Source organism: Corylus avellana, chromosome ca7 (assembly GCF_901000735.1).
Source record: "Corylus avellana chromosome ca7, CavTom2PMs-1.0".
NCBI lineage: Eukaryota > Viridiplantae > Streptophyta > Magnoliopsida > Fagales > Betulaceae > Corylus > Corylus avellana.
The window spans coordinates 9179120-9248447 of NC_081547.1; the positions used below are offsets into that span (position 1 = coordinate 9179120).

The 69328-nt window shown below is 36.4% G+C and overlaps 8 protein-coding genes across 14 annotated transcripts; 3 read left to right on the forward strand and 5 right to left on the reverse strand.

Annotated features, from left to right (window-relative positions):
• Positions 1-8520: 8520 nt before the first annotated feature.
• LOC132186208 (inactive protein kinase SELMODRAFT_444075) lies at positions 8521-15178 on the forward strand. Of its 2 annotated transcripts, none has more exons than XM_059600064.1 (10): positions 8521-8792; positions 9394-10351; positions 11088-11242; positions 11335-11429; positions 11595-12634; positions 12999-13159; positions 13490-13566; positions 13649-13796; positions 14032-14181; positions 14717-15178. In XM_059600064.1, exons 2-10 carry the CDS (start codon positions 10171-10173, stop codon positions 14951-14953), a joined length of 2244 nt encoding a protein of 747 aa, XP_059456047.1. In that variant the 5' UTR covers positions 8521-8792; positions 9394-10170; the 3' UTR covers positions 14954-15178. The 2 variants fall into 2 exon arrangements, with proteins under 2 accessions (XP_059456047.1, XP_059456048.1); XM_059600065.1 differs by lacking the exon at positions 8521-8792 and adding an exon at positions 8843-8947.
• Positions 15179-17212: 2034 nt separating this feature from the next.
• LOC132186072 (U2 small nuclear ribonucleoprotein B'') lies at positions 17213-21509 on the reverse strand. 2 transcript variants are annotated; one of them, XM_059599855.1, is made up of 10 exons: positions 21165-21509; positions 20748-20810; positions 20402-20483; positions 20201-20275; positions 19839-19917; positions 19628-19673; positions 19026-19123; positions 18777-18846; positions 17693-17775; positions 17213-17598 (listed from the first exon to the last, which is right to left on the reverse strand). In XM_059599855.1, the coding sequence occupies exons 1-10, from the start codon at positions 21378-21380 to the stop codon at positions 17568-17570; spliced, it is 843 nt and encodes a 280-aa protein (XP_059455838.1). In that variant the 5' UTR covers positions 21381-21509; the 3' UTR covers positions 17213-17567. The 2 variants fall into 2 exon arrangements, with proteins under 2 accessions (XP_059455838.1, XP_059455837.1); XM_059599854.1 differs by having other exon boundaries at positions 19026-19129; positions 21165-21508.
• A 1106-nt stretch (positions 21510-22615) lies between these two features.
• LOC132186077 (PRA1 family protein F2-like) lies at positions 22616-23458 on the reverse strand. Its single transcript, XM_059599864.1, has one exon. The coding sequence runs from the start codon at positions 23314-23316 to the stop codon at positions 22738-22740; it is 579 nt and encodes a 192-aa protein (XP_059455847.1). The 5' UTR covers positions 23317-23458; the 3' UTR covers positions 22616-22737.
• Positions 23459-28311: 4853 nt separating this feature from the next.
• Positions 28312-32499, forward strand: LOC132186073 (phospholipase D alpha 4). The gene is made up of 4 exons (XM_059599856.1): positions 28312-28423; positions 28496-29047; positions 29734-30916; positions 31990-32499. Exons 1-4 carry the CDS (start codon positions 28337-28339, stop codon positions 32424-32426), a joined length of 2259 nt encoding a protein of 752 aa, XP_059455839.1. The 5' UTR covers positions 28312-28336; the 3' UTR covers positions 32427-32499.
• Positions 32500-34145: 1646 nt separating this feature from the next.
• Positions 34146-37973, forward strand: LOC132186076 (calcineurin B-like protein 10). Of its 2 annotated transcripts, XM_059599862.1 has the most exons (9): positions 34146-34354; positions 34437-34608; positions 34722-34804; positions 35439-35498; positions 35637-35745; positions 35837-35889; positions 36369-36449; positions 36569-36681; positions 37501-37973. In XM_059599862.1, exons 1-9 carry the CDS (start codon positions 34289-34291, stop codon positions 37553-37555), a joined length of 792 nt encoding a protein of 263 aa, XP_059455845.1. In that variant the 5' UTR covers positions 34146-34288; the 3' UTR covers positions 37556-37973. The 2 variants fall into 2 exon arrangements, with proteins under 2 accessions (XP_059455845.1, XP_059455846.1); XM_059599863.1 differs by lacking the exon at positions 35439-35498.
• A 6513-nt stretch (positions 37974-44486) lies between these two features.
• On the reverse strand, positions 44487-52046 carry LOC132186075 (protein FLX-like 3). 4 transcript variants are annotated; one of them, XR_009440702.1, is made up of 6 exons: positions 51844-52046; positions 50665-51204; positions 50409-50554; positions 49590-49669; positions 49247-49467; positions 44487-45503 (listed from the first exon to the last, which is right to left on the reverse strand). XR_009440702.1 is itself a non-coding variant. In XM_059599861.1 (6 exons), exons 2-5 carry the CDS (start codon positions 51189-51191, stop codon positions 49384-49386), a joined length of 837 nt encoding a protein of 278 aa, XP_059455844.1. In that variant the 5' UTR covers positions 51192-51204; positions 51844-52046; the 3' UTR covers positions 44487-45503; positions 49377-49383. The 4 variants fall into 4 exon arrangements, 3 of the variants coding, with proteins under 3 accessions (XP_059455844.1, XP_059455843.1, XP_059455841.1); XM_059599861.1 differs by having other exon boundaries at positions 49377-49467; XM_059599860.1 differs by lacking the exon at positions 44487-45503 and having other exon boundaries at positions 49166-49467; positions 50665-51197.
• A 2010-nt stretch (positions 52047-54056) lies between these two features.
• On the reverse strand, positions 54057-59801 carry LOC132186074 (3-epi-6-deoxocathasterone 23-monooxygenase CYP90D1). The gene is made up of 8 exons (XM_059599857.1): positions 59396-59801; positions 58971-59295; positions 58283-58432; positions 57947-58192; positions 57100-57189; positions 56811-56996; positions 56597-56721; positions 54057-54525 (listed from the first exon to the last, which is right to left on the reverse strand). Exons 1-8 carry the CDS (start codon positions 59605-59607, stop codon positions 54432-54434), a joined length of 1428 nt encoding a protein of 475 aa, XP_059455840.1. The 5' UTR covers positions 59608-59801; the 3' UTR covers positions 54057-54431.
• Positions 59802-63005: 3204 nt separating this feature from the next.
• Positions 63006-69245, reverse strand: LOC132188659 (uncharacterized). The gene is made up of 3 exons (XM_059603178.1): positions 69125-69245; positions 68806-68991; positions 63006-63502 (listed from the first exon to the last, which is right to left on the reverse strand). The coding sequence occupies exons 1-3, from the start codon at positions 69165-69167 to the stop codon at positions 63198-63200; spliced, it is 534 nt and encodes a 177-aa protein (XP_059459161.1). The 5' UTR covers positions 69168-69245; the 3' UTR covers positions 63006-63197.
• Between the last annotated feature and the right edge of the window lie 83 nt (positions 69246-69328).

Below are 69328 nucleotides of genomic sequence, written 5' to 3' on the forward strand. Positions count from 1 at the left end.
AGGGTGGCCAACCACTTTTATTTATTTATAATTTATATTTTTATAATTCTTCAGATTAGGCAAACTACATAATGGTACGATAAATGGTGGCATGTATGTTTGGATGGACTAGAATTGGATCAAGTGGCTTCCATCCAAAGTATTATGATGAGGAAATGATAATCATGGGGAATTCTTGTCTTTGGACTGTCCATATTCGTTTTTTTTTTTTTTTTTTCATGGAAAAGATCTTTTGCTTTTTATATTATTAATACATGATAGTACTATAGTACTAGTGAATAGGGGTGTTAAACAAGCAAGCTATTGAGCTCGAGATCGGCTCATATAAGCTCGGTTTGTACTCGACTCAATTATTAAATTAGACATTTCGTGAACATAAATATTGGTTCGAATATTAAACGAAGCAAGCTCGGCTTGACTCGGTTAAGATCATGAGCAGCTCGTATAAGGCTCGAATTAGTAGTTGTTCACATAATTGTACATATTAATATTAAATATAGATGATTTTTTTTTCCTAATAGGATCATTGTATTATAAAATGATGCATATCATCTCTCTTCGAAAGTAAGTGTTTTGATGTCTTAACTCAGGCTCCATACTTAGCTAGTCAGGCTAAGCAAATGCTCATATGCAAGCTGACTTCTTGAGCCGTTTAAAAGTACTTGAAGTTTAAATTTATAATAAAAAAAAATAAATTAAATATAAGAGCCAGCTCTCAGCTCAACTTATTATAAGCTTGAGCTCGGGCTCAATTTTTTGGCTCGTCCTTAAGCTCGGCTCGAACTCGAGCCCGAGTAAAATTTAAACGAGCTGAGCCCAAATAAGGAAAACTCACTCAAACTCGGCTCATTTACACCCTTGTGAACTGTTTATGAAACAATTTATTTATTTTGTTTTTTAACCTACTCGGAGAAAAAATAAAAAACAAGAAACAGGGTAGTTACTTTGAGCCTACACATAAGGGAGAGTATTAAAGTATTAATTATATAATTAAATTAATCTTTTTTTATAAGTTTAAGCTTTTAGGATAAATGGTGATTTGATACTAAGAGCATGTTTGAGATTGCGTTTGAAAAATAGAGTTTTTAAGTCAAAAAGAGTTTTTGGGCAAAAACTTCATTTTTCAAGCTTTTGTCAAGTTGTTTTTTTGATAATTTTTAGGCTTTTTAGACCCTTAAAAACGCTTTTAATTAATTTTACCAAATGAGTACTTTTTTTTTTTTTTTTTTTTCAAACGAATTTTTTTAGTGTTAAAAGCATTTTTAAACCCCTCAAACGCAATCTTAAACATGCCCTAAATCATGAGTTCAAACTTTAACAACTACATTAAAGTTGGCTTTCAAAAAATCAGGCTGACAAACCTTCCTAAATTATCTTTAAAAGAATAATTCTCTTAGGCACGGTTCGAAGGTCTTTTAACCGCCGAAATGGCTAGATGATTTAGCTTTCTACTTTACTAGTTTTTGTATTTATATTTTATTTATCTAGATTCGGACTCTTGCAAGCAAATTTCGATTCCACCCTTGCTCCCAAAGCTATTTCATGGGACTTTAACTGTCAAATTAATCTTCTAAATCAAGGAAAACAAGTCTACTTGGACAGCATACTAGTGTTATATGTGTCGAGAATGAGCAGATTCCCATAAAAGAGGCAACATCAAGTTAAATCCTAGAACATGTGAAAAGATAAAATTGTGAATGAAATCATCTTCATCAGCAGCATTGCTTTCACAATCATTAGTAGAGGATACCCTAATAGGCATGTGTTACCTTGGTCACACTCAAATAAAATAGATTTCTCCGACCTATCAATTTTATTTAAAAAAAAAAAAACAAGAAGAAGAGTGGAGACGCCGCCAACGACCTTGAAACGACAACCACATTCCATGGTCCAATGCAAAAACATGTCATAATCAATTAAATTAAATTAAGGGGAAACTTCACTAAGGACCCCCAAACTTTCACCCGTTTTGAAATACCCTCTCTGAACTTCAAAATCTCTCAATTTAGTCCCCTGAACTTTCAATTGCTTTCCATTTGGACCCCTCCGTCAGATTTTAAACGTCACATGACGTTTATACCCCTGATTTTGTATAAAATTCCAACTTCTAAAACGTTTTTTTATTTTTAAAAAAACATAAATCAGGGATATTTTGGTCTTTTTTTGAATTTGTAACGGCTAAAATTAACGGAAGGGTCCAAATTGAGAGCAATTGAAAGTTCAGGGGATCAAATTGAGAGATTTTGAAGTTCAAGGGGGGTATTTCAAAACGGGTAAAAATTTGGAGGTCCTTAGTGAAGTTTCTCCTTAAATTAAAATAGGGTTACGCTTGTGAGTGGCTGTCACCTACAAACTTAATTTGCAAGCGGTATATATGTCATATATGCGCCTTGTTTGGTTGTAAGTTAGAACCTTAGGAGGATACTCACACAAAAAAAAAAAAAAAAAAAAAAACAACCTTAGGGGGAGAAAAAAGAAATAATGCGTTAATTAAAGGTAGGAGTTCCCAAGTTGTTCCAATGGGCATGTCAGAGGTTTCGTACTAATTGGCCACTCTTAGCTGTAGGCCTGTGGCTTTAGGGACAAGGAAGGCCCATCTGCATTTAATGAGGCAAACGAAACAAAAAAGACCCACCAGGACCAATTATGTATCCTACTATTACTATTACTATTATGTATGTTGTATCTATCAATCAATATCTTTTTTTTTGGTGGTGACCATGTGTGTCATCAAAATCAAGACTCTAGAGTATGGTTTTGGTAACCCTTATTTAATTTTAATATTATATATATCCCCTACTTGCCAAAAAAAATACTTGCTTCTTGGCCCCACCAACAATGCCCTAACGTATATAATTCAAATAATTTTATTGTGAAGGGAAAAACATTTTTTTTTTTAAATGTATATATTTGAGATGAAGAAAATTAATATTGTAGGGTTTATTTCATATATATATATATATATATATATTTGAAGAGTTTTTAATTTTTTTGAAAAACTAGCTTATGGCTTGTGGGATGGAGCTAGTTCTACCTAGGGTGACAATTGTGTTCACGTGTCAAATTTAGGTTATATTGAAGTTGGGATGTTAATTTAACCTATAATTTACGAACTCAACACGAACATGACACGTAATTTTAGGGTTAGAGTTTAGTTTAAAAGGGTTCAAGTCATAAACGGGTCACTTGTTTAATAAACGTGTCGTGTTCGAGTTTGATATAAATGGGTTCGCAGGTTGAGGAGTTTATATAATTTATTTATTTTTAAAAATTTTTAAAGTAAATTTTAAGTTTAACTTAATTGAGGGTTGACAATTTAACCCGTAACCTATGAACTCGACACGAATACGACATATAGTTTTATAGTTAGGGTTTTGATTAAACAGGTCACTCGTTTATGACCTGTTTAATAAACGTGTTGTGTTTGGGTTGGCATAAACAGATTGGCGAGTTAACCGGTTTAACACGAACCCGACACGTGAACCACTTTGCCAACCCTAGCTGAATCATGTGTATAAAATTAAATAGGTCAAACCTTTCAATCTTAACTTAATAATTTAGTGTTGGGTTCATATTAGATTTGCGAGTTATATCAAAAATTGTTATTCAAATCGTGCTGAGACATGATATAAGATTATATAGGTAAATCTTAACATAATCCCATTTAATAAACAGATTACAGACCTCTCAACTTTAACTCATTAATTTCGTATTAAATTTATAGGTGATATCAAAAATTGAGACAAGTTGGGCAGTTTCACCAAATTTACGTTATTTTTGTCATTGAAAAGGCTCGTTAATTTAGGCATGTATGATGTTTACGCAAAATCAAATGATTAGAATAAAATAAACAAACACAGATATTAAAGGCCGTTGAGCTTGGGAACCATTATTTATTATGTGTCACTGTTTATAAATTCGACATGAGATAATGCTGTTAATTAAGCAGGAAAGAGACGTGGATTGTCGGGTTAACCCTTGCTTACGCTACCACAATTTACCACATTAATTCGCTGCTCAGTCACGAACAGCTCTCTCTTTGTTCTTTTCCCCCTCCCCCCCAAGTCAACAAACAACGTCGTTTGTGTATGTTTGTCTATTAGCTAGATTTCCTTCTAGCTAGAGCTAGGGTTTTTTTAATTAAAAAAAAAAAAAAACTAATTAATCACACCCTCGTGTTTAGAATCTGTAATTTAGCTCTGAATTTAATAAAGTTTTTCGTGCCTAGCTAGCTTATGAAATTGAGGGCCCTTGTCCCTCTTTTCCCTCTTTTCGGACGTGCATGGCACATCTTTTATTGGTATCCTCAATTTAATCACCTAAAATTTATTTGTTTATCACCCAATTATGCATTACATACTTGAAATGCGTGCTAATAACTGTAGTAAGATACGCTTTTAAGAAAGGAAGAGCCTTTTTATTGCTGTGATTTCGTAAATAAAAAGTCCCAGTATTTCTTAAAAGATAAATATTATGGCTCAATTTTTTTTTATTTTTTATTTTTTATTTTTTTTTTACAAATTTCATCTTACGAATAAACTATTAAATTTGTAAACTTATATAGATCATACATAAGTCAATGGTGAACCCCACACTGATCTAGTTTGCCTCAAGCTTGATCTTGATTCTCTCGGGCTTGGCCGCCACTCCCACTCCGGTTCTACTCTTGATTATTAGTTTTGTTTTTTGTTTCCTTGTTTTGTTTCTGTTTTGGTTTTCCCTGTAGTTTTTGTTCTTGTTTTATTTGCTTGTAATAAGGTCTTGTTCTCTTGTTGATCTATGGGGTATTTGTTGTTAGTCCAGACCCTTAGTTGTGGACTAAGGAATAAGCTCTACCTATGCATTGAATTGTGTCTGCCTAGAGCAGATCTGTTATTTCATTTGAAGATTAGTCATAAGTTAGCGAAAGTTGTCATAGATAGATTTTAAATGATAGAATGTTATGTATGTGTCTATGATGTTATAACTTTATAACTTTGGCTATGATTTGCATTCTTTGAGCTTTGGGCTTTGTGCTCTTGTGATGTAAGAGCTATATGTTTGCGATCTTTTTTATTAATGAGATTGAAATGATTTTCCCTTTCAAAAAAAATGGTGAACTCTACAAATCTAATAATTGATTTATTCAATTTATAAGAAAATATGTGTCAAATATAAAAAACTTATTGACGCTTAGCATTATTTTGAAAACACCGGCAATTTTAAAAGGCTAAATTATAATTTGGGGAAACTTCAGAAAGCCCTCCTAAACTTCCAGGCGTTTTGACATACCTCCTGAATTTTCAAAACTCTCACTTAGACTCCCCGAACTTTGGTTTTCTCTCACTTTGGACCCTTTTAACGTTAAAGTCAAACAATTTGATTTTTTATACCCATTTTACACTCCCCCAAAACTACGTCGTTTTGTGTCCTAAAACTACAACACCTATCCCGCTTAAAACGACGTCATTTTAGACATTAATTTTTTTTTTTTTTTTTAAAGAAAAGCAAAATAAATAAAATTTAAAAAAAAAAAAAAAAAAACGAAATTGGGGGTGGCTCTTGGCCAAAATGGGGTGGCCAGACCACCCCATTTTTGGCCAAGGGGGTCGCTGGAGCCACCCCCTGGCTGATCTGAGGGTGGTTCATGGCCAAGTGTGTGGTCCGGCCACCCCTTTGGCCAGAAAAAAAAGAAAGGGGATTGGGTACTCTTGGGGGTGGCCGGACCACCCCCAAATGCACCCGATCCCCCCCCTCCCTTTTTTTTTTTTTTTTTTTTTTTTTTTATTATTTTTTTGGCATTTTGGGGGTGGCCAGACCACCCCCATGGCCAAGGGGGTGGTCCGGCCACCTCCAGACTGGCCAGAGGTGGCTCAGCCACCCCCGATTTTCTTTTATTTATTTATTTTTTAATATTATGCTCAAAATGACGTCGTTTTGGGTTGGATGGTAATGTAGTTTTGAAGCCCAAAATGATGTATTTTTTTAGTTCAAAACGACGTAGTTTTGGTTGAGGGTAAAATGGGTATAAAAAGTTAAAAAGGTTCAAAATGAGAGAAAATCAAAGTTCAGAGAATCAGAGAGCCTAAGTGAGAGTTTTGAAAATTCAAAGGATAGGTCAAAACGACTGAAAGTTCATGAGGGCTTTCTAAAGGTTTTCCTTATAATTTTATTAAAAGCTTAATTGTGTTTTTTAAATTGCGCTTTTTTAAATTATAAATCTGAAAGGGACTCAAAACTTAGTTCCACCACGTCCCAATTAATTCTTGATTAGAAAAACTAACACACACCAACCGTGCATTTTATTATATTAAATGTCATTTCTGTTTGTTCTTCCTTTTTGTCATGTTGATATTTTGTAGCCGATTGAATAGTGTATATTAATAATTGAGAAGAATACTTCAACTAACATGTTCCAATGCATGCTTTTGTCTTGTACGATAACCAACTAATTAACCCTCTAATCACATAAGACAAAAAGACAATTTACGTAGTAAAAGATCCACGTATTAGATTAATTTAATAATGCATTCCCGCGGAACAGTAAGGATTAATCAAATGTTTCGCAGGTTCGAAGCTGTGAGAACTTCAGACAAGATCCCTGATACGTGGCTGTCAAAACAGAGGACGTCAGCCGCCGAAACGCCGTCGTCGGGTCACCGTCTCATGCAGGAGAGGTTCAATCAAGGGCTAGGGTGACAGTTGGCGGTGTGATATGATAAGAAGGTGCGCCGTGAAATACCAGATGCAACGTTTGCCTCGGGAAATGGTTCGAGCCTGACAGCTGAGAGGGGTGGTGTGTACTGTGTAGTGAGGCCTGAGGATAAGTAGGCTAACCCTGACGGCGATGTGTAACGGCGAGTGGGTCCCACGTTTGGGACGTGGTTTGGGGTACTGTTAAACTGTGGTTAGGGGCTGGTCATGATTCATGAATGCTAACGTGAGCGTGTGGTTAAGTTCACGCTTTGGCATTTATGGTGAAGTTCAAAAAAAACACATTGAATTGTGTGGATCAGAGGGGTTTGGGGAAACGGGCAAGTTTTAGGAGTTATTTACGATTGTGGGAGATTTCTCTTTTTGTGTGCTGTGAAGAAAATACACGTGGCAAATGGACAGTGAGTGCAGTTTTTCATCCTTGAGCAACGTGTGTGCCTTGTCTCTTCTGAAATGGAAAATAGACTAGTGTAGAATTCACTACAGATGGGGGTCCATTTTTCATTTGTTATCAGCCGTTTGATTTGGCTTTAATCAGCCATGATTCCAATTTTGCAATCGTGCAATTATTTCCTTTTTCCATTTCAATAGTACATGTAACTTATTACATTACCTTTTGTCGTAACATATAATGGATCTCTTGTGAGTAAGCCTATTCTAGTTATTATACCGGCCCAACATCGATACAACCTTATGTTAGGTTAATTGGCAACGAAGCCAACAAGTTGGTCGAATATGATCTATAGTAGGCCAACACAACTTAAGTTGGTCTTGCCTGACTAGACCTAACTCAATTAGGTCAACCAGACCTGATTTAACATAGAAAAGTGGGTACATGAACATGAGGGCATAAAAATAAGTTGCATCCATAGTATCCTAACCCTTATCATCTAGCTTATTAACATTTCATTACAATAAGATAATTAAGGAAGCGTCTTAAGCTAATAGAGTGAAGGACACAAAATCAAATTATGTTAGTCCTGAGCTTCTTCTCCAATGATGGTGCATTGGAAGCACTCCTTAAAAGGAAATGAATTGGATAACACTCATTCTTTAAACTAAATACTTTTACTCTTTCACTTAGTTTCTTTTTCAAAGTTACCTAGAATTTATTTGAGACCAATTTTACAGGCCTTTTAGGCATTGAAGTGACCTCCCGCTCAAATACCGGCACATTACTTTAACCTTTCTTTTCTCTTTACCTTTCAGGCACTATCGATCGAGGCTAGATGTGTGCTATAATATTTTTGTTTGAAGTTTGAATCTACACTTTTTTTATCAAGTTTCATTGGACATTAACTATACCTACCTTCCCCATATCAATTGGTTCAATAAATCTCTACTTTAAAAAAGGCATAGTTTAAAAGTTTGAAACCATGTAGGCAAGTTTTAGTTGAGACTTTCATTTATTTTAAATTTATTCTCCATAGGAGTTTTAAGTTGAGCCCTATACCAGAAAGAAGCATCCGATCATGTGAAGGCACATCAGTGGCAATAGAGTGGCAGCCTCAGATTCTCATCGCTTTGCCCTTTTAAAAATCACCCTTTAATTTGAACCAAAAAAATCCAGCAGGGGCCCGCACCACCAACAGATCTGATCTGTTCATCAATTTTGCGCGCCGCCTATGTTAAGCAAGGACAAAGCGTAGCAGCCAAACTTAACCTTTTCCGCAATAATTTTCAAATCTCAAAAACCCGCCACATAAACGACGCCGTCTCAAGCAGCCAAAAAACCCAAAAAGACCGAGTGTGTTTAGCTCGGAAGGGTCAGATCCGAAATAAAACGAAAAACCAGAGGCATTTATAAATCAGAGCAGTCGACGGTCACCCACAGCCAAATCCACGAAGCAAGATTGGGTGTGACTCTCTGAGCAGACACAGACGAGAGGTGCACATGTCCGTATGTGCATGGAGTCGCAATAATTACTTCATCGCACACTGTATTTTTTCCTTAAGCTCGTAATTTCGCATTTCTGTCTTTCTCGCTTTGGCGCTCTCTCTCTCTCTCTCTCTAGTTTTTTTAAATTCATTTCCGTTTTGTACGTGATTGGTGTTGTGATCTGCGCGGATGTGAAAGAAGAAGAAAGGAGAAGAAAACAGTACTCTCTCTCTCTCTCTCTCTCTCTCTCTCACTCACTCTCACTCGTTGCGTTTGTTCTTTTAGATATATGGAGAAGCTTGTTGTTCTATTTTTGAATCTCTCGTTTTGTTTTTGTGCTCTTCACGGGAGTCAAGTGGTCTGCTGCTGTAAATGGTCCTGTTGTGTTGTTGAATCTACCTCGTTCGTCTTTATTGGTTTCTGTTTTTGTTTTTTTAATTTTTTTTTTATTTGAGTGGAAATTTTGAAGGCTTAGCTAGTAAATGTATATGTGTGTGTGTGTGTGTGTGTATCATTGTATGTGAGCGCTTGGCTGAATCCCTTTTTTTTTTCTTTTCTTTTGTTGGCGTGTGTTTGGTTGTCCGGAAAATATATGTGTTTGGATCCTAGGCTGTAGTTTTGTTAGGTTCCTGAAACATGTGACTCGAATGGTGACAAGATTAGTCGGGGGGTGGGGGTGTACAGAACAGGAATCACAATGAGTTGATATGTTGTATTTTCTTCTTAGATTTTCTTACAGTTTCTCTGCGACCAAACAGAGCGTTTGTCTTCAATCTGCTGGTTCCGATGCTGACAAAAACTTTTTAATCTGGACTGTGCAGGCTAGCACTTGGTGGGGCTTCAAACTCGGCTTAAATTGAGATAGTCGAGCGTTTCAACAGAGATTCACTGTCATATACGGCCTCTGCATCTCTCTGGTCATTTCCGCGATTTGATTGTTTTTGGTTTGGCATAGAGCAGTGGTGCTGAATTGAGTAGTAGAATCCTTTGGCCATTGTTCTCTCGATTTCGTTTCCGTGGAGAAAAAGCCCATCTCTGGGGTGGATCCAAGTTTTAACAACTCACTTTACCCTTGGGAGCTGTTTCTTTCCCAGTTTTGACTCATTGATTTGAGGGGTAACAGTAGAGCTCTACTTTCGCGGTTGTGTCGTTTTGCCTTTTGTATTGTTTTGCATAACAGTATTCGAAAATCCTCTTACTTTTGAGGTTTTCGTTGAGGAGAAACTGAGGCGTCTTGCTTTATGAGTCGAAGGGGTAATTAGATCCAATAACGTCGTTACCATTTTGGGAATATTAATTCCAAGATTTTCACTGCATAAGCGCAGGAAAAGTGAGGGGGGAAGAGAGTGTTTCAGGAATTGGTGTGAATCGGTGAAAAGGGTCTTGTCATTGTTGGCTCCGCAGGTTCTTAGTGGAACGGTGAGCATGTCGGTTGTACATGTCTTGGCGTCCAACATGGTGGGGGCAGAGTAATAATGCAGGTATTTTTGTTTGCGTCACTTTAGACATGTGCTCCAGCCACTATATTGAAATGGGTTTGATGGGTTTTAAGAATTGGATCTGTTGAAGAAGAAGGTTTGGTTGAATTTGTGGCGTCCATGAGTCAAGAACAGAAGCGAGGGAAGCAGGAGAAGGGCTCCGATGTCGAAGCGAAGGTCGTCGTTGCGGTTAAGGCATCGAAGGATATTCCCAAGACTGCTCTTGTCTGGGCCTTGACGCATGTTGTTCAACCTGGGGATTGCATCACTTTGCTTGTGGTTGTCCCTTCGCCAAGTTCCGGTATCTTATCCATGCGCCTCTTGTTGATTTATGCGCCTTTTCTTGACAAATATCAATTAACTGCTAGTGTTATATAGAAGTTAATGCCTTTTATTGGAATATACTTTTTTCAACTTCCAATTTTGACTTTTAATGTAATTGATCGCTTTCCTTTCATTCCTTCATTCCAACTTTCTGAAGGGGTTAATTTCCTTGTACTTTTTCTGGTCTGATGTTTGGTTGTTTGGATAACTATAGTTTACATTTCCAACCTGCTGGTCAGTGTTGCCACCATTGGATCAGTTTCATTGAGTTAGTGCTGGCTGAATATGTTACTTTAATGACGAGGAATATGCTTGATCTTTTTTCTTTTCTTCTGTTTCTTGGATTGTTGGGGCTGGATTTATATGCCTATCCCAGTATTTATTTGAGTTTATGACGAACATGTGATCCTTGGATCATCCTTTACACTAATTATAGTGTACTTTTGGGAAAGGAAAAATGTTTTTGACATTGACCAGCTTCCAGATCTTGCTTTCTGCCTTGGAATATTTTTGGGTTTTTATAAAACCACTAGGCATCTCTGTCATTCATTTTGTTACTGGAATTATAATTAAGGTTTTAGAAAAACCCATTCTCAAGATGATAAACTTTGGTTTCCAAGTTCTGAACATCCTGCTGACGCCTTCTCCATTTTCCAACTTTGCTGACCTGTAGATAAATGCTAACTGACATTTAATTTACCAAAATTCTTCAGGACGAAAACTATGGGTTTTCCCAAGATTTGCAGGGGACTGTGCCAGTGGTCACAAGAAATCTCATTCAGGAGCTAATTCAGAGCTGAAGGGTGACATTACAGATTCTTGCTCCCAAATGATCCTTCAACTTCATGATGTTTATAACCCAAATAAGGTAATTGCTTTATATATTTTCTATTTTCTCTGGTTCAAAGATTCTTCTCCATCCGTTTCTTCCATGTTTCTCATCCTGATTCTCTTTTGCAGATAAATGTCAGGATAAAAATTGTTTCTGGATCGCCTTGTGGTGCGGTGGCTGCAGAGGCCAAAAGAGCTCAAGCCAGTTGGGTTGTACTAGACAAGTATATTTTATTTCCCTATCTTTTTCACATTCAAATGCAATTCATATGCATAACATTGTGAGGGAAATGAGGTCTTGTCTTTTGATTTCCTAATTTAGAATTTACATTCTTGCCTTTTTAATTATGTATCTTTGGTCTATCTTAACTGACTAGTTATTTCAACAGACAGCTCAAACACGAGGAAAAACGATGCATGGAAGAGCTGCAGTGCAACATTGTGGTGATGAAGCGGTCCCAACCAAAAGTTCTCCGTTTAAATTTGGTTGGATCACCTCAGAAACAACCTGAAGTAGCCTGTCCATTACCTTCTGAGCAAGATGAAGCATCTGAAAAACATTCGAAAAAGAAGAAAGATTCTTTAAATTCTATTCGAGGGCCGGTTGTGACTCCAACTAGTAGTCCAGAGCTAGGGACACCATTTACAGCCACTGAAGCTGGAACATCTTCTGTGTCAAGCTCAGATCCAGGAACTTCACCATTCTTCATCTCAGAGATGAATGGAGATCTTAAGAAAGATGGTTCATTAGTCATTAAACAAAACCAGGATCTTAATGATACCAGTTCAGACACAGACAGTGATCATTTATCTTCGTCTTCATCAAGTTTAAGGTTCCAACCATGGATGGCTGAATTTCTAACTTCTAATTGTCAGTCCTCTCACATAGATGGAAGTTCCAAGAGACATACTGATAAACCTCAAGCATCAACATCCAAAGCTTTGCAAGAGAAGTTCTTGAAACTTGATGGAGAAACTGGAATTGGAGTGCTGAACTATCGAACTGATATGGAGTTCAGTGGAAATCTTAGAGAAGCAATCTCCCTATCGAGAAGTGCGCCTCCCGGCCCCCCTCCATTGTGTTCTATATGTCAACACAAGGCACCTGTGTTTGGAAAACCTCCAAGGTGGTTTAGCTATGCCGAACTGGAGATTGCTACAGGTGGATTTTCCCAAGCCAATTTCTTGGCAGAAGGAGGGTTTGGATCTGTTCACAGAGGTATACTACCAGATGGTCAGGCAGTTGCTGTCAAGCAACACAAATTAGCTAGCTCTCAGGGAGATCTTGAATTTTGCTCAGAAGTAGAAGTTCTGAGTTGTGCTCAGCACCGAAATGTTGTCATGCTGATTGGGTTTTGTATTGAGGACAGAAGAAGGTTGCTGGTTTATGAATACATATGCAATGGGTCACTGGATTCTCATCTATATGGTAATTTACTTGGATTTAGGACTGACAACATAAAGCTTGTTTCTAATATTTCATTTGGTAAATAGTTTCTTTATTTAAAAAGTGTAAAGCATATAAACTTTTGCAGACATATAATGACCAACTTTTTGTTCCGCTACTCCTAAACTTAATTGTGTGCGGTCAAGTCCGAACGTACTTAAAATAAATCTTCAGCTGTATTGTCTTCAAGACCTACTTATTCTCTATTAATAGAATTATTAGCAGTGTCATCACACCATCATAATTGTCAAATTTTTAATATATTGATAAAAATTAACTTTAGCATGCTAATGTTTTGGCAAGTAACGCTGGTTGTTAATTTAATGAGGACGTGGATTTGTTTCAGGACGAAATCGAGAGCCTTTAGAATGGTCTGCACGCCAAAAAATTGCTGTGGGAGCAGCTCGGGGCCTACGATATCTTCATGAAGAATGCAGGGTGGGTTGCATTGTCCACCGTGACATGCGGCCAAACAACATCCTCATCACCCATGATTTTGAACCACTGGTACGGCAATTCGATTTACTCCTATCTAATTTAGAAAAGTTCATATGTAAATTGTTAATTATCATAGCTTTGCTGTTGCATCCTTCAACTCCAATCGAGCCTCTTTTTGGTCCTCCCATTTTCAAGTAAAATGTTGTGAATGTTTATTTTCCTACACTACATCGTAGAATATATGGATAGTAATTTTTTTTCTCAAATATTGTAGTTCCGTTCGAGATTGAGATGTTTCTTTAGCTATTTTTTAAGGTGCATGAAATGGTTATTTTACATGACAGTGTGTAGGAATATTGCTTAGTGTTGTGATATTGCTTCAAACTTTTGTTTTGCAAGGTTGGTGATTTTGGCCTGGCAAGGTGGCAGCCGGATGGAGACACAGGTGTGGAAACAAGAGTAATTGGAACATTTGGGTAAGCATGATAGCTGTTGTTTTTATGTTCTACATTCCCCAAGCAATTACAGAATCTTACAAGCCATTCTTCTACACTCTAGGTATTTGGCTCCAGAGTACGCACAAAGTGGCCAAATCACGGATAAAGCTGATGTTTACTCTTTTGGGGTTGTATTGGTGGAACTTGTTACAGGAAGAAAAGCAGTGGATCTCAACCGGCCCAAGGGCCAGCAGTGTCTTGCTGAATGGGTACGATTTTATGGGATTCTATTTTTGTATCTTAGCCTGTTGTGTTTTTTATTAAGTGCATACTTAGTAATCTATCAAATAAATGCTCGTGTCCAGAAACTTGACTAATCCCTTAGGACCTGAAGTACGAATAGGAAAAGCAAACCATTTATTGTAGCTTTTGTTGTAGTTCCTCAAGGTGTAGGTTCTTTGATTAATTCTTCTTGATTTACATATGCATCTTTATCTGGAACAGGCACGCCCATTATTGGAAGAATATGCCATTGAGGCACTGGTTGATCCACGGTTGGGGAATCGCTATTCAGAACACGAGGTCTTTTGCATGCTGCATGCTGCATCTTTATGCATAGGGCGGGATCCTCTTTCGAGGCCTCGCATGTCACAGGTACAGAGAAAACTAAAAGAAAACAATCGTTTCTCTTCTCAATTTTGACCAAGAAAACAGTCACTGGGTTGGTGGTGGGTGAGGAAGGCCAGTATGATGTTATGTTGCCATCCTGCTCACTCTGTAGATACTCAACAGATATGTTTTTGCAGTATTGAATCAGCACCCACATTTGAATTCCACAGTTTGTATGGTTTCCATTTGGTAAACTGGACATCATCAAAAGGGATAATGCAACATTGGAGTCGTATGGGAATGTGGAGACAAGTGGAAAAGATATGTGACACTTTCCTGAGAGGATGTGTCTATGTGGATAGAGGATTCTTTTCGAATGTTGTATGAGTAGTGGGAGCCTGTTAACATGGAAAAATATTGATGGGAAAGGTTTGCTCTAGGTTTCATCATGGAAAGACCTGGAATTCTTTTAACCTGCTTAGAAATATCTTTCACATTGCATACTTCGATAGATGAGAGATACTTGTCATTGACATTTGGGACATGCATTTGCTTACTTTTTCTTTTCTTTTTGGTAAAGGTACTCCGCATACTGGAAGGTGACATGGTCATGGACACAAATTACATGTCAACACCAGGATATGATGTGGGAAACAGGAGTGGGCGGATTTGCACAGAGCAGCAGCAACATTATAGCGGTCCCCTCTCAAATGATGCAATAGAAGGGTTTAGTGGGAAGCTGTCTCTTGAGAGTTTGAGGCCACCATATTGGGAAAGGGACAAGGCAAGGAGGGCTTCATGTGATGATGTTTTGTAAAGAGCTCATCCATTTAAAACTACGTATTAAGTACGCCAAATACGTATGCCTTTTTTTTTCCTTCTTTTTTTTTTGTATTTTCTTCTCCCACTTATATTTTTGTCTCCAAAGCCATCATCTAGATTTTGCTTCTGTATAGTAGAAGGATAGTAGGGAATAGCAACGTTTTGTAATTCTTTGGGAAATGAAGAGAATCAAGTCTAAAATGGCCTCCTTCAAACTTCAGTGAATACGGTTTTGGTTAAATATATAAGCTAAGCAGCTCTTACGAGTATGCTCTCTCTTCTGTAGGTCGGGGATGGACAGCAATTTTAAAGCTTGATTTTAATAAATTATGTGTGCAAATGCGGGAAGTCCCTCCCTGTGGGGGGAGTGTTGAGAAGCATAACTAAAGCTTGTATGCCTTTTAAGTAGCATACAAGTAATCGGTCCTTGGTTTTAATTTGATTAAAAATCACTTCCCTATCATTTCCCCTTTTTTTATTTTTTTATTTTTATTTTTATTTTTTATAAATGCAAAATTGGTTTATGTGGTTGGCCTAATTTACAAATTACTCATTATGGTTTAAAAAATAATCTATAAATCCTTAGAATAGACCAAAATAAAATTTTACTCCCTGAACTCATTTTTCATTAAATGACTTAACAGAGACTGTTGCATTGCCACTTTACACCCAATAAAAATAAGACACGTGTTCTTTTTTATTTATGCTTTTAAAAAATAAATAATCCCTCTATATTCCCTTGTGTCACGGTCTTTTTCATCTTTCCCGCTTATTCACTGTCCATGCCGTTGTCTTCATGTCTGATTCTAAGAGTTGAAAATCGATCAAAAAAAAAAAAAATTGATTGTCAGCCATCACCCAATTTTTTCCTCCTTTATTCTATTTATTTATTATTATTTTTTTCTTTCCTAAGACACTCTTTTGTGGTATCCACCATTCATACTTTGTGCTTGATGTTACTTCAAAATGAAGATATTACTCCAAAATGATATCCGATGTTTATCATTGTGCCTACCAGTAAAGAGCACAATTGTGCTTGCCATAGAAAATAATAATAATAATAAAAATAAAAATTTGGGGGGGGGGGGGAATAAATTGTTTCCGATGCCTAGAATTTTTTTTTGAAGATGCTTCAATGCCCAAAAACAAATATAAATTTCCATAGAAAGACTGCCCAAAAACACAGATGCCCAAAAATCTCAAAGTAACTCATAGATCGAACATGCCCAAAATCTTAAAAGCGGAAGTAAAAAAGCTCCAAAGCAAGGTGGTTTAATTATCGTTGTGACGTTTTTGGCGATTCTCTAGCGGCGATTTCAATCGTGTTACGAAACCCAACAGCTCACCTAGAGATGGACGCAAGAGTCGGTGGGGAAGATGAAGACGACGGCCGCACATGGGGATATAGAGGGATTTAGTTTAATTAATTTCATGTGGAGTGTGCTGGAATCTCAAAATGACGTGAAAAAACTTATTGGTCATTTTTTAAAAGTACAAATAAAAAAGAACATGTGTCTTATTTTTATTGGGTATAAGGTGGCAATGAAACGATTTATGTTAAGTCATTTAACGAAAAATGAGTTCAATGAGTAAAATGTTATTTTGATCTACCCTAGGGACCTATAAATTATTTTTTAAACCATATGGAGTGATTTCTTAATTAGGCCAACTAGATGGACTAATTTTACATTTATCCTCCCTTTTTTTAAGTCACTTTTAAAATGAATCTTTATCATTTTTTATCATTTAAATTGTTGACGGTATTTTTGTCATGTTAATTAAGTCACCCTGTCACCAACAGTCACGTAATTATAAAATTGAATATATCATTATTCTTTACTTCCCAAAAATTATAAATATATCCTAAAAAATTATAAAATTATAAAAACGTCAATACAATTATACAAATAACAAAATTTTCCCCGTGTAGGGTGGAACGGACTAACCGTTGCAATGTGCCGTGGGAGCAGCTCATAATATAGAATCTACTGTAAAGAGTCTTTTCGCTGGCTCGGTTGCAAAGTAATTACCACCTTTCACGGTGGCCCATTTCTTGGCCTCTGAGCCGTTAAGCCTCTGGCTGGCCCAGTACTTTAGCCTGTTTGCTATGTTCTGGATTGTTTTTGTTGGCTCTGTGCTTTATAGCCTCACGGACCCACGTTTTTATTTAATATAATTATATTTACCTTTCTTAGAAAAAAAAAAAAAAACACAAAAACAAGTTACACAAATCTGGGGCTAGACGGAGCGGGAGTGAAATATGTAAAGCACAATCTTTTTTTCTTGGCCTGAAATATGCAAAGCACTTTAAGATTGCTGTTTTTGGATGATCTCATATCTGAACGCAATGTTTTTGAGTCTTTACACGCAACGTGAGGGTCACTAGAAAGTTATTGTACAAGCAGAAGCTGCCACCATATCTTCAGAAATTGAATAAGAGAGAACATTGACAATTAGCAACATTACACTCCTAATCAAACTTCATCCAGAAACAGCACTTTTCTATAGCCTAACACCGTTGGGTTTCCAAAACTCATTAGTTAACTACGACTACGAAAAGCAGTTTCAAAACTCATCTGTTTAAGTGCGCCACCTCGTGCGCTGTTCTTCTACCGCTTCCTCATTTTAGACCTCGCATATCTAGAGAGCACAAGTCGAAAAATTACATTTAATCAAATCGAAATGCAACAACTTCACACAAAGGTATATGAATTCTTGAGAGAGAAGGGAATACTCTATATGCATGCCCCCCCGGTCTGATGATGGTAACAAGCTGCCCTGAAGTTGCTCCATAACCATGTTAGCCTGCTCAATTTCCTGCCAAAGAGAAACACGGTTAATGGAATCATAGTTATTTCATAATTAACCTGGCCTCTTTTTTCCTAGGTCCACAAATCAATCACGAGAAGAGTCTAGATTCATGAATAATTGAATTGCTCATTGTACCAAAATTGCCTTTCAGCAACTCCAGCGCAAAATGAGAGCAGAGGTACTGGGATTCAGCACTCAATAGAAATCCAAAGAGTCCACTTGCCAATTTGCACAAGATCGTGTTATCATTTAGAGAATTTTTGAGTATAGAGTACAGATGTAACACCCAAGTTCTACATTGGGAAAATGACTGGGAATATAGAGAGTAGGTGGTTTATAATGATACTCATGAGTGTTAAGTCCTACATTGCTTACTTAGTAAGTGAAACTAGACTTTATATGTAATTCTAGAAAAACTCCAAATTAACTAGTCTTTTTGAGGTGATAGAGCAGATATGGTTAGCTCTTTCCCTGAGTCGTTACAATGGATGTGGCCGAATTCATATTGAGACCAAATTGAAAACTGTGAAGTCCAAGAAATTTCTATTTCCCTTGGAAACTATGCTTAAAAACTTAACAAATTTAGTTCAGGATACTCACAGCTTGTTTGCAAATGGGTCTTTTACCTTGAAGTTTCCGTATGGCAAGATTTATGCAAATTCTAAGGAGTTTTTCCAATTTAGAGACTTGGACCATGTTGGGAAGGTTTGGATTAAGGCTTTGCAAAGCAAAGCCCAGCATATTTGTTTTTTAAATATTACAATTATATTTGCATTTTTAGCTCATTTGGTGATTAGTTGTGATGATTTTCTTATTCTTTTTTCTACTTTTAGATAGATGTTTCGTATACTTCTTTTAATGATATTTCAATTACATAAAAAAACAAAACATATTACAATTATGCTTAAAACATGGGCCTATTATTATATTATTTCTTTTTTTCTCTCTGAGCACAACATGTGCCTCTATCTATAAAAGCAGAAGTTCCAGCACAAAGCATGGGATACCTCATAGTCCGCAAATGCAACTGGCATCCCACCTTTAGCACGCACTTTGAGAGAATTGAATCCAGGGTACCTGACAAAAGAATAGGAAAAGACATGTAGCCATCAAGTTTTCTGACTGACAATTCCATGGCTGATGGGCACAATAGGTATATGGATATACAGAAGAAATTGGAGGCTGCACATTCTTCCCCCCTCTGAGGGGGACAAAGCAAAGGAGAGAGAGAGAGAGAGAAAGGAACTGCAACTCACTGAGACAGAACTTGCTTCAGTTCATCTTCAGTGCAATTTGGCCCTAGATTTGCAATAAATAGAGTGGAACATGCTCCTCCATCAACAGTCTTTTCTGGCTGCTCCTGCAGAAGCCAATCAATGTAATACATGTTTATACAAACCTGCATAGCCCTAAATACAAATTAATCTTCATATGGAACTAACCAAACCTTTGCACATTAATAGCGGAAGTAACTCGAAGTTTATAACTCAAGATCCCACCCAGTATTGTTTGTCACAGCACCAAAAAGTTTCTTGTAAACCGTATCCTCTTCAGTAAGTTCTATAGACTACAGTATATTTCTGGTGAATGTTTTGAGAAGGATAAATACAGGTTACGTAGACAAAATCCTAATTCAAACTTCACAACCAAGAGGATACAAATCATGAGGACAATCCTATAGTCTACAATGGAAAGTAGATTTACACATTATTCTCCTCTCCGAAAGGCCAAAATAAAAATTCAATGAAAAGTAAAAAAGTGGTAATCTATCCGCCATTGATGAAAAATCCAGAAGGATCCTATGATTTCTGATTTTCTTTTTGTGAAAAAAAAAAAAGAAAGCACCATCATTACTTACATTTAATGAAGCTCCAGCATTGTCAGGACCAACTGCTGTCTCACCACTGCACATCACCAGACAGAAATACAGATAGTGATCCACAAGAAGATTAAGCAGAACTAAGGAAAACGAAAAAGATCTTTCTGCAGTTTAGGTACTAAACACAGTGGAGTTCATAATATAGAACTTCCTCATAGAACAATTAGTGTGCTTTAGGAGCGCTTTCAACCTTTTTGAGGCTGCTAAATCGCCATTCTCGCCAGAATCAGGATTGCCGGTCTCAGATGGTTCATCAGATTCACTGTCTCCTGAATGTGCAAAGAAGTGCCAAAATGTGCAAAGTGAGCCACAGAATCAAGTTCAGATGGCAGTGCCTCCTTCTAGCGAAAGAGTAGCTTATATCTCTTTTCTTTTCCTTTTAGGGAATCATAATAATAACTAACAAGAAAAGAAAAAATAATAAAGGGAGCACTTAAAAAGGCCTAAAATATGAAAGCGGCAACATGGATCACAAGTTTGATTTCTGGGGTGGGAATTGAACTTGTAAAATCTGTTTTTTACTGAAAATATTCAATTTATACAAGACATTACCATCGTCACTGGATGTTTCTTGGGCATTTATGTCTTCTTTAGCTCTTTTGTCTATAACAACATAGGCTCCACTACCTGTACAAGAAAAATAAGTCAATTCATGAAGTAAGTGGAGATCAAAGATCAAAATAAACCAGAATCTGCCATAAAAGAAATTCTACAGATTTATAACTTGAATAAGTATGACAGACAATTACAGACCTGGTTTACGTTTTCTTCTGGAGTTTGATCTTGCCAGTTCGATATGCAGAACAGATCCAGTTTGAGGATCAAATTTTACACCCTGATCATGGTAATCGTGGGAGCAAAAAAGTTAAATAGACTGCAAATTTGTGAAAGTAAAAAATTCTGGTCGTTCAACAACAAAATTGAATTAGAAATGCATTTTGAATCGAATGCCCTGATCGATACCTAAAGAGTATATAGAAACGACTACTTAAATTGGAAAACACTACCGTGAACAAGGCAATAAATAATCGAAACCTGAAGACATATATACGTGTTTAAAAGAAACAACTATATTTGGTGATTGGAGAAAAGTTCTCACATTTAACGCGTGCAACGCTGCAATTGCCGATTGATGATTGGAAAAGGTAGCGAACGCCACGACCTGCAAAATATAATCGGAATCTTCTAAACTGTTTTCTATCCAAATTAAATCATAATCAGAACGTGCTTTGAAGAATTAACATTCTTTTTACAAGCAATGCAAACCCTAAGTTCCCTGATTGGCTGTAAGAGCAAATATATGCATTCTACATTACCACAGTCCATTCCATTTTTCTCGGGAACCCAACAAAGGGAAAATGAAGCTAAAGAAGTTCACAAACTTAGGGCTAACAACCTCTACTCAGCCAATCGTTATTCTTTTATCATCACAGTCCAACAAAGCAACAGAACATTTCCTTTTTAGTTGGATTTTCACGGGGTTTAATTTTCTCGGGAAACAAACAGAGAAGAGAACCTGGCTGCCGCGGCCGGTATACTTGAGCTGGCAAGAGTCGAAGCCAGGGCGGCGGCGGAAGAGGTTGTGAATCTCACGCGCCTTGACGTCATCCGGGAGCCCCGACACGAAGAGTGTGTTGATCCCGCTCCGGTCCTTGTCGTAGTCTTGTTGTGGTGGTGGCGGTGGGTGGTGGTGGTGGAGGTAGTAGGGATCGTAGGGCTGGAGATGAGCCATTTCGACGGCTTAGATTGGAAGGAGCGTGGCTTCGCGGGGGCGTAATGACGGTGATGGCGAGGAGAGTCTGGAGAGAGTACGCAAGGGGCTTTCAAGATTCGCCTCCGCAGATCGTTTTCGTTAACATTCGTGTGAATAGATACTTACCACCATATTACGGCGATCTTTTTATTTTATGCCCGACTCAACAAGTCTACCAGAAATTTTAACACAATTTTTTTGAGTTAAATTAGCTACAAACCGACAATTTATTAAAAAAAAATATGTGATTCTCACGTGTTAAGAGATATTTAAGAATTTATTAGACGGATTTATAGCTAATTTTGTCCCAATTTCAATATATCTCATTTAATTTAAATTAATTTGACGAATTTTTTTTTCAATAATTACCTACCATCAAAAGGAACCATTACTTTTGAAATAATGGCAATCGTGAATTGGGTGGGTCTAGGATCCCTTGGATGAGCATTGATGAGTTAATAATAAATTAATAATGGACTGCATTTGATTCTGTGTTGAGTTGTTTATTTAATCCAATCATGTAGCAAAAAAGGAAAAAAAAAAATGTTAATATTAATCAGTTCAGTGTAATTCTTTTTTAATAAAATATTAAAAAAAATATGGTTCTTCAAGTTTTTCTAGAAGAATGCAACCACAAATCTGTGCATAGCCCATTATAATTCTAGTTTTTTTTTTTTTTCTTCAATAGAATATAATATAAATTGTTTCAAGAATTCCACAGTATCCATTTCTTTGGCCCATAACTATAAGCTTAAATTATTTTCCATGTATTCTTGGTGTATTTACAACTTGAATTTAATAGTTGTCCAAAATCTCCTGTCTTCTGGGGAGGGGACCCGTAGCAATGTCAACAAGATTTAGGCGAATAGAAGCCGAGGCCCCAAACATCAAAGAAAAGGAGAAAATAATCAACCAACCACAAACTTATAATGACACTAAAACCAGTCCAAAAGACAAGCATGTCCAAAACATCAGATCAGCTCATGTCCAAAAGCACCTCTTGAAGTTGCAAAGGATCCGTGCTTGTCGTTGAGAAATAAAAAGAGTCACATGATTTGAGGGGCCATTTCCTTTGTCAAAATTGCACCCATCAATTACATGTACCTTTTGCAATGGCCCATTTTCCTGCTGATAACATTCATTACCCTTTTTTTTCCCTTGCCCAAAAAGAAAAGGAGAAAAAATAGGACAAGGATCAAAGATTTAGACCAAAATAAAAAGAAACTAATCCCATTTCCTCTGTTTACCAGATCACCAAAAAAACAAATTGGGGGAAAAATACAAAACCAACCAAAGAGAAAAAAGAAGTTGATAATTAAGGGAAAAGCACAAACAATTAAGAAGAAGTAGATCCAGCCGGAGCAGCAGGACTAACACCAGTCATCAGGTCGGCAGCCTCCTCATCCAAGGCCAAATCGTCGGTCTTCCTGAAAGCCGCGTGCAGAACCACCACCACCGCACCAATCGAGAGCGCCACCAAGATATTCACGGTGGCGTTCGTCAAAACCAAGAACACCACCGTCAGGATGGCCAGCACGATGAGCACCACCCTGTCATCGATCATGTGGCCGAAGAAGACGAGGGGCTCGTCGCGGAGGAAGTAGAGGAACAGCCACACGGCCATCATCACCAAAAACACTATGAGCGAGATGGGGTGCCATAGGAGGCTGAGAAAGAGGATTAGCAGGGCGACCATCGCGTAGTTCATGCGGAAGTAGCCCACGTTGGTGCGGACCCGGGCGATGGCGTCGCCGAAGTTGGCCGGCAGGCGGATGGCTCGGAGGTTGAGCATGAGCTTCCATGGGCGGCGGGTGCCGATGCCGGCTTTGATCCTCTCCTTCGCGCGCGAGAGGTATTCGAGGTTTTTGGTTGCTCCTGGCGCGGGCGAGGTTGGGATGGTACCGTAGTTGGTCATGTTTGTGTTTTTGAGGGGTTAGAAAAGTTTGACCCTTTTGGGGGAGGGTTGAACTGTGGGAGAAGAAATGAAGACGATGATGATATGGGGGGTTTGAAAAGGAAACGTGGGGAGGTGGTAGGAGAGAATAGAATAATAATGTAAATGAAAATGAATTAGAGAGGGACATTTGGGGGGCTTATAATAAGGTGGTGTGAGGTGCAGTGTTGGAAGTAGGGGCACGTGATTCAAGTCATAACTTGTGTTCGTGTGCCGGGTTAATTTTGTGTTGAGTTCGTGGGTTGTGTCAAAAAAATTGTTAACTATAAATGTGTTGAGTTTAAATTGTGTTGAGGCATGAGTATAAGATTATATACATAGGTCAACTGTTAAAACTAGTAGCTCATATTAAAATACCAGTGGTTATCTGAGTAGACAGAGTGGGAGTCTACTGGCTCATAGGTATAATTAAGTTTGCGAGAGGTTGTGGGGGTGCAGGGCAACACCCGGCGGTACGGTATAGGGTATTTTGGAAAATTTTAAAATAGGTTCATATAATTAGAGTTTTCTTATATATATATATATATATATATGTGTGTGTGTGTGTGTGTGTTATGTTGTAACTCGTGGACGTAGATACATTATCAAACCACGTAAATCTGTGTCTCGACTTTCTTTTAATTTTTCTCTTTTCGATTTCATATTATTTGTCATTGTTGTGCATAGTAACAACATCAATTCTAACTTGATCCACTTTCAAAATTTAACTCATTAATTTTATATTAAATTCGCATCAAATTCACATATCTGTATAAAATGTTAACAGTCCTCACTCGTGACATGGTTGATGGATATAGGTTGTGAAACTTTGGCTGAGTGTCAATTATGATCAACCCAACAACAGAGGAGAATATCAATTATGGTTAAAGCCCAAATTGGGTTATGACAATAGAAAAATGGCCAAATGAAACAAGACAGATTTGATAAGAAAGAAAAGTTTGATTGTACATCCCATGATTGAATCTCACAATGTCTAGAGGGAAGAAGAAGATTAACGATGCATAGTTTGGACTCCTACACCAAAAACAAAAATGAGGAAAAATTCAGAAAATGAATAACAAAAAGTCTTCAAAATTAATACAAGATGGGGATGTTTTCTCTTAGACTTTAACCAGGAAAGAAGAAAAAGGTAATGGGCAAAAAGGTTTATGGAATGTGATAGACTGCAGCTACATGCTGATCCTTCTCTTTTTTCCTTGAATTGTGGTAGTTGCCAAAGGACCCGACACTTTCAACTAATCTTCCAACGTGAGATGGGTTGGACTCTTATGTGGATAAGACCACACTAATACTCGTGGGGACGGCAATGAGAAAAGCGACGGCAAGGTCTCAACAAGGCCGGCCGGCATGACCACGTGGCGTGTTGGAAGCTACGAGAAACCTTATTCATTTGGTTGCAACAATAATCTGCAAACGTGGCAGTAGGGTAGTGGACGGATAGAAATAGATTGGGTAGGTTTGGCCAATGGGTGGTCGCCACGCAAGCAGGATGATGATCTTTTTGCTTGAAGAAGCCACCCAGATTCTCAATCCTCAAATCAGGCCAAACTAGAAAGTGCCACACGAATGCACGATGGAAAGCTTTTCCTGCAACGTGGAAGTTCAGAATTATAAACTGATTATGATTATGCATTTTTCTTCTTTCTTCCTTCATATTTGAGATTTTTTTCTTTTCACATGTTCGAGTAAGAGAGGAAGAAGATTCGAACTAATAATTTCCGTTTTATGATATTTGATGTTAGCCGATTGAGTTAATCTTTAAGACATTTTATATTGAATTTACTATAGGTATTGGTGTACAATAGAATAAGCCTTCAAGAAGCAGGCCCATTTATAATCGAGACATATTGCATATCATTCTCTTAACAATTTTTTCATTTTGTTTTTAATTTTATAAATCTAATAGATTTATCATTAAATTTATAGATTTATATTCGTCTCACACAAATTTAATAGTGAATTTATCGATTCACTATATAAAAATATGTAAAAGATGAGATAAAAAATAAATTTTATTAATTTTTTTTTTTTTTTAAACGTCCAAAAAAGATAGGATAAAAGGAGGTTGTGTCTATGATGCCTAATGGAGTGGGGGGCCAAAAGAAAAGGACGCGAAAGAACTCTCCCTAACATAATCGAATAGGTGTGTAGACTGGCATGAATTCGACAACCAAGTTGATGCTCGGTTGAATGATTTGAAGTGGGATTATGTTTTCAAGCGCTTTTAAACTATCACTAAAGTTTAAAACTCTCAATTAAGCATATCGAGCTTTTAATTTATTTCAATTATTCTCTTCTATTAAATTTTGTCAAAATTTTTTGTTAATTTTTTTTTTAAAAAAAATAAAAACTGAAATATTTTGACAAAAATTAAGAAAAAATCCTAACAAAATGAGGTAATTAATTGAAAGAAAATAAAAGTTTCATACTCTTAATTGATAATTTTTAAACCTTGAAAGCTTAGTATTAAAACCAGTAAAAATTAAAGAGAATTTTATGAAGTTTTCCTTAATAAATACGAATGATAACAACTCTTATGTGGTAAATGACCTGATTCAGTACTTAAGGGGTAGCTCAATCGACTAGGAACTACGTCTTGTAAAGCGGAGGTCACTAGTTCAAATCTCTCTCTCCTCTTATATGGACATATCAAAAAAATAAAAATAAAAATAAAAATAGTCTGATCCACGGGACCCATTTGCCCTTTACAAATAGAGTACCATAATTTCTCTTGCCGCATAAGTTCAAAAGGCCACACATCAATTCCTACGATGGTCTAAAAGATCGGGTGTACCATCTGAAAACCCATGGGCCATAGAGCTCACATGGACCTCCATGCCACTGATCTGTTAAAAAATTAAAAAAAAAATCAAATTCATAAACAAAGATAACAAATTGGGAAACAATTCTACCATTTCTTCCATGTATTACTTACTTAAATAACAGAAAAACATACATTCCTGGTCTGTAAAAAGCAGGTTCTTCCTTATCAGTTTGAGCATGTCTAGCTCAACGGCACCGTTTTTATCATTCACAAGAGATTACAAAGATTTCTCAACAGTTTTCTTGGCTTTTCGTCTTGCCAAGTTAATTTCAGTCAACACTAAACATTAATTGTAAGGGCTAATGCTATAATAAGTAATTCATAATCTTTGTTGAGATTCCAACTGCGACCCGTGGGTGGGACGCGGGGATCCCCCATTTTTTATTTTTTATTTTTTAATCTTGTAATTTTAAATTTTTAAATAATGATAGTGGGACAGTGTGACTTATGGGACACTAAGAAGTCGCTAATAGGTTTGATATGGTGAGCATTAAGTTTTTTGATGGAAAATAGACGAAGAGACTAACTCTGATAATTAGACAACCTCAAGTACCACGTTTGATAGTTTTTTTTTAAGGATTTGGCTTGAGTGCTATATAAATAACTTTAACATATTTGCAGTTTTTCAACCCTACATATTTAATTTTACTACTTTTTTTTTATTCTCATGAAATATTTGGAATTAAATCCAAAAAGTCCAAACTATTGAAAAAAACATAGAAAACAACAGCACATAGAGCACATACGCCAAATCTATTTTTGAAACTGAAGTAGCTATTTGATAATAGTTCAAAACACAAACACCAAAATAACATTTAACGCTAATTAAAAAGTACCAAAATAACTACTTTGGCCCAAAACACAAGTACCAAAGTGGCTTTTCCCTTTTCGCCCTCTCCCGCTTTGTTTAAAAAAAAAAAAAAAAAAAAAAAAAAAACCAAAGTAGCTATTTCACTATCTTTTCTTTATGGGTCTTGGGGTTTTCATTATCAGAGAACCATTGTCTTTTATGATGCCCCCTTGGGCCTTGTATGTGCAATAATGGTTCATTAAGCTGCACTTGTTTTCTATTGGGCCTATGGAAATGCCCAATTTACCACTTATTTTATTTATGATATTCAAGAGAGAGCAGGAGTAAAGCATCGCAAGTCTTACATCATATAGATATACTTGGGTTTATTCTTTAGCATTCCATTTCTAGACTCCTAAATATAAACATCTAACCATGCATTTCCCTTTTTCTTTTGTTGGATTAACCTCATTGGGTGTTGAATTATCCATTCGTCCTACTCGTGTTTAATTTATATAAGATTTGATCAAATTATAACTTAATCGAGCTTGACAGTTGCCGTCCCGCATGTTTTTTACTTAAAAAGAATAAAAAAGCAAACAAAGAAGTCCTTCCACGAAAGTTCAAATTATACACGCTTACTAGGAGGAATGCGCCAGCCTTAACTAATTTTATTTGCAAATTGCACACGCTGAGGTCCCACTAATATTGGCATATACGATCACGGTGATGAGGATATACGGCATCAGCACTAAGAATTTATCAGATATATCCACTGACTTACCCGTAAAGCTACATATATGTAGCTTCTAGACCTTACCAAATATTTGGAGAAACCCAATACACACACACACACACATATATATATATATGGTCACGTATGTTAATTAATTTTGACCCAATCAATCATCATATAGTCCATCCTCACCCACATAAATCTAATGAGCCATGCAAGTTCCTAATTACTTGTTTATGGATCATGTGATCTGGTCAGAGCTGAATCGGTAAAGATGTCACCTATGCCTAACAAATCTGTTAATTATTAATTAAGATATATATATATGCAAGCCATTGATGTCATTCTTGTGGCCAGGAAAAGTGTGATTTGAGTTTAAGAAACTTCCATTTGAAGTAGAAACGTGTGATAGATAGACTTGAAGAATGGAGATGGAAAATTTTACAAGTTTTTCCAACCGCCGACACAGTCTATTGCATTCCAAGTCTTTTGTTGCTTCTCCAATTGCAGCAACATTTATAAGTACAGAACATTGACATGAATTGACATGACACGACACATCTCCCTCTCTCTCTCTCTCTCTCTCTCTCTGTGTCTCTGAAGATCGAGCGTATTTTTAAAGGCTGCAGCAATGGAGGGAAAGCACAGCTTTCTCCATGGAACACTTGAAGCTACCATCGTCCATGCCACACCCTACACACCACCATCTCCTTTCAACGTATGTACTACAATAACTCTATTTATGTATGTATGTATGTATGTATGCATTTATGTATGTATCATTTTGCAGTGTTTATTTGCAAGGGGAAAGCCTGCGTATGTGACGATAGAGATAGATGACAAGAAGGAAGCACAAACCAGCCACGAACACGACCGCGTTTGGAACGAGAACTTTCAAATCCTCTGCGCGCATCCACCGGAGACGACCATTACAATCACAATGAAAACATCATTCTGCATCTTGGGGAAGATAATCATCCAGGCCCATCAGATTCTCAACGAAGCGAGTTTGATTAATGGGTTCTTTCCTCTGCTCATGGAGAACGGAAGGCCAAATCCAGAACTCAAACTGCGATTCATGTTGTGGTTTAAACCGGCGGCGTTTGAACCAAGCTGGAGAAAGATGCTTAGCAATGGAGATTTCCAGGGGATGAGGAGCGCCTCATTCCCGCAACGGTCCAATTGCCATGTCACGCTTTATCAGGACGCTCACCATCTCTCCACCTTCCAACCTCCATTCCTTCCTCCAAGAAGATTGTGGGAGGATGTGTACAAAGCCATTGAGGGTGCAAAGCACTTGATTTACATTGCAGGCTGGTCTTTCAATCCTAAGCTGGTGCTGGTAAATATTGAAAACCCATCTACTTTTTCTTATTTTCAGGGAATTGAAAACCCCTCCCAATGTTTAAGCACTTTTGTAATTTACTCCTAAAAGTTTAAAAATTTGCGATAACAAGTTCTTATGTTTATAATTTTGCAATATTACCCCTTCGTTAGGATTGTTTTGTTAAATTCTAATAGAGGATGCTAAAATATCAAAAATACGCTTGTTTAATATATATATATATTATTTGCAATATTGCCTACCTGACCGTCGTGAATTTTGCTTCTTTTTTTTTTTTAAAAAAATGTAATTATTTAAGATAATTTTATATTTTTATAATTGTATAGGGGCATAAGGGACATTTTACACGTTTATAGCCCGGGTGTAATTAAAAGGAGAAATGATATTTAGTAGACTATCATGTGACTGTTATACAATTATGATTATGTGCCCATGAATATCAACTATTGATTTTTTTTTTTTTTTTTTTTTTTTTTTAAAGTCTTTGTTAATCTAAATGTTGATTTTAACTGACACATCATCATAATTGTGTGGTAGTCGTATGAGAGTCTACTAAAATAGCTAAAATATGATAACTCGACATTGTAAATTTTTAAACTTTGAGAGTATGATTACAAAAACAATTTAAGGCGGTATACCCCAAATTTTCCCTATAGGAGGCTAGCTAACATGCTTTTAAGCAGGTGCGGGATTCAGAAACTGAAATTCCACATGCAAGAGGAGTAAAGCTTGGTGAATTGTTGAAGCAGAAAGCAGAGGAAGGTGTAGCAGTAAGAATTATGGTTTGGGACGATGAAACATCCCTTCCAGTTATCAAGAACGAAGGACTAATGAGAACCCATGACGAAGATGCTTTTGCCTACTTCTCACACACCAAAGTAGTATGCAAATTGAGCCGGAGATCGCACCCCAAATCCCCGCCAATCTTCTCCCACCATCAGAAAACCATAACCGTTGACACCCGCTCAAACATTAGCCCCAGCAAAAGAGAAATCACGAGCTTTGTTGGCGGATTAGATCTCTGCGATGGCCGCTACGACACAGAAAAACATTCCGTGTTTCACGCGCTCAAAACAGAATCACATTGCCATGATTTCTACCAGACAAGTATTGCCGGAGCGAGCCTCGACAGAGGCGGGCCAAGGGAGCCATGGCATGATGCTCACGCCTGCATCACCGGCGAGGCGGCTTGGGATGTTTTGACAAATTTCGAGCAACGATGGAGAAAGCAATTTGACCCTTCTTTGCTAGTCCCCACATCCACCTTATCAAATCTTCTCAGCAGTATTTCCTCCGAGAGGAATTGGAAAGTTCAAGTATTTCGATCAATCGACCATTTGTCGGTTACCCAAATGTTCAAAAAGTTGACCGTTGAGCAGAGCATCCATGAAGCCTATGTAGAAGCAATAAGGCGAGCAGAGAGGTTTATATACATTGAGAACCAATATTTCATTGGTGGGTGTCGCTTGTGGGACAAGGATCAACATTGTGGGTGCAGAAATTTGATCCCCATTGAGATTGCTCTCAAGGTGGTGAACAAGATCAAAGCGAAGGAGAGGTTTGCAGTTTATATTGTGATGCCAATGTGGCCAGAAGGGGCGCCGGAGAGTGAAGTTGTTCATGATATTCTGCATTGGACAAGAGAAACAATGTCGATGATGTACAAGTTGATCGCAGAAGCAATAAAAGAAAGTGGAGAGCCGGGGCACCCCAGAGACTACTTGAATTTCTTCTGCCTGGCAAATAGAGAAGAGGAGGGTAAAGAGGAGTTTCATCCTCCACATTCTCCTCACCCGGGGACACAATATTGGAACGCTCAAAAGCATAGGAGGTTCATGGTTTATGTGCACTCCAAGATCATGATAGGTATGGCTATCAATCTTCTTTCTCCATACATAATCAATATTATATTATTGTATATAACAACTTACATCATCTCCAAAAACTGGATTAGGATCTTCTACAATTTTAAAAAAATAGTAGATTCTTAAATTACGCAATTTTGGTTGTTTTTAAGCATCGAAATGCTTGAAAATGTCGCCTATTAAAAATGTGATATATTCAAGTTGAGAATTGAGTATATTTTCTTTAAGTTTTTGTTTTTTTTGTTGTAAAAAAACTTTAACCCAAATTTTGTCTTTTGATCTTACGAAGAATGAATGTCTATATTAAAGTGAAGATGAACATTTTTGGGAGGTAATTGTTTTTTGGTTTTCTAAATAATATGCCACATTTTTAATGGGTAACATTTTTCAAGTGTTTCGTTGTCTAAAAACGGCTTAAATTACATAATTTGAAAATCTACAATTTTTTTTTAAAAATTGCTAGGGATCCAATCCCCAAAAACTATGGATCCAACACAAGGAGTCTAATTGGAAAGAGATAGGGACGGAATTCGTGCAATAGCACAATCTTATTGCATTATAATAGAATACGTAATTCTATGTGTAAAAGCTCTCTACCTGATTGAACAAGTATTCAGATAGTCAGAACAAGTGAGACTCAAATGTTCTACCCCATTTCAGTGTCGTAGGACAATTCTATTGCTGCAATGGGATGAAACTTTCATAATCTTGTATTAGAAATATTAGAAATAGAAGCCCTACTTACCGGGGGCGGAATCACTAAGGGGGGGTGGAGCTTCCGTCCCCCAAGCCGCAAAATGTTTCCTAATTTTTTTTAAAAAATACTTCTATAATTATTTTTAAAATCAAATTTTTACCCTCTTTAATTTATTTATTTATTTTTTATTTTTTATTTTTTATAGTTATTTCTAGATTGGTATTTGTATTGAATAATTTGAGAATTATACAAGTGTTCTTTGTTTGTAAAGGTCACATACATACATTTGATTGTGTACATAACAAGGTGCAAAATGGCAAACATATAATTAATGACAAATAATGTATTTGTTGACTTTTGCTCTATTTATGTTTCAGTGGACGACCTATACATTCTGATAGGATCTGCAAACGTGAATCAACGATCCATGGATGGCCAACGCGACACCGAGATTGCAATAGGATGCTACCAGTCCAAAAACGGCGATGACAAGATGAGCGGCGGTGATATTCACGCCTACCGTATGTCACTGTGGTTCGAGCACACCGGAGGCGCCGAGGATTTGTTCCGATCGGAGCCCCAAAGCCTGGAATGTGTGCAGAAGATGCGCTCCATCGGAGATCAAATGTGGCGGATTTACATCGGTGAACAAGTGGTGGACATGGAAGGTGTGCACCTGGTGACGTACCCTGTGTATGTAAGACAAGATGGTTGTGTGGAGGATTTGGGAGACAACGAGGGTAATTTTCCCGACACGACAATTCCGGTGAAGGGCCGGAGATCATTATTGCTGCCACCTGTTTTTACTACATAATTACACGTATACTCAGAATTCAATCTCTTAGAAATTCATTGTTCAAATTTAGCCTATTCTTAACCATATATTGATGTAAATATTATTGAACGATCAGTAATTTTTACATGTATTTTTTATTTTTCTATTATAACTTGTACATCTTATCGATTGTAATGAATATATATTAAGTTTGCAAAGCGATGAGGAAAAAAGAAAGAAAGAAAGAAAGTAACCTATTAATTCAAAATCAAAAAATATATATTGGCGACTTTGTGTAGAGCAAGCAAATCATCATGTGCTTATATTGAATAATTTTATTTAGTAGATTCTATAATTACTATACAACTGAATGATGTGGTAGTAATAATCGGTCTTTGGATTAGTACTTTTTTTTTTTACAAAGTACGAATTTAAAGGCTGATTTTTATTATCACATCATTTAGTTGTATGTCAATTGTACACATATTTACTAAATAGTATTACTCGTCCTTCATCTTTTTTCTTAAATTAAAAAATTATAAAAAAAAAATTATTGATTTTCACTGTCAAATCATCATAGTTGAGATGAATAATGCTATATAAGCTTTACAAAATTGGCACAAATTTCTCCTATTATAGTCTTTTTTGTTTATCCATGTCTCCGTCTTCGCCTCCGCTTTTGGTCTTGCTGGTTTTTGGGCTTAGAGTTTTTTTCCTGCTTTTTGTTTTGTATTTCCATTATGTTCCGTTGTTGTGTTGCTTTCTGTATAACTCGAACCGGTTGAGCTTTAGACTTTGTGTCTGTGTAGGCTATCTTTTTTTCACATGTTTGGTCTCCTTTCAGTTCATTGAGGTGCTACTGCTAGGGGTCTGTTTGGATTGGGTTTTTAAAAATAATCCTAATCAGTTAGGCCTCAGACTCTGTGTCTGTAAAGGAAACCCGTATTCCTTTGTTTTTTTTTTTTTTTTTCTACTTAATTTTCACAGTTTCTTTGAAAATTTGTCCAGATTTAAGTTTTTAGGAGTTTTCTTATTTCAGATGGTTTTATCTATCATAGAAAGCCGTAACTTTCATCGTTTGCATTCGCTAATGCCTTCCACTTTTATGATATCCTTCTAATTCATTAAGGTATTAATAATCTATCTGGATTGAATTTTTCAGTTAAACTTGTATATGCTTTCTGTTTATAGTTTTCTTTTGTAATTTCTTTTGATTTGAATAGATGCACTTAATATATATATATTTGTTCATGTAATGGTGGTCATGATGTGATAATGACAAGAGGGCTCACCAGATCCACTTGCTTGGCCCCGCCCACTTCAACCCACGAGACAATTCTTTCTCAATGATTACCTTATTACCTTAATTATAAATTTAGCCTCATCTTAACAGATGCTTGTTTTTGCTCGTTAAACATTAGAAAAATATCAACAACTCATCTTTAATTTGCAAACTTTTGTCTCCTACCCTATGATTCACACAAGACAAACGTCGTTACACACATTTTTTAATGTGGTTATAAAAATAATATTATATTTAAAACTTATTAGTAATTTTTAATGCTATATAAATGAGCGTAAAAGTGAGAGTATATTAACTAAATTACTATTACTAATAATGACAACAAAATAATTGAAATGTCTATCTGGACAAATGATGGCGTGGCCCACTGGAATGAATTCGACAGAATGGCTCCATCAACGTTACAAATGGCGTGCTGTTAACTTCTTCCTTCTACTTCAGCCATTGCTGCAAAACTCTCTCTCTCTCTCTCTCTCTCTCTCTCTCTCTCTCTCTCTCTGTGTTGCGCGTTTCCATTGAAGAGAGACTCAAAGGATTGGTTTCCTAGTTGAAAGCTCGAGACATATACACAACAGGGAACTTCTCGTCTCCTATAGGAATGGATTCCTCTCGCAGTTCTCTGGTACTCTCTCTCATCGAAACGGATTCCTCTCGCAGTTGTCTGGTACTCTCTCTTTCTCTTTCTCTCTCTCTCTCTCTCTCTGAAGTTGTGTTTAATGCTGGTGTTTGATTGGTGAATCGATCAGAAAGTATGGTCACAGATGATATGCCGCCCGGTATGTGCCGTGGTAGGACCATTCATGGGCTTTATTGAAGCCCTAATACTCAGCATAGCTCAATGCTTTGGTCACGGACGTCCACGCAACTGCTTTTATTACTCATTTGATGACGTCGTCCGTCTCGCTAGCACAACTCCATGTGCGTCCAATTCTTTGCGCTGGTGTTGTTGGAATGAGATTTTGTTTTCTGTTTGATTTGGTCCTTAGTTTTGGAATGATATTTTCGGTGATCTTGTGCTCATCTGCTTGCAGTTACTGTCAATGAAATCGAGGCATTGCGCGAGTTGTATAAAAAGTTGAGTAGTCTTATGATTGACGATGGTCTCATACACAAGGTAGCTCTGGTTCTGTGTGTGATTCTGTTTTCTCATCAATCTATGCTTTTTTTTCTTCTTTGTGTTATTATACAATGAATATTTGCTATAGGAACAAACTGAATTCTTCTGATAAGCGGCTATATGCCTCTCTCAAGATTAATCATATTGGGATTGCAGAAAATCCTTCCTATCATTGTTACAACGGTAATCCTAATTCTTTCTTAGCTAAATTGTCACGACTTATCATGCTAAAGTGAAAAAGAAAGGTAGTAAGCCATAGTAGTTGGAATGAGGATTTGTGATGCATTTCATTGCTCTTGTGAGATCGATTTGGTTTATATATAGTTGGATCCGATCCATAGAAATTATTTGCCTATTTGGGAGCAGGACAGGTAGGTGTTTTATTTATATATGTGGTAGATTAACTAAGACACATTCTGAAGCAATAATATAAGATTATCATGAGATATTTATTGGTTTTTTTTTTTCCTTGTATTCATCCAGTGACTGGTTACTTTTATATATATATGTATATATATTGCATTGACTGAAATGATTGAGCTTTGATGGAAGCTTGCAATTTTAGAATTATATAATCCGAATTAACCAGATTCTAAATTTGTAATCCTTTCTGGTTGCTTATCATTTGAAGGAAGAACTCCAATTGGCAATATTCACAACTCCAGGGGGCAAGAATCTTTTTCTGGACAGAGTAAATTTACTGTCACATTCGTGCTTAACCCTAATGATCAGGATATTCTTTCCCATGCTCAGTTAGATTGATCACTTTTATTGGTGATGTGATCTATGAATCACTTAATTAATTCAGTCGCTACCCATTCTTATCTAGGTATTTGATCTTTTTGATGAAAAGAAAGATGGGGTCATTGAATTTGAGGAGTTTGTTCGTGCACTTAGTGTTTTCCATCCACGTGCTCCTGTGGAGGACAAAACTGATTGTCAGTAGAAGTTTTAATTTATGCCATCATAAATTGTTTCTTTTTTGATTGAAATCCATTGATTTTGTTTTCTCCTTTGGGTTTTATGCAGTTGCATTTAGGTTGTATGATTTGAGACAGACTGGATATATCGAAAAGGAAGAAGTGAGTAGCTCTGATGTGTACTATGAATAAGTTCTGAGCTGGTTTATTACAAATAAAATTATTTAAAACATGGATGTCAAAGTTGTTGATGTCTTTACTCAGTAATATCATTTACTTTTCTCATTCAAAAAACAAAAAATCTTTGGTAAAGAAGGTGGTTTATGTGTCTCTTTGACAGTTTGACTTATATCAACTGTTCTGCAAACTGAAAATGTGTTTTATGTATGGGTAAGCTCTTACTGACAATGTTGTAAACATATAATATGAATATTCAAATTCATTTGGAGGTTAAATGGAACTCTTTTTTGATGGTACAACTCGTATTCCCTTGATAATACTTGGTCTATTTTTTGCTTCAAACTGGTGAAAGATGTGATTGTAGCGAGTTATTGCTTATGATTTTTACTCATTGGAACGTGCTAGTGTTTCCCCAACCGTCAATTTTACTTTTTAGTCATTTCTGATGTATCTGCTTTCAGGTTAGACAAATGGTAGTTGCCATTCTTTCTGAATCTGGTATACAGATGTCAAATGAAAATCTTGAAGCTATGATTGATAAGGCAAGGATTCCATGTCAATTATTATTTTTTATTTTTTATTTTATAATAAAAAAATTATATAATTTTAAACATTCCATCTTTGAGATTGTGCACTTACAGTGACTTCTTCACTTGTTTAGACATTCGTTGATGCTGATACTGATCTGGATGGCAAGATTAGCAAAGAAGACTGGAAGGCTTTTGTTGTTCGGCACCCGACACTTCTGAAGAACATGACACTTAATTATTTAAAGTATCTCACTTGCTTCCGTTCAATATTGCTAACTTCATTACTATCATTATCATCAATACCATTATAAGTTTATAACTACTGAAAATTTATTGTCTGCATGACCTCTACTTTTCCTGTCCAAAAAATCACTTGTTAGAAAATCCCTGTTATTCAAATTCTTTTTTAAACCCAGTATTCGGTTCTTGTTTACACTGAAATTACTGAATACTTTATAAGAATATGAACTAAACATTTGATATTGAATAGCCTGTACCATGTACCTCTGTTTTTTCTTTTTCTTTAGGAGCATGGTTTATTTTCTTATGGAAGTTGCCTCAGTATATAAATGTGATTTGTTGCTCTATTGGATTTCTGAGAAAGATGGGAAAGATTATGGAAAATTGGATATTATTCACTAGTTGAAGTTAGGGCAGAATAGCAAAATGGGAAGTTCTGTTTATTTATGTAACATTATGGCAATCTAATGGAGCATAAAATTCATGTCAAATCAACAAGTTGATAGTTTTATTGAATTGAAGGTCTGTTAAGTTTGATTCTGCTCTTCATGGTTACCTGTCAGTAAAGTTTGCTATATTCTCTATAATTTCGTTGGGCATAATCTAGGGAAGTCCATGGATTTTGTATTGCAGAAGGCTTTCTGCTATAAATGGGTGTTATTATATACTTGAATTGAATATATATATATATACACACTAGCATTCTTTGGTATTTAACCATCAAGCTTTCCCTCATACAAGATGCCTACTACTATTTGTATCACACAAAGTTATCTCAAAACTCTAAACCTACTTTTTTTTTTTTTGATTTTCCATTTGACAGGGACATCACGGCCATGTTTCCAAGTTTTATTTACAACACTGAAGTTGATGACTGAGCATTTTGGCAACACTGAAGTGAGGCTAAATGTTGAAAATGAATAGAAAAGCTCTGCTGCATCAGGGAGCGTTTTAATATTCCAGAATGAGTTGGGACTGTCTTGGCGAATGCCGCCTCAAGGGTTGCTCACTACCCATTGACACATACATGAGGCTGCCCAAACCCACTACTTCTTATCTAAGATTTATCCCTTCTTTCTACTGGAAACCTCATTTGCAAGAAACATTCCCTAGTCTTTCATGTACATAGATGGAAATACTCCTACTGTTTAGCAAGTGACCTGTAAGCATAGTTTTGTTTTTGCTTTTCTGGGTTACATCTTTCGATGTGTCAAAGGACTTTTGCCATCGCCTCCTCCTCTATCCTTCCCCCACCCTTGTTTTTATCATAGCCTCAATTGACTCTCTTTCTCTCTCTCTCTCTCTGCATGTGCGTTTGTGTGTGTAAAGCCTGTTTGCTTGGTATTCTGTTTTTTTTTTTTTTTTAGTAGGTGAGATAAAGATACAAGCAGAAACAGAAAATCAAGAGGGATACCAGGAAAACCCAGTAGCAAGGTATTCACGCTTGGCTTGGTATTTTTAGAACACAAGAAAACCAGCCTTGAGCCAGACTTTTGTATCAAGAAGCAGAGTTAGACGGAGCGGGCTGCTTCCCAGGCAGCAAAGGATTTGCCGTACGCAGCTAGGGTGTGGAGCGAAGGCAAGATTGAGGAAGCGAGAGCCCTAGTTTTAATGCATTTATGGTCACCGAGCACGAATGTCTATATCTGTTATTGTTCGGTAATATTCGTTATTATATTGATTTCATGTACAAAGACAGTAGAGTTTTGTTTGCAAGAAACTAAATTCGGTTTACGATTAAAGAATCATTTCCATTTTAAATTCTTTCAATTTCTTTTATTTAGTGCATTTTTAAGGATATTGCATTTAATGCACTACCATCATTAAAATTTATTGACAACACTACCCTTTAAAACATACTAAATAAAGAAAATTGAGAAATTTTAAAATTGAGAGAATCATTTTCCTCGTGGCTATTGATTTGTAAAGTGAAGAGATGGTACTTCTCCACACTCCCTTTTAGTAAACGGTTAGTATTCCTTTTCAACATTTACTATTTTTCTGCAATCTGCCTCCTCTAGCTACTTTTCTAGCAACACTAGTTATATTAACTAACCAAAAACACTCTACTTTTTCTTTTCTTTTAGGGGTAATTACTTTTTGTTCTGATGAACTACCAACTACAATACCTAACCTCATCAAACTACCATCTTATGACCAAAAGCATCATTTTGTCAGTCAAATGAGTTAAAATTGACGGTCAACAGTCATGTGCAAATCATGTATTATTTTAAATTTTTTCTTTCACTTTTGCCCTCACTTTAGATCGAGAAAATGATGCTTATACCCTCCAAAACCCTAATCCAACAAATGAAAACAATTTAAAATTTGGGCAAAAGTGGAAAAAAAAAATTTAAAATTGCACATGACCGTTTACCGTTAATTTTAATCAATTTGACTGAAGGAAGAGAGCTTTTTGTCATAAGATGGTTGTTTGATGGGATCAAATGTCATAGTTGGTAGCTCATGGAGGAAAAGTGTCAAGGCCTGTAAAAGGTAATTACCCCTTTCTTTTTTCTCTCTATTTTACCTACTACTTTTTCAATGCAAACTCTAGCAGTCTATTTATCTCATTCTCTATTTTATTCTTTATTTTATTTTTATTATTTCTTTATCTACTCTACTACCATTTCTCTCTCATGGAGAAAAATAAAAAGCAGAGCAAAATATTACAAACCCAGAATCAAAAACCACAGCCATTGAGTAATTCTTGGACCAAATAACAAAGATTCAAAGCATTTTTTTGTTTTTTTATCTCGTATCGGTATTTCTATACGCTAGATCCGAATGGGGTTTACAGTGGCGCAGAAAGCTTAACAGAGAGAGGTTTGTTTGTGGTGGTGTGTGGCCACCACCTCATGGTCACTAGCCATGAAAATGTTAGGGATGGACACACACCCTTGACTCAATGGTTGTGCAAACTCCATAGAATAATAATGGAATGATAAATGCAATAGATTAACACACAGTATTTATGTGATTCGGCAGTGGGCCTACATCCACGAGACTAACTCCGATCAATCCACTATAAACAACTTGTTACAGTGGTGTTTACTTAAGTTATGTAAAACTTGAGTTAATACAGGAGTAAATTAATACAGAGAGAAAACAACTTCTGTTGAAACTAATATACACTCTCAGTGGTGTATTAAAACACTCTTTTCTTAACTCTCCCTCTGGAGTATAACTGAAGCTCTCATCTCCTGGCTTCTCTTCTCGTGTGTTATTGTTAATCTTTCTCAATCATCATTTGAGGCATAAGGCCCCTTGGATATTTATAGCCAATGTTAGAACCATCTAGATGATGAACTTAGCCCCCAAGTTAGAACCATCTAGATGAATGAACTTGGCCTCCAAGGTAGAACCATCTAGAGGATGAAGACAAATTGAGAACCTTTTAGATAGATAGAGAACCATCTAGATAAATCTTTGAAGAGAACCTTCTAGATTGATGGAGTTTAAACCAGCTAACTGGGAACATAGCTCAAGCTTCCCAGTCAGAACCACCTTAGTCAACATATCAGAGGGGTTCTTTTCTGTATGGATCTTTTCAAGCTTCATTTGCTTTTTGTCTATCACCTCACGTAGCCAATGATACCTCACATCAATATGCTTCGTCCTTGAGCATAACTTGGAAGCACCCTTCAGATATCTTAAGATCCATCTCACAGCTTCCCAATAGTCTTTGCCCAAATTTGGGAGAAATCTGCTGATACTACCTACAGTATGTGCAATGTCTAGTCATGTGCACACCATGGCATACATAAGACTCCCAACAACTAAGGAGTAAGGAATGACCTCCATTGCTTTCTTCTGTGCAAAGCTTTTATCTACTAACCGTGCTTTGTGCTTTGCTAGCTTTCCACTGCTATCCCTTTTCAGCTTGAACACCCCCTTGTTCTTCAGTGCTTTTCTGCCTTTAGGAAGTTCTACCAACTTATAGGTATCATTTTTCTACAGAGAATTCATCTCTTCTTGCATGGCTTTTACCTAATGGATTTTATCCTTATGAGATTGTACTTCTTGGAAACTCTCTGGCTCCCCCTTTCCATTAAGTAGAATGTATTCTAAAGTAGGATATTTGGATGACGGTCTATGCTCTCTAGTAGATCTTCTAACCTGAGATCTTGAATCTTCCTGATCATGAGGATGCTCCCCCTGCTCAGTATTCTCATTATTATCAAGCAACTCCGGCTCATCACTAGGAGTCAATTCTGGTGTAGCATCGTGCAGAACTTCCTCGTCTGGAGTATGCTGAGAAGGACTGGAAGATAAATCAACTATATCTTCAATTGCAGCTTTAGACTTCTCAGGTTTATCTGTATCACTATAGAATTGGTCTTCATAGAAAACCACACCTCGACTTCTGACAATCTTCCTCTTGATTGGATCCCATAGCCTGAATCCAAATTCTTCATTTCCATAACCCAAAAAAATACAGGGAAGTGCCTTGTCATCAAGCTTCAACATGTTCTCATTTGGAACATGTGCAAAAGCCTTGCACCCAAATACCTTCAGATGAGAATATGAGACATCTCTTCCGCTCCATACTCTCTCCGGTATGTCGAAACCCAAAGGAACTGAAGGTGAACGGTTGATTAAATAGCAGGCCGTCAGAGTGGCCTCTCCCCAAAATGACTTGTGTAATCCAGCCATTTTAAGCATGCATCTAACTCTTTCTACAATGGTGCGGTTCATCCTCTCCGCAATACCATTGTGTTGTAGGGTGCCTAGCACAGTCCTTTCATGCCTTATTCCATGCTCTGAGCAAAAGCTTTTGAATTTTTTCATAGTATATTCTCCTCCGTTGTTAGTACGGAGACACTTCAACTCCTTTCCATTCTCTCTTTCAACCATGGCATGGAATTGTTGAAAGATATCAAAGACTTGATCTTTTGTCTTTAATAGATAGACCCACACTTTCCTTGATGCATCATCAATGAATGTGACAAAATATCTATTGCCACCCAAGGTTGAAATTTCGATAAGTCCATAAACATCTGAGTAGACCCTCTCCAGAATAGTAGATTTCTTTTGTGAAGATGTTGCAAAAGAAACTCTATGCTGCTTCCCGAATAAACAATGTTCACATGGATTAAGAGCTTTACCTTGGTCAACAAGAATGAGCAATTTCTTTGCCAAAATCTGCAACCCTTTCTCACTCATGTGACCCAGCCTTTTGTGCCATAAATTTGGAGATGAACTATCTTCCACAGCGAACAACTCATCATGACACACCTTTATATGTGTCTTGTATAATGAACAACAAGACTTGCCTTTGGCCACCACCAAAGATCCCTTGGTGAGCTTCCAAATTCCTTTGCCAAAGTAACTTTCATACCCTTCTTCATCAAGAATATTCTCAAATATGAGATTGAGACGCAGGTCGGGAATATGTCGAGCATCCTTCAAAATCAACATGAATGTTACCAGCCCCAACTATCTTCGAGTTGCTAGTGTTGCCCATTCTTACCATACCAAAGTCTCCTGCTTTGTATGATGTGAAGATCTCCTTGTTAGGAGTAGCATGGTAAGAGGCAGCGGTGTCTACAATCCACTCCTCATCATTACCCGCAACATGCAAACAATCCCCAGTGCTATAAGATAGAACTACCACATCTTGCCCCGAGCAAGTGGCAGTTGTATTCTTTTCATCATCTTTTCTTTGGCTGTAGTCAGCTTGATTTTGTTCTCGCTTCCAAGCATAGCAATTTCTCTTCATATGACCCTCCTTGCCGCAATGATAACATTTTCTTATTTCAATGGACCTCCCTCTTGACTTTGACCTCCCTTTGGATTTATCACGACTCTTGAAACCTCTGTTTTTGCTTCTGCCCCTGTTCTCTGTGATAAGAGCTTGTGCATTGTCTGTCCCAGCAGCTTGTCTTCTGGTTTCTTCATTGAACATACTGCTTGTGACTTGCTCCATGGTCATCTTGCCATCGGGAGTAGAGTTACTCAAAGACACCACCAAGGTTTTCCAGTTATCTGGTAGAGAGCTCAAAAGCATCAAAGCTTGTAGCTCCTCATCAAGAGTCATCTTCATAGTGTTCAGTTGATTTACGATACTCTGAAAATCATTCAAATGGTCGGAAACTGAAGCACCCTCCTTAAACTTCAAGTTAACAAGTTGTCGAATCAAGAAGGCTTTGTTTACGACTGTCTTTCGCTCGTATCTTGTTGTCAGCTTCTTCCATAATTCACAAGCATTGGTTTCATCGGAAATATGATGGTAGACTTTGTCATCCACCCATTACCGAATGAGACCAACTACTTGTAAATTTAATTTCTTCCACTCTGCATCTGAAGTCTCCTTTGGCTTGGCTGTGTCACCTTCAATTGGAGCATACATATCTTTATAGTAAAGAATGTCTAACATCTTGCCTTTCCAAAGCAGCCAATTGCTACCATTTAGACTTATCATTCTACTGCTTGTACCTTCCATTAAAATTGCACAACAATCTTCAAAGAAAAAACGTCGGTGAATAGTACCGTATTACCGTCAACCTGGCTCTGATACCACTTGTTAGGGATGGACACACCCTTGACTCAATGGTTGTGCAAACTCCACAAAATAATAATGGAATGATAAATGCAAGAGATCAACACACAATATTTACGTGGTTCGGCAGTGGGCCTATATCTACCAGACTAACTCCGATCAATCTACTATAAACAACTTGTTACAATGATGTTTACTTAAGTTATGCAAAACTTGAGTTAATATAGGAGTAAATTAATATAGAGAGAAAACAACCTCTGTTGAAACTAATATACACTCTTAGTGGTGTATTAAAACACTCTTTTCTTAACTCTCTCTCTAGAGTATAATTAAAGCTCTCCTCTCTTGGCTTCTCTTCTCGTGTGTTATTGTTGATCTTCATCAATCATCATTTGAGGCATAAGGCCCCTTGGATATTTATAGTCAAAGTTAGAATCATCTAGATGATGAACTTAGCCCCCAAGTTAAAACCATCTAGATGAATGAACTTGGCCTCCAAGGTAGAACCATCTAGATGATGAAGACAAATTGAGAACCATCTAAATGATGAAGACAAATTGAGAACCTTCTAGATGGATAGAGAACCATCTAAATAAATCTTTGAAGAGGACCTTCTAGATGGATGGAGAACCATCTAAATAAATCTTTGAAAAAAAACTTCTAGATGAATGGAGAACCATCTAGATAAATCTTTGTAAGACTTGCTCCATTTTATTTAATCAAAATCTTATCTTAAGTAGGAAAAAACCTTGTCGGCAGCCAACAGAAAATGGGTTGCAGCAGCCATCTACACAACTGCCGACCCAAGGTAGAGAGAAATAGAGGGCATGTAAGTTGGACTTAGATGGTGGGTGGTGTGGACTTGGTGGCCGTCGGCCCCACAGTGCGCTGGAGTGGTTGCCTCGCGTTGCTGCCTACCCTTGGATGGTGGTTTTGGGCAAATAGTGCGATTGGCCTTGTGGGGGTTCAAGCTAGTAGGGATGGCTTTAGGGAGGACCTTCGTTAGTTGTAGGTCACCTACAATGGCATCGTTGAGCGGCACTCGATGGCTATTGCTGTGATTCGAGTGTTTGGCAGTAAGTGAGAAGAAAGCGTGGGTGATGGTGTGTCCTATGGCTGTGGTATGGGCAATATGTGGCTTCGTCTTCTTTGTTTGAGGTTGAGTGTTGAGAGAGATTTAAAAAAGAATTTAGTGTACAACTGTAGCATAAATTATATTTTGACTAATATGTTGGAGAAAAGTGGCTCGTATCAGCAAACTATAGCTAATGAGCCATTTAGAGCATCTTCTGATTTTGCATCACCAGCTAGTTGGAATTATGAAAAAACAGACCATGTAAATTTCTAGTTGTTCTACATCGACTCCGTATCAATTTTTATCGGGTGCTTAATTATACACGAAACTAGAAGTAATACAAAAAATTTCCGCCAGGGGTAACCATTAAAGTCCAACTCTTGTAAACGAGCATCTCAACTCAACCCTCATAATCCCCCTGCTCAACTCAATATCGGCAAAACTAAGCCCATCAATGGCAGCAACTACTAGGAACCGTGTCCATGTCAAATGCCAAGTGCTTGAACACCTGATCACCAAAATTGCCCAAACCCAGCAAGCCAATCAAGAAAATACCCCTCCCGTCTCTCCGTCAAAACCTCCCCAAAAGCCCGACCTCACTGTTTCTACCCATTATAAGTGGGGTGCTCTCTTTAACATCCTTCAACCATCTCCTGAAAATCACATTAGCACCACTTCAGAGCAAAAGCAAAGCCCATGGTTATAACCAACTCCAGTATCAAATTGACCTCAGAAAATCAAACATCTTCCTCTGAAAACAAATCTTCTGATATTTGAGATATTCGTTTTCATTCAGTGGCATAGAAATCCAGCAATGAACTGGTGGGATCAGCGATGGTGCACACATGGCAAACTGACGCCGGCTAGGGTTGGAAAAAATGAGAGCAGAAGAGGATATTATGCGGGCACATGGGTGGTATTCACTGAAAGAATATGAAGGTGTAATTGGAGTTTCAAGAAAACTCGTAAAACCTCATATCTGCTTCTGGAAAATAAATTTCCAGAAGCAGCTAACTGCTGCTGCGCCATAATGTGGTCAGAACAAATCTGCTTCTGTCCAAAAGCGTTTTCAGAACCTTAACGCCTCAATAAGGGCCAAGCACGCGTGAAAATTGATTTCGACCCTCTGACCGCAACGCCAAACATGCACCTAAAGCCCTTTAGCCAGAACTGCAGAAGTTTATCTGACATTCTTTTGGATCCGGCATACTTTGCCTTTACCTTCCACATAAAAGTACCGGCCTTCTATCTGCAGCACATAATATGAAAAAAAAAAAATCGGTCAGAATCAATCAACATATATACAGACATTTATAAAAGTAAAAAAACTGTAATAGGCACATAACAAATTTTTATAACCATCATGTGGCCATATTTCATACTTAGAAAAAAAAAAAAAAAAAACCATATTTCATAATAAAGTACAAAGCCAAAATAGAGAAGCCAACTTGGCAGAAGCAGACATGAACACAACACCCCATACTTCCATGCCACAGGAGCATTAACAGTTTTATGTTTGTCCTGAATTGTCTGAGTGATGTCAGCAGGCCATAAGGATCCATCAACAATTCTTGAATTCCAGATACTAACATTTACTAATTTAATGCTAATCCTGCAATATCTGACTAAATTTACTTTGATAACCTTGATGAGACAATACATAGTGACCATATGAAACCAGTCCCTACTTGATTTATAGCCTTCACAAAAGCATTTCTCTCCAAACCTACATTACACAGATTACACTAGGAAACAATAACCAGAAAGCACCAACTCTAAGCTGCCATTTGAAATAGAAAAATCAACCTCTAACAAGCTAGAAGTTTATAGTCCAGCTACATAATAGATACAAGTCAATTCAAAATGTGCTTTCCCTTACATTTAAGGTCCGAGTAATAAACCTGAGCTACATTATAAAGATTACCATCTAAATTTCCTCATTCAGTCATTTTATTCATTAGAGGACTAGGCTCACGCATCCTATAAAATTGGAATGACAGAACCACCTATAAAAAAGAACTTGCATAGAAGGTTTGCTGCTCCTACAATAGTCGGCCAGTTCCAGGTGAATACCAGATAAATTGGAAGTCTTTCTGTGCTATAGCAATTCATAAACGATTTCTCTGACCACCAATAACATAAAAACCAACAGGCATCCACTGTTTCAATAACTCCAACAGAATCATCACATTATAAATATAGGATCTAAATGAAAATGGAGAACCAACGGCAAACCTAAGACCATTATTTAAACCATCAAAGTGACCTGAATCTTCCATCTTAACCTCATAAACTACAACTTGGGCATACCCATCCGGATGTGTGCTTCACAAGTAAGAAGATAAACTTCCTGTCTGCCAAGGAAAAGACCTAATATTTCTACTTCATTTAGACACTTTTTGCCCAACTCCCAAAAAGAACTTGAGTGAAAAGCAAGCCCTCTGAAACGAGTGGAAAAGATCACTGAAATCTCCGAATATGCTCCAAATATCTAAGAATCCAACAATTTACACAACATATCATATAATTCTTAAGAAGTGAGACTTCAGCTGCTATCTCAATACATCAAAGCGAGAAATAATTCACCAACACCTGATAGACTTGTAAACCTTCCATGGAATGGTGCAAAAGCAATTACTTATGAAGGAATCTTCAAAGGTCCGTAGTGAAGCTAATGACCATATAAGCCCAAAAATAGCAAAGTGAGGAGCAAATTCAGAACGCATGAAACGGTTGGTGAAGTTCATTACAAGGTTGATACCATTGAATGTGAGATTTGAAGTGTCAACGGGCATATAGCAATTATGCAGGCTAAAATATTATACTAAAGAAAGACCACAACAAAGAACAAAACCCAGAGCCTATTAAAAGTATAGTCCTATACGAGACCAACATATAAACTTTAACCTTAGGACATCACAGGGACCCATAAGCATTATCTAATATCAGTTAAAAAGTCCAGTTAGAAAGACAAATATAAATTTCAGACCCATTCAGCCATTAAAAGAGATAAAATACTTGCCTATGAAGTTCAAAATCGCAAGCCGCTTGTCACATGGCATGGCCACCGTTGTTTCTTCAGATATTCCAGGGTCATTTCAATGCTTGGTGCAACTTCTTCCACATGGAAGGGGCCAGAGTATTTTGACCACTGAAAGGGTTTACAGGATTATAACCCAGATAAAGAAAGAGATACTTTGCAATGACACGAGAAAAGCTGAACTGCATAACTCTTCAATTTCCACACCTGTTTGCAGAGGGTATAAACCATGATGGAAGAACACTCATCAGAAGGCTGTCCAAGAAATTCTACCCCCTTTTCTGCGGTGTAATGTACACTATCTCCGTTATGCCATCCTACATTCACTCTCATCCAGATCCAACGAATCCTTTATTTAGATATAGGAAACAAACTTTAATCCACTTCCAGTACACTAGCTCAAATAAGGAGCATGCAACCTCCAATTCCACCTTCCATTTTTGGTACAAATTTCCACTGACAAACTAAATTTGATCAGGCATCATATGCGTGGTACCCAACTAACCTCCCTCGTTTTTTCAAATTGTTACTTACTGTCCGGAGTGCTACCAGAGAATGGTGTAAGCTATAAGTAAATCATCATGTTCATCCAAAACAGCTTTAATCAAAGCCGCCATTTGATACACTCTTAACTTATGATAACAACACAATACCATACCATGTATGACAGCTAAGTATAGAAGGAAAAACAGGGATTCAACATCACATCAATGGATTACTACAAAATTGCCACTTTGGATAACCCAACTTCCAGTATCCATTCTTCTACTGCTAGCTTAAAAAATGGCTATTGCTCGGAACTCAACAATAGCTGTAAGGCACATTTACTTTTCATCAATTTTATAATCTAAACGAATAAGGGATCCTTGCTGTTCCTAACTGCAAAACCACAAAACTCACTGCAGCGACATACTTAAGATACTAAGTCAGTGCCACAAATTCATCCAAGGAAGATAATTTAAACAACAACAAAAAAACCTACGAACAATGATTCCTAATCACCAAATCTATGGATAAAAGCAGCCCGAAAATCTCCAAAACATGATATCTTCCTTGAGATCCACCTAAAAGAGTGTTGGTAGGCTTGACTATAAACACTGTAATGCGAGATCCATATTCATCTGCAAATATTTTTGTTCCTAATTAGATTGTCTTGTGTAGTCCCCTACAACACATTCTTGAACTGCATATCTTGAAAAGGCAGTTATTAATTGGTAGCCACGGTACATCAGCACTCCCAGTGCCAAATGCGATTCAAAGCATCTGATCTTGCAGTGATAAGATTTGCTTATCATTTCCCAAAATGAAATTGGCAATCTAACTCTATAAGCTAAATATGAATATAAACTCCTGAGTATCTTTTCCAAAGAGAATGAGATCCATAACAATATAGTGGGCAATCTCCACCTATTTGCAGGAAGCATTACTTAATACCTTCAGTAATATACTTCCAAGCAGAACAAAAACGAAAAAAATAAACCAAATACCAAATAACTATTTGATTAAACCTCAAATGTGTTACATTCTTAATGCATGATATAATACCATAATTCATATTCGAACTTCAAACGAAGCATTAACTGCAGCAGCCAACCAAATTAAGTCTGCAGTCATGCAACATGACATATCTCCCCCGTCAATTCCAAATAATATGTAAATATTTCAACCTCCAGAACTGAGTGAAAGATGAGATTAATGTCACCAAATACAGCCCGAATTTTGAAATTCATATGTTCATGATACATTACCACGCAATTCCAGAATAATCAGCTTGTAGTCAACAGAGATGGACAAGTATTATTGAGAAAAAAGTGCCCAGAATAAAGAGAATCAACAAGACAAATAGACATGGTAATGTGAGACATAAAATATGAGGGAATGATAAGAGCCAGATAAATTATTCTTCAAAGCAACAATAAAAACCCTATATACGCCAGTTTAGGATGACTAACAATGTATTCAGATGAATTACTTATGCGGCATGCATAAATAGATGAAAGCTAACACTTCTCGCCCATCTGAATTCGAATAACAGACATCAAATAAACAGATAAGTCATTGCTTCATTCAAACAGTAATCACCAAGATCTCAACGACGAGTCATGCGAGGCTTCTCAGGACCTCCCAATGAAGCTGGACCTGGACCATACCGAGAAACTTTCTCGGCAGCACCCTGAAAAATAAAATAGATAACATAATGAAAGCAAAAATACAAATTAAGAGTCTAATACAGTAATGCAATGACCTAAAAAAGCCAATAATGAATGATAGTTCTGATCATATAAGCACACATACCAGATGAACCCCATATCCATCCCCGTAAGGAGCAGGAAAAATGCTATCTGGGCTGCTGAATTTCATCCCATATGGTCCACCTGCAGAGACCGGAAATCACAAAAAATATCATTATCAAAGTGCAAGATAACAAAGAAACACAAAATAGTTAGATAAACAATATGCTTGCTCTTCTAGTAGGCTGCAATGCATGACAACTGGGAAAATCATTCTAAATACTGAACAAGCAAGGAAACAATTTAAAAACTGTTCAGTTTCAAGGGGAAAAATCATAAATTACAACTGTCCCAATTGCTACTCCGAACTTGTAATAAGATACCTTCATACTTTTATGCATGCATAGTGGTTAAATTGCAGAATGAGAAAGAAATTCCAGTTATAACATATTTATGTATTTGGATTAGCACAGTTCCAATATGGTTTGTCGTGTGCAATGAAATTAAATGAAAGAACAAGGAAGATGCCAAATGGCCTGCCCAATACATGACTATAGGAAGAGTGGGAAAGCTAGAGAGCTTTGTAAAGCCAAGTGGCCCAACCCCAACACAATGTGGACCTTTTTTCTCTCTCTTTTCCCTGTCAATTGAAACTAGGATAAGCAATTTTGCATTTGCACAATAACATCAAAAAGGCTAACAGAGACTCTCTGTAACAAGGACATGGAGAATGACACACAACAGTCATAGTATAACTATAGATGCAAAATCCATCTACTAGGACATGGATGTCCATAGGGTTCACAGGATACAATACATTATCACTATAAAATCCAAAAAATCAAACTTCTTCCACAAGAAAGGTGAGACAGGCAGGTCATACCAGCACCCCATTGCCTACTGTCAGCATTTGCAAATTCTGCACGCAGCTTCTCCACTTCGCGGGCCATGGAAACCAAGTTCTTCTCCATTGACTGCCTCTGTTCCATCAGTTCCATGTTTGCCTTCTTCTCATAATCAAGTGCAGCTCTGTATAACAAAGTCTTCAATTAGTATACAAACTTCAAGCTAAAAGTTTTCATACCACAAAAGGCTTTAAGATAGGAAAAGAAAGCTATATTTGTAGTCTTAGCACAGACCTAGTATGCATAAGCTCCTGGTGCATCCCATCAATCTCTGCCCTTAAAGATGGAATCTGTTGATTATCAGCTTGCAGTCTTGTACGCTCTTGTGTGAGGTTCTGAACTTGCGCTGTGAGTTCCTGCCTAAGGTTATTCAGCTTCTGAACTTCTGCACGAAGCTGTACAGCCTCATTTTTCAAAGGCTCAGTAGCTCGGAGTTCAGCCTCCAGCTTCATTCCTTTCTCCCTAAGATCCCTAGAGTGCATTTCCTGTTCGGTACGAATGTCAGTAATGATGAGATTCATGCGGTGAAGCTCTTCCTTGGCAGCACCAAGCTCTCGATGCAGTGCCATACGGTCTTCAACCAGCCTCCTATTATCAGCTAAGAGCCTCCGGATCTCAACATGCTGCATTTCAAGTTCTTCCTCCAACAAAGCAGGATGAGGAGGAGGCCTAGGCATTGGAGGACGAGCATAAGGCCCTTCCGGCAGGTAACCACGCCGGTCATTGAAGGCTTCACGGGGACCACGGTTTCTCCCTGCCATATTACCCTAAAAACTACCAAAAAAAAGAAAGAAAGAATGTGAAACCATGAAATTCTGATAATATTGCTATAACAACATTTTGCGAAAAAGATTGCCATTCTTTGAAGCTTAAAGAAGTTGGGCCATTACGTGTGCAAAACATGGAAAAATATTGTTAGCTTATTACTCTATTAAGATCATGGATTGGTGATTTAGGTGCCAGACTAGTAAATCATATACGTAAACAAGTTATGTTGGTTTGATTATCGTTTATGGTCCAAGATTTTACATAATCAACCCATGCCACAAAAACCATCTCTGTGAAGAAACATAAAATCCTTACGGCAATGTTTGGCAGATGGGGATTTGTCAAAAGTAGAAACAAAGTTACGTTTCATAATTTCAGGTTTCTCTCATTGAATTCGCACCATTTCATTCCATTATACTACAGAAGGTCACAAAACACAAACAACCTAAACTTGACTTTCTTCACCTCCACACCCCTCCGGGTTTTCTCGGCAAACAAACGCAGAATTTAGCACCAAAAGGAACAAGGAAAAAAAAATTATAATCCTACAAACCCTAACTCACTTTTACATATTTATATATTATAAACCATAAATTGCTGAACACAAATTCTAAGCACCAAAGAAAAATCGAAACAAATTCAAACCTGTTGAATTTGGTATCAGCGAAAGGAATCTGAGGGTTCTGATGGCTCTGAGGGCTCGGGAGGTTCTTAGAGAGAAAAAGAATGGGCGAGCGATTCCAAGGAACGGAATTCCTGAAGGTTGGTGTAGGAGATGGAATATCTTACACGGCGTCGTTTACATCGTGGATAGTGCAGTTACTGCGTTTGGTCAGGGTTGTAACACGATATCTGTGTTCTGGAATCTGGGGTATTGGGGTTATTCCAGTTTTAAAATGATTGCAATTCTTTTTAAGGCGATATTAGTCGTCGCTACTAGTTTCAAGTTTCAACTTCGACGTCGACTCTTCCGAAGTCTCTGGTAACGAACAACGCATATGGGTTTCAATATAGACTATAGTCCACTAAAGAAATGTAGACAAACATAATTTTCGGAATTGTGTCTTTTGGTAATTTTTAGAGAATTCATTTGAGTTTGTTATTTTAAAATGTGAGATTTAAAAATAATGATTTTATAAAATGTGTGATTTGAAGATGTAATTTTTAAAAACGCAATTATGTGTTTGATAAAATTGCGGTGGTTTTAGTCGTTTGACCTTTAAAATCGCAGTTTAAACTTTAAAATTATGCGTTTTCAAAAAAATCACCTCATTACCTGCAATTTGAAAATGCATATTTTTTACGTTTTTAAACTCTTTTAATTCGCAATCCTAAGCAATTCATTTTTTGCGATTTAGTTTAAAATTACTTCTTCTTTTTTGTCTATAAATCACAATGCTAAATATACCTTTAAATACAAAAAAATAAAAAAACTTTTAAAATTTTTTATTTTAACTTTCCCGATAGTTTAGTCATTTTGTCTCTTTAGTTAAAATGGCTAACCATTTCACTAAGAGCAATTATAGTGGTTAGTATTTTTTTATTTTTTTACTTTATGCTAAAAATAAAAAAATCCATCAGCTTATCTAAAACTTATGGAAAATTCGTTTATGAAGAGTGTCACATGACTCAGTCACGTGACACTGTAGACGGGTGCATGTTTATTTATTAGTTTCTCTCATTTCTCTCAATGTTTTTCCTTTGTTTTTGTCTCTTCTTGGGGTTGGGAAGATCAGCAACTTCAAGGGGCTTGGGCTTTGTGGGCTCTTTCTCTACTTGCCAAGGTTGCTTTCTTAGCCTGTGGAACATCACTGACCACCACCTCTTTTTCTTGGGCTTGTTTTTGGGCTTCCACAATCATGCCCGAATTATTATTATTATTGTATTTTAAAAGCCATCAAAATAATCATCAACATACGACACAAGATTTGTTGATGAGGAGAAAAGCATTCAACAAGAAAAAACATCTCTAAACTTATGATTCACTTCACTGTAGAAGAACCTACCACAATACATAGTAAACTTACTACATCATTAATAAGGCAACCCTTTGTTCAAGTAGTCTCAACTCTAACAAGTCCCATGTTGGCCAATATTCTTGAAACGAATCCTTACTAATTCTCACTGGTAGAATTTGTTTGTGCACAAACTTTTGTTTACACATGCATATACTAAAGAACTTGTATCTTGGGACTTGTCTTGTCTCTCAATATTCTCTATGGAGCCTTTCAAAGTTGCATATCAAAGAGAAAATACCAAAGATTGAGACAAAATAATCTTTAAATAATTAACAATAGGGTTATTATGCGGTGGTGGCATTTGGGCATGCATGATCTTAATGTATCCAAACACAACTAACTAGGGTTTCATAAGTTTCATAACCCTAACCGCCTCTCATGTTTAGGCATCTGTCCTTAGTGTCCGAACATTAGGTAAATAAAAAGTTTGTGTCTACAATTCTGTCCAAAAAGTTTTTTAATCAATAGAACTTCTTAAACTGTCGGCGTCTATACATCCATGTCTGTGTCCAAAAATCTTTCAAACAGAGAGTAATTAATTAGTGTCAGATTCACTCTTTTTGTTTTGAAAGATTTGAATATAATGTAAATAAACTGCTCATCCCATATGTGTATACCATGGAGGATCAATAATGGAGTAAGCTTCACTCACAAAGCTAGTGGACCATCCAATATGTGAATTACTAATTTAAATAGACTGCAACACTTGTTGTTCTGAAAATTCTATAATTATTGGGACCCATGCAACACAAATCATTGTCCATGCCCACTACCATATCAAAAGTTGCATGCTGTAAATATAAATAAAGAATATATATAGATATATATAAGAAGAAGAAAAAGCCAAAAGTTGCTCTCTTGGTTCCCTTTTATTTTAATTCCTACATACAAAGTAAAAAAGAGGAAATTTCTTGGTGAAATAGCTTTCTTGCCCAGTTAAAAAGCAACAAGTTAAAAAAGAGAAATTAATCAGTAAATAATTAAGGGGAGATATTCAACTGGGTCCTACAAAAATTTTGTACTTCTAGTGTTGATACGTGCAATAGCTGTGAAAGAGGACAAATTATGTCAGCTTGTGATGCCACCCCACGTGTGTGCTGTGGCCAATCACTTCTTTCCACTTTCATTTCTTTGTCTTTTCACGTCTCTCTTCTGTATCATTGTGTCGAAGTTTTTTTTCACTTCTTCAAATTTTCCTTTTGGCCAAAGCAGCTCTCAAGGGTCCCCTCTCCTCTTCACCCAAATTGGCATCCTCCTCTTCATTCTTACAGTGGGAAAGTTAACAATTGTATCTTCTTCAGCCACCCACCTGCATGGAAATCATGATAAACCAATATTCACATTAATTAAATTCTTATAAAATATTGAGCTAATTAATATGCATTATTATTTAACAATGAAATTAAAGCAGTCAAATCAAGGTTGGACTAAGATCAAAAGGGTGCATTTCTTTTTCTTTTTCTTTTTTTCTTTTTTTTTCCCCTAGCTAGAAAACCCTATTAATTATCAAGTACACTCTTTGTTGGCCTAAGCTAAGCTGAATTGGTTAAGAGATTAATTCTTTAATGGATCATCTCTATAATGACAGCTAGGAGCATGTAAAGGAATTCAATATATATATATATATATATATATATATACAATCCCTATGAGATATATATTAAATAATCATTGATAGTGTTGCTCATATGCAGAATTGATAATTGTTTACAACAAAGGCAGTCAAAGGATTAGACCAATTTATCAGATTTGGTATTCCAAGCGAGCTGCTAGCTAGCTAAGACAATCTTTTAGCCTTTAAGACCTAAAATGAACAAAGTAAATAAAATTAACCTTGTTTTCCGAGTATTTTGATCTAAGTAGTCTAGCTAGATTGACCATATATATCCTCATTTCTCAAGATATATTATTATTGATTGGTGCCAGCAGGGGCACTATATGGCAAAATTATGACTGCCAGATCAAGACATAAAACAAAAGTTGTTCAAGAATCATGTTTTCGATGCAATTGACTAGTCAAAAATTTCTTGGATATGCCAATGGATACAAAGAGAGATGGGACACAAATGTCACAAATTAACTCATTAATGGTTCAAAATTAACACGTACAGTTTGGAAAAGTCACACGTTGAGTTTGGTTTATGGAGCATCACACATGTTCCATCACAATTTGGAAATCTAGTCACTGCTTCTGGATGCTAAATCACATGGTAACACAGAGAGACTTGATTTTATCTTTTAAGGGAAATATATATATATATATAATTTATTATCTTGAGCCTTAGCCCATATATATGAAATGTCAAATATACCCTACCAACCAAAAAAATTAAGCCACTACTATAAGTGATGGTCCATCCAGCCTAAAGGGTGTTTTATCACAATGATATATATATTAGGAGTATATTAATTGATATATTATTAATTAACAGGAAATATTTGATTGAAAAATAACTAAAATCTGATACTGTTATTGAAAAAAAAAAATTAAAATAGAGGGATTTTTTTGAAAATGGACCAAAACTGTAGATAATTTTTCTGCTGTTTTATACTCCCCTAGTTGGAAAAATATGTGAAATATATAGATATGTTAGGGTGTCACATGGTAAATGCCAAAGGGAGGTTTGTAAGCAAGCAGGGAAGAAGAATCTTTCAATAAAGTATATATGAAAAGGATGCCTTAGCTAAAAAACCAGCGAGCCAAAAATGACAGGAAGTTTTGATGTTTTATGCTATGTTCTGTCCCTGTCATGTGCAAAAAGTATAGAAGAAATCTAGTGTTTTGGCTCGACAACCTTCGGAAAGGACTTCGGCTAATTTCTACCATAAAAGCATTAGGATTTTTTTCAGCTCGATCGATGGAGAGCTTTAAGAATGGAACAACTTTATATATATTTGTAAGCAGAAATACATATGTCACTTTCTTTAGCTAGCTAGGTTTCCATCAAGCACGGATGTAACCACGTGTACATGCATGTTAGCCATTGATGCATATTTACAAAGCTTTATCTCTTTCATCACGTGTGGTAGGTGATCACTGGAGACTAATGACAAAAAGTTCAACAATAATCGATTGAACGTAACATATGAGAGAGATGATGATTTAACTCGATATTAAAGCAAAATGTCTTCATCAGTTTGAATCATGACTCTACAATTTACGTGTTGAGTCTCGTCTTTCAAATCAGTTAAAACTTTTAAAATTAGTGATGATTTAATATGGTATCAGAATTAGATATCGTAAGTTCAAACCCTAAATATTCTACACGTTGAGCTTGTTTAAGCCCATACATGAGTATGAATTATAATATTAATTAAATGATTAAATTTTTGAGATAAACGATGATCTAACAAAAACGAAAAAAGCATTCACTGAGTACCTGAATTGAGTAACAAAGTGATGGAGGAAGATGGAAGCTTCCAGCCTGGCCAAGTCAAGCCCAGGGCACAGCCTTTGCCCACCGCCAAAAGGAGTGAAGCTGCAACTGCTCACCATGTCTTTGTCCTGAAAGGCCCCCATATTCCATTACTAAAAAGCTAAAAGAAACAACAAAAGCAGACAAATAGCGCAGAAAAGGTGGGGGCCCTCCTTACTTGCCACCTCCATGGATTGAACTTGTAAGGCCACTCATAGTGATTTTCATCAAGATGAACCGACCTAAAATATGTAAAAACACACCATCCTTTTGGTATCAAATACCCTTTTATCTCTACGTCTTTCATGGCCTTTCTCATCACCCCAATTATAATGTTTCCCATCCTTAGAGTTTCTGTAATCACCTACAGATGAATATATATATATATATAAACAAGACACATCATTACTTATAATTAATAGTGGGTTTATTTAGTTTTCCTTAATTTATTCATATATATAACTTACAGTTTGTGTAAATGGTAATGATAAGTAATCACTCCAAGACAAAGGCTCCCCAAGCTGTTGTTTGAGTTTTTTCATCTTCAAGTTTTCCTCCTGAGATTTTTCATCAAGATTTCCATTACAAAAGGAACTAATAATAAACCAAAACAAATTAGTAGTACATGATATATGTGAAAAGCAACCACACGTGCAAGTAATAGGTCACAAGCCAATAATTGGCCCAACAAGCTCAAGAAACTTTCTATACGTCTCCTCAAATGAAATAAATAATTAATATATATTTTATAGTCGGGATTTAAAGTTTCTGTATCTAACACTATACATAATATCATATTACTTAAAGTTTTTAAAAAACGTGGTAATGTTGACTTTATGTACACTATTAAGTATTTGAACTTTTAAAATAAACGGTGTCCCTCTTGAAAAAGGTTATTAATTTTCTTAATGATTAGACGCTAAATCTTTTGGAAATCAATATTAAGACTAATTTCTTTGTCTGTAATATTGATTCCACCTGTGATGGATTTCTCTCACATAAAAGACCATAGTGTGGACAAACCCTAGTAGCTAAATTCTCACCATATATTCCACTTCTACTAGTAGACGTTTGACAAAATTAGTGGGAAAGGAATTATACTCCTAGAAATGACAAAATTAAGCGAAAATGACACTGTAAAAGTGGTCAAAAAATTGGACTTATATCTCATGCATTTCCAAAAGCTAGCTAGCTATAGCATGATAATCATTTTGGCAGGATATGTTAGTCATGATAGAAATTAATAATTAACATGGTTAATTAATTGTGATTATAATTAATTACATTAAAAAGGAGAAGAGAAAAATTTCATACTGTTAATTGTTGTAGAGCAGTGGGGCAATCGGAGAGGTATTTTATTGCTAAAGTCATAAGAACAGGCACTGAATCCTCTCCCGGAATCATCATGTCAATCATATTATCTGCTATTAAATCGTCTGTTAATTGCTCACTTGAATCATTGAGTAAAACATCAACCACATCTTTTGGAACCGTAGAGAGCCCACTGTGTCTTCTAGCTTGGATTATATTCTGCACTAACTTAACCATTTTCTTCTTTGCCTGAAATTTAAATTTATTAAGTGATAAAAAAAAAATTAAAAAAGAAAAAAGAAAAAAGAAAAAAACATATGGATAAAGAAATTAACATGCCTGTAATGATCTGTAGAGTTTAGTTCCAGGTATTTTTATGGGTAAAGACATGAGGCCAGAGATGAATTCTTGAAACTGTTTCTTTAGAAGCTCCATTTCTTCACCAGGATCCAAACTAATCAATGCCTTGACTAGTACTTGAAAGGCAATCTGGAGACAAAAAAGAGTGATCTGATCAGTTACTTTTCAAAAGGACAAGATAAACATAATAATGGTGAATCTAATATTCCAGACAATATGATTCATGCAAATCATGATTATGAACCCCATAGCCAACTGGGTTACTTTCTTACTTTTATATATACAGAATCATTTTCAAACTTAAGTAGGAGCCAGAGAGATTATCAAAACATGGATGATTGCTTTTCAAAAGAGAGAGTTAGTCAATCATGCGCCTATTAGGGCTCTTAATTACTTCCTCATAGAACATCTTAAACATAGCAAAAGAACCGCTATCGATTAGGATGATGTGACAGTGAAAATCAACTCTTAGCTAGCTCGAGTTGATTTATGTATGACGTTCGTTTAGCAATTTACTAAATAGTATTGCTCTCTAGATTTAATTAGAGAGATGGCATCTTTAATTTGTTTTATCTTGTGTCTATAGGAACACTTCTCAAGAAGTCCCCTTAAACTTAGAGGAAGAATAAATAGATTTTAGAGAGAAAGAGAGAGAGAGAGAGCTAACATTTTTGGTTTCATCTTGAATGTAAATGGGAGTGTCATCTTTCCAATTTGCCAGAGATTGTTGAACATACTTGTGCATGTCCCTAGTAATTTGAGCCTTGAGATGAGGGGACTTGAAGAAGGCTCCTATGAGTCCATGGATTCTCTTTTGCAAGCTGCCATTGATGAGCAAAATAGAAGACTTCCCCATGAGCTCAGTGAGAGATTTGGGGTAAGAAGGCACGAAAGTCTTGGCATCACTCTGAAGAACAAATTTGGTCACTTCTGCATCCGTTGAAACGATTGTGGGGCTCCCAAATATGTGTGACTTGAACACCTTGCCATATCTTCAAAAACCCAAATACTAAATATTAATAATTACAAATATGGTTTGTTTAATTTTGAGAAGTTAATTAATTAATGGAGAGTAAAATAAAAAAAACTTACATGCGGCGACGTTTGTCCATGAAGGACTCTGGGCGGTCAGAGTAAGCAAAAGACACGAACTCGATGGTTTCCCCGAGAAAAGGCAAACCAAGAGTGCCTAAAGGAAGTGGGCTTCTGTGTTTTGATCTGATGAGTCGAAACCTGCAGTTCCTGTAGAGAATTATGGCGGACAGGAAAATTGCTGTCCCTAACACAACCCACATATTGTCCATTATGGATTTTATGTTTTCCTCGCATGCACGGTCTCTCTCTCTCTCTCTCTCTCTCTCTGCCTCAAAGCTTTGGCTTAAATATGCTTAATCATGGTTGCCACGGCCATGACTAAATATGCTTTTAAGTGTCCATATGCGTACGCGCACGCGTGCGGGAAGAGAGAGACAGAGAGAGTATATATATATATATATAAAACATGGAATATTTGTGTTGGGGGCAGACAAGCATAAATGTCAAGACTTGCCTTATTAAGCTGTCTTTTACAAGTACCAGGAGGCTCTGTCTTGGATGGAGCTGGCCGATTTTTACCTGGTGGCAGCCTAAAATAACCCAGAATTTTTAATTTTTAATTTTTAATTTTTTTTTATTTTTTACTTATTCAGCGGCCCAATCACCCATGAAGCAGGACATTTTCCGGATAAATTACAAGTGTGGCATGGAGCAGTACATTTTTGGGATGGATTTCGAAAAAATGTGCTGCTCTTCCGAATTAGTTAATAGGATTAGAATCATCTCTTTATCCGAGATTTGAAATGGAGATTAACTATTTTATGGTCTAAATTTTATTTTATTATATGATCTGTGAAGCCAACACGAAATTAACGGATTTGAGTTTTGTATGATCGAGTTCGAATCAATTCAGGTCAACTTGTATTAGCTTGTTTAATAAACAGGTCAATCTAAAGTAAACTCACTTAATCTATGAGTGATCCGCACAACTTAAATAGTATGTGTCATAATTGAGGGATTTGATAGATTTAACTAAATGAGTTGTATTCAGGTTGACCCATATCAAGTTGACCTCTGAGTCGCCCTGACATGAACCTGACAAACCATGTAATTTACAAATTTTAAAGAATGTGACAATTTATTCACAATGTAACAACATATACACTATTAAATCTATAAATCTAAACAACCACTCAATAATAAAGGAATTAGGGGTGCAAAGATAGTCAGGTTGATGCATCAAAAGAGTTTGACCTTCGATGCAAAAATTAGGGTTGGGTATCAGTTAAATCAGTGATAGTAGGAGTATTTTCGCTCACCGAACCAAAAAGCCGGTGATTTAACTGACTTCATATCAACAAGAATAAATTTTGACGATTTCGGTTAAGTCGATTAGTCATTTTTTATATTGGAGGCAAGCCTATTTTTATGGGCCATTTTTTTTTTTTTTTGACTAAATGATTTTTTTGGGCTAAAAAAGTGCTTATTGGACATGTTTTTGGGCTAAATAAGTGAGGAAAAAACTATTGATGGCCAAAGTTGGTTTGGTTCGGTTAACGGCCTACCAAACCAAACTGATGTCAAAACAATTTTTTTTAATTCTGACTACCAACTCCCAGAAGTCGGTAGAGGTTCGGTGGCAGTTGATAGGCAACAATCAGATATTTTGCCCACCCCTAGTGGAGGTAGTCAATCAAATATAGATTGATTCAAAATCTTATTCAAAGCTAATATTACACCTGTGAGTACATTAGTCCCTATGAATAATAAATCCCCTTAATAATTAATTAAATTAATATTAAATTACTCAATCAAAGTAAAAAAAAAGTACCTTGGAATTCATAAGAGAGTTTTTTTTATCAAACACTAATAAGACCTTTTTTCTATCACAGTAAGTAACACCAATGTACTTTAGTGATATTAACATTATGATAGCATCTCGGCCAATGAAAAAAACCCACTTGTGTGGGTTCTGATTTATAATTGTACAAAAGAATATAGACTATAGGGTAGGCTAGAAACAAATAAATATAAATACAAATATATATTGTGTGTTTGACCAAATGACCCATTTTGTTCAATTGGGTCAAAATCATGGTAACATTTGGAGTAAGGTTAAAAAAGTGAAAATTGTTTGGTGGGTATTATTATTATTATTATAATTATTATTTATGAGTATAATAGATATGCAAGTAGAGAGAAGTCCCCACAAGTGCATGATTGTTCTTGTGGAGTCCCTCCCCTTGGCAGTGGCAGATGGGCGGCCTCGTGCATTCATGTGAGACTCAATAAATCCAACCACAATGCTCCATCATCATCCCCTGCTTCTTAGCTTTTGTCCCTCTCTCTCTCTCTCTCTTGCACAGACACACACACACATACACACAAGGCCAGCCAACCTCTCATGTCACATTCATTCCCCATCCTTTCTCATTTTATATGGAAGAGGCCACATGTACCTCGGCCTCTTTGCCATAAAATACTGCTAATTATATGAATTCCTCTTGATCAAAGGTAATGGGCAATATTTGAGGTATATTTTTGTATAACCATCTGTCTTTGGCGCATAGTTAAGCCTATTTTTATGAACTTTCTAGATCTCTGTTTGACTGTGTCAAACAAATATAATTCAATTCTCACAATGGCCCATCTCTTGATTGCTTGTGTTTTTAATTGTTAACCTCCATTCCTCAGCTTTGCTTTATCTCTTTCTTCAAACTGCCTAACTTCTCATTAAGTTTCTTCATTATAATTTCTTATTTTAATCCATTTTCATCATTGCATCCGATTGTTCGGCTCTCTCTCTCTCTCTCTCTCTCTCTATCTCACACAGGCACAGTATTTGTGTTGTTTGTGAGTTATATTCATTCCACTATATCTCTCAGAATCTTGGAGAATATTTTGGATATGTTTAAATATTGTCTGAAAGGTCCAAGATTGGGAACCTTGAGAGGTATATTCTGGTGTTTTTCAGTAACTTATGAGTGTGATTTTGGGTAAAGGAAATCTTAATTGGAGGTTCCAAAATAGCCTAGTTGGCAGTGGTAGTTAGTTGGTTCGGTATTGTTGGAAGTTTGCATGTTGTGGAAATGCAAATGGGGGGAGTGGCCACGTCCTGTCGTCCTCTTTGGAAATTGTGAAAGCTCTCCCTTTGGTCCATCCCATGTGTATCTCCACCACTTGACGCAACTAGTCGAATGAATAAAGATTCTCGATAATTTTGTTGTTCGTATTATTAGTAATTCGATCAGTAAATATAAAAAATTTAATATAAAGTCCATCTATCTAAACAAATTTTAAATTCTCCGTCCATCTCTGTTTGGACAGGTAAACTCTATAAAGACTCTCTCACATTTGCTATCTAAATTGTTAACAATAACAATTTGAGCGGCAAATTGTTAAAAGAAACTATATAGTTTTCTTTTGCATTGAAAGCGACATGAGCCAACACAGACAAGCAGGTATGGCAAGAAAAGGTTCATAGCTCACATTCCACCTTCCTAAATATCATAATTAGAAAAAGTGTTAGAGAATAAATAAATTACTCAAATAACAAAAAAAAAAAAAAACTTCTATGTAACTTCCTGGGTTCTTCCCTTCTTAACTTAAGGTTTATATTTTCTCCATGATAGCTGCATATGGGATCTATTGTGGCATTAGCAGAGCAGGGAAGTAATTAGTCAGTGCTATCCTTGTATTGCACTTAACAAAGACTTACAGAACTTCAATGGAATTTGACTAAGTATTTGCAGACATTGATATCCAACACATGTATAAACTAAACTTCATTTTCAATTAAAATGAAGAAAAATAAAATAATTTCTAGCCATCTTTAAATTTGAGAACAACTTTTAAATAACTAGATACTTGGGATAGATTTTGCTCGAATAAACTGTTTGAGAATGGCTTTCTCTTCATCAATGCGCTTCTTCTCTGAAGGATCTTTTGGTTTGACCTTCCTTTTCTCTTCTAATATCCACTTGAAAAGTTCACGCTGCTGATCCTCTGGAATTGGTTCCTTCAACTTCACAGCCTCTTTGATGGGTGGCGAGGGTAAGGATTTTTCAGCAGCAGGAGCAGTTGTAGGAGCCATTGTTGAAACTGGAGTTGCAACTTCTTCCTCTACGCCTGTGTCTTTCTTCTTTGTCCTCACGAAGAGGTAAGCTATAAAGTTCACAAAAACCTCAAATCTGATAAGAAGCAAATTAAGGGCCCTAGAGACAGCTTTGTCAAGCGACTAAATCAAAAGTTTCAAGATAGTCATTCCATAAGTTAAAACTAGCAGCTTGTATATGAAAAGAAAACATCACCAGAAGCAGAGAAGAAAAAGAAAATCCATCGAGTTAGGACCACAAAACAATATATGAACACCTCATAAATAATATATAGAACTAACACATGTTAAGAATATCTTTCCTTTATTGGAATCTGTTCATTCTGCTTCCGTGTCAATGTAATGAAACAAGTTTAACCCTCATTGGATGTTTTCTTGTAAACCCTAGTTTTTCCATCTCAAACCTGACTGTCACACGCCAAACATGATTTCATTATCAGTTAAAGTGACTGTGGTTGGGGCAAGTAAAAACTGTTGTTACTCACTAGTGCTGCCATAAGCTTCGAGTGAGGCATATAAATGACTCCATCCTACTTTGTGTCACCGTATGTAACTCTTTATGAAGGATACAGTGCACTTCCAAGGAATTGATACAAACTTTGTCTGTTCAACATATTGCTGACCATTGGTACAGATAAACCCAAAGATTATTTCTATATGATATTGACCATATTGAGTAGTAGAGCTTTAGAAGGAGAGTAAATAATTATGCAAGACTTACATTCTGGATTTGTTTTCTTCTCCCACCTAAACCTTTTGCAATGATCTAGTACATGTCTACTATCCCATAATCACAATAATCCATAATGATTATGCTAAAGGGAAAAGGACCATGATCATGGTTAGTCACATATTAGATGGATCGACATATAAGTCTGTTACATGACCATTGGCTCTAAGATCCATAATAAATAGCAAATGGATTACTCTAATTAGGTAACTACAGAGTTTTTCTAGTAGAGTGAAGAATGCTTCTAGTTACTCCTGCTACTATTATATAAGAAAACGAGAAGAAAGATATTCTCCAGAATTCTTCAAAATGAAGCAATATGCATCCTCAACAAGAATGTTGCTGTCTAGAAAGTGGGGCAAATACAAGGCAAACATGCATGATAATAACATTACTAGAAACAACAGCATTAATATCAAGGAGACATCAATATGCATATTGTCGCAAATCCAAACAGCAGACAATTAAGTGAGGAAGATCAACCAGCAATCAGCATAATAAAAATGTAAAGTTGCAAATGTTGATATCATGTTAAGCATACTAGATAGGAAGATTATAAGTTCGTTTGGGTGTGTCAAGGTTTCCTATTTGTGTACTCTCCAAATATCAGTCCATGGGACCAGGCAAACATATAATATGCAATATTATAGGAGTAATTGCTCACATAAGTAATTTTTTGCAACAAAAGAGAAAATAGAAGAAATATCAGAGCAACCATGAAGGAAATACGATACATTCCTCTCTAGCTATGCAGGACATTGACACTTGAGAACATGCCCAACAGTAGGCATGCAAGGTGCATATCCCATATTTTCACAAGTCAAATCATGTCTTACAGGGAGACTTTGCAACTTTTTCAGTGTCCATGTTATGTAGCCTCAATACAAGCTGTTTAGTTTGGCACATGGTGCTTACTTTGGCCTATGGAAAACACATCCCCATGTATAGATCAAAGATATGTACCCCTAATCCATTGTATACAAAAGCAGACCGTCCAATGCAGATACCAAAAAAGTTCAAAAAATAAAGGTTATGAAGTAGATTCAACAAGCTTAACCATGGTAGTTAACCAAAATTAATGAAATTCAGCAGGCCTCTTGATATCTTCCCATGCTATCTTTCTTCAGGAAGGGAGGGACCTTATTTATTTAGTTATACATCGATGACTGGCTTGCCTTTTCTCAGAGCACAACCCATAATTTTCACCACTACTTCAGAGTTAACAACAGAAGCAGAGCTCAAAAAAATTAATCTTTCGGGTTGAAAAAGAGCACAAGGAAGGCATAGGAACTTCTGCCTTTAGGTCAGAGAAGGCTTGGGTTTAATATACGGCATAACAAGAAGTTCGCTTCAAATTTATAAATAGACATGCTCAGAAAAGAATACTTTAAAGTGATATTAGCCATAATGCATTGTTAGCAGCACTCCTTAAGAAGAAAACCAAATGATAAAGCAATGGTAATAAACCTTTTATTAAGCAGCCTCATTCCTCAATTTTTCTTCAACCGGGAAATATCCGATTAATTACTAAAATGCAATTAACTGGTCTAGTTGACAATAATATATCTGCATGTGTTTTATGTAGTTTTTCAGACAGTAATTCTAGATCTATTTAGTTCACATTCTACAACAGGAATTTAAAAGAAACAAAGAGAAAATAAAAATATGGAAAACTACATTATTTTCCATTGTTTTGCAATAAAGAGAGAGTGGAGAGAAAATATATGGAAGGAAATCAAATTTTAGTATCTTTTCTTCCTAATGAACAACTTTCTCTCCAAATCCCACCTAACATTAAGAGCAAATTTGGGTTAGCCCAAGAAGAAAATGCTGACACGATTTCCTTACAGTTCTTTTTCTTTTCTCCCACTTAACAAATCAAACACCAGAAGGGTATAAATTTAAATTATTTTTCTACTTTTCATTTGTATATGGTGCACAGAACAAAGTGTGAATATTACAAGGATGTAAAGAACTGTTTTTCTCTTTTATGATGTCTTTGTCATTAGCAACAATAATTGAACTGTTTCTCCAAGCCACAGCTATCATTACCAGTCCACTACAGTAGCATGTGCAATGACCTCTCTCACTTATATTCCAACATATTATAATAAAAACAACTCTATGATGCTACTTTGACTCTTCCATCATGATGCCAGAGAGGAAAACAAATAGTAGTAGTAATGGAGATGCCAATGCATATTATATTGGAAGTGCACAATTTGGTCAAAGAAAGTCAATGCTAAGGTCTGTGAAAATTTGAGGGTTGAAGCCACCAAGAGCTCCATCCTTTCTTACTGTTATGTGATAATTCTCAAAATTAACATCGATTTTCTCCATCCAACCCCTCCCCTGGGGCAGGACATGCAACAAACAGGTAAGGACATACTTTGAGTTACGTAGCCCGTGATCAAGAATTTTGATAATGTGGTATTTCTTCTTCTTGAATTGACACTTAAGGGCAAACTCATCTTTAGCTGCATTATATCAGCATGCCCAGCTTTGATTGAGTTAGAATCAAAGCATAAAATATTAGCAAATCTTCTAGAGGAAAATTTGCCATTCAGCCCAACGATATCCATGGGGGACCAGAAAATAGGTAAAAGATAAGCTTTTTTTTAAATCCCCTCACGCTTGGGTAGAAGAAAATGGATGCCAAATGCCCCCAAATTAAAATACCCTGCCTATTATTGTATATACTGTAGTCTGTAGCAGTGGAACTACAGACCTTAAGAAAATAGACTTGTATTTGTTTAATCAGAGATGACAATTGATAGTTTTCATGGATTGCCTTTAGAGTACCTAAACAAAATCTTCAACCTTTATAACATTCCTACGATTTAACTACAGCGCTTTATTTTTGTTTCCCTAAACTCCAAAATGGACAGTGCAAACCTTCAACTGCTGGAGATTTTGACAGTCCTTCAGCTATTTGTGACTACCACAAGATTTATTTCAACTCAATCAGGCTTCTTTATTTGGAACTATTATTTTAATCCCTCTCTCCATAGATAGTTCAAACATGTCAATTAATTGTGTTAAGTATAAGTGAGGCATCAGTATAATACTCAACAAAACACTAGTATAAAAGAGGAATACATGTCCAATACTATTTCTGCAAAACACATGCCCCACAAGATTGTTCAATACACAAAGAAAAGGTTAAGAACTTCCTTAAGACAGCCTCTTAAGTTGCTCTTATGTTACATGGATTTTTCAAGTCAAGTGAAGTACACATGCAACAAACAACAACACAGAACTACTTCTGTTTGAATTCAAGATGAATAAAAATTAAGAGATTTAGATGAGTAAGCTGTGTCCATGAATCCTAAGACATGGAAAATAACAAGTATGAGACCTAGATGTGGAACCTGAGTCCATTTTACATAGGCTTTGACTAGATCAAAAGTACAGTTAATACATATATAAGAGAGTGATTGAGCGATGCCAAGGTTTGGCCCATCATCTAGACTTACCTCCCATCTGGTAGTCAATACAATTTTTTGATGAATAAAAAGATATAACATTGTTATATAATTACATTGCATGCTTCCAGTTATCCAACATTGTCTCCAACACATATGAAGCCTATATGAAGATTTGATCTACTACTATAAAAGCTATCTAGCAAACATATTAGATTTTTGAGAATGGTTTTGATTATTAATTCAGGAACTTGCTCATCTTTTGTATTTGTGTTTTGAGATTGTGTGTATGTGTCTTATAATATACGTAGATGAATGGTTTCAAGACAAAAAATATGGATTGATTGAGAGTCATTTCTAAGTAACTTGGGAAGGCAACATATTCTCACACAATTTCTCAACTAAGGAGAATCATAAATCCCACACAAGCCCAACCTTGGAACACCTCAAAACCCATTTAACAAATTCCCTTATGTTCACAATCACTAATCATGATGTAGGACGCTACATCTAATTCAACGCAACTGCGAAGATGGAGATTTTAGTTGATTTTTATTTTTTATTTTTTTATTTTTGATAAGCATTTTTATTTTTATTTTAATTAAGACTTATTTCCTTTCCTTTCTAGGAGTTAATTATTTCATTTACCTACTAGGATCAGGTTTACTTTCCTTACTAGGATTAATTTTATTTTCAGTACTATGTTTACTATCTCTACAAGTATTTCTCTTCTATCTATATGTTAGTCTGTAATGTAAAATACACAACTTGAATTATTATCAAATCCTAGAATTTTCTCAAATACTCTACGGAGATTATAGTTGTTTAAGCATAAGGGCTTGTTTTATCTTCTGGTCAGAACACGCAGACGCTTCTGATTTGTGTTACCAAGTCTTCCGCAAAGTCAGATCAATTGAACCAGTCAAAAAATCCACAGAAAATGAGATTGAAATCCCAGCCCCCATTCTAACAACAGAATACCCATCAACAACAACATCAAGAAGAAAAGCACTCAATAAGCTTAAACATCATTCTTTCAAGCTAAAATATAAAAACCCATGACACCATTTGATGCAGGCCAATATACGACTAATCATCTCGTACACAAATAAATACCCATTTACACAAAAGTACATAAGAAATTGAAGGGAAAAAAAATTAATTTCACAAAGCTAAGGAATAAGAGAAAGAAAGGGACCTCCAACAGCAAGATTGACAGCCAAAAGCATAGGCCAGAGAAACTTGTAGCGCCGAGCAAATGACTCTTTTGGAGGCTGCTGGGGTGGCGGAGCTGGAGACTGAGTCCCCATTGACGACGAAGACGACGACGGTGAGGAAAATTCCTGAGATTTCTGTTGCTGCTCTTGAAATTGTTTGAGTTGCGCTGTTTGTAAAAATCACAAGCAATCAATCAACAGTCAGATACAAAAACCACGCATTCTTGATGGTAATGTTTTTCGAAAACAAAAGAAGAAACGATTGTTTTCTGGAAATACAGAAATGGAAGCTGAGTTTACCTTTCTTGGGTTTGTTGGTGTAGAGCTTTGGACCTTCGCTCATCGTCGCTTCCAATTCTTTTTTTCTCTGTCTACACTCTTTCTTCGTCTCCCAGACCAGGCTGATGACTTTCTAATTAAATTTTTGGGAAACTTAGAAAGTCCCTCTAAGCCATGTTGACATACCCCTTTGAATTTTTAAAACTCTCACTTAGGTCCTCTGAA

Excerpts from the sequence above, each read along its gene's own strand:
- LOC132186077 (XM_059599864.1), bottom strand. The coding sequence starts at position 23,316 with ATGACCAACTACGGTACCATCCCAACCTCGCCCGCGCCAGGAGCAACC.
- LOC132186073 (XM_059599856.1), top strand. The coding sequence starts at position 28,337 with ATGGAGGGAAAGCACAGCTTTCTCCATGGAACACTTGAAGCTACCATC. Across the intron at positions 29,048-29,733 it reads TCAATCCTAAGCTGGTGCTG|GTGCGGGATTCAGAAACTGA; the intron begins GTAAATATTGAA and ends GCTTTTAAGCAG. Across the intron at positions 30,917-31,989 it reads GCACTCCAAGATCATGATAG|TGGACGACCTATACATTCTG; the intron begins GTATGGCTATCA and ends TTTATGTTTCAG.
- LOC132188659 (XM_059603178.1), bottom strand. The coding sequence starts at position 69,167 with ATGAGCGAAGGTCCAAAGCTCTACACCAACAAACCCAAGAAAG. Across the intron at positions 68,992-69,124 it reads CACCAACAAACCCAAGAAAG|CGCAACTCAAACAATTTCAA; the intron begins GTAAACTCAGCT and ends TTTTACAAACAG. Across the intron at positions 63,503-68,805 it reads TGTCAATCTTGCTGTTGGAG|CTTACCTCTTCGTGAGGACA; the intron begins GTCCCTTTCTTT and ends TGAACTTTATAG.
- LOC132186076 (XM_059599862.1), top strand. The coding sequence starts at position 34,289 with ATGGATTCCTCTCGCAGTTCTCTGGTACTCTCTCTCATCGAAACGGAT. Across the intron at positions 34,805-35,438 it reads ACGATGGTCTCATACACAAG|GAAGAACTCCAATTGGCAAT; the intron begins GTAGCTCTGGTT and ends TATCATTTGAAG. Across the intron at positions 35,890-36,368 it reads GATATATCGAAAAGGAAGAA|GTTAGACAAATGGTAGTTGC; the intron begins GTGAGTAGCTCT and ends ATCTGCTTTCAG.
- LOC132186075 (XM_059599861.1), bottom strand. The coding sequence starts at position 51,191 with ATGGCAGGGAGAAACCGTGGTCCCCGTGAAGCCTTCAATGACCGGCGT. Across the intron at positions 50,555-50,664 it reads CAGGAGCTTATGCATACTAG|AGCTGCACTTGATTATGAGA; the intron begins GTCTGTGCTAAG and ends TTTGTTATACAG. Across the intron at positions 49,670-50,408 it reads CAGTAGGCAATGGGGTGCTG|GTGGACCATATGGGATGAAA; the intron begins GTATGACCTGCC and ends CGGTCTCTGCAG.
- LOC132186074 (XM_059599857.1), bottom strand. The coding sequence starts at position 59,607 with ATGGACAATATGTGGGTTGTGTTAGGGACAGCAATTTTCCTGTCCGCC. Across the intron at positions 58,193-58,282 it reads AACTCTACAGATCATTACAG|GCAAAGAAGAAAATGGTTAA; the intron begins GCATGTTAATTT and ends TTTAAATTTCAG. Across the intron at positions 57,190-57,946 it reads CTGCTCTACAACAATTAACA|GAGGAAAACTTGAAGATGAA; the intron begins GTATGAAATTTT and ends GAAAAATCTCAG.
- LOC132186208 (XM_059600064.1), top strand. The coding sequence starts at position 10,171 with ATGAGTCAAGAACAGAAGCGAGGGAAGCAGGAGAAGGGCTCCGATGTC. Across the intron at positions 10,352-11,087 it reads TGTCCCTTCGCCAAGTTCCG|GACGAAAACTATGGGTTTTC; the intron begins GTATCTTATCCA and ends AAAATTCTTCAG. Across the intron at positions 13,797-14,031 it reads AGCAGTGTCTTGCTGAATGG|GCACGCCCATTATTGGAAGA; the intron begins GTACGATTTTAT and ends TATCTGGAACAG.
- LOC132186072 (XM_059599854.1), bottom strand. The coding sequence starts at position 21,380 with ATGGCTCATCTCCAGCCCTACGATCCCTACTACCTCCACCACCACCAC. Across the intron at positions 18,847-19,025 it reads CTGAAGCAAGTTCTGTCTCA|GTACCCTGGATTCAATTCTC; the intron begins GTGAGTTGCAGT and ends TTCTTTTGTCAG. Across the intron at positions 17,776-18,776 it reads TTGCATTTGCGGACTATGAG|GAAATTGAGCAGGCTAACAT; the intron begins GTATCCCATGCT and ends TCTCTTTGGCAG.